Source organism: Megascapheus bottae, chromosome 13 (assembly GCF_031878675.1).
Source record: "Megascapheus bottae isolate mThoBot1 chromosome 13, mThoBot2.hap1, whole genome shotgun sequence".
In the NCBI taxonomy this organism is placed as follows: domain Eukaryota; kingdom Metazoa; phylum Chordata; class Mammalia; order Rodentia; family Geomyidae; genus Megascapheus; species Megascapheus bottae.
Window position 1 is genome coordinate 55,746,369 of NC_143521.1, and position 72,089 is coordinate 55,818,457.

At 43.3% G+C, this 72,089-nt stretch overlaps 1 protein-coding gene across 1 annotated transcript; it reads left to right on the plus strand.

Moving 5' to 3' along the window:
- Window positions 1-21,056: 21,056 nt before the first annotated feature.
- Hs3st1 (heparan sulfate-glucosamine 3-sulfotransferase 1) lies at window positions 21,057-50,655 on the plus strand. The gene is made up of 2 exons (XM_090344106.1): window positions 21,057-21,274; window positions 49,274-50,655. Exon 2 carries the CDS (start codon window positions 49,347-49,349, stop codon window positions 50,271-50,273), a length of 927 nt encoding a protein of 308 aa, XP_090200232.1. The 5' UTR covers window positions 21,057-21,274; window positions 49,274-49,346; the 3' UTR covers window positions 50,274-50,655.
- The last annotated feature ends 21,434 nt before the right edge of the window (window positions 50,656-72,089 follow it).

Here is a 72,089-nt window from a genome sequence, read left to right on the forward strand (position 1 = left end):
TGACTCATTTCCACTCATGGCCTTCCTGCCCTATTGTCTCTAGGGACTCTGATAGCCCTCCCCATGGTGCCCGTTTTCACCTAAGCTTGTGCGAGTCTGTTCATAGTGATGCCATAGAATTGTCTTCCTGAGCCACAACATCACACTTAATTTGAATTAAGGGTCCAGAGACTACTCCACCAGCAAGGATGGCTTGTCTGGGTGATAGGAGACATGGAGAATGAGAAGAGGAAGCAGGAAAATGGGTGTGAGATTGTGAGAGAGGGGGCAGAAATAAATCTTTGTCAATTGTTGATACCTAAGTTCAAGGGTATTCTCACTTTAAGATCATGTGGGAACTTGAGAAAACTAGAGAAGTGAAGCCAGAGATTGACATGTTTTATGCAGCAGTTATTCTTATAGAACTTCCTGTGGACATGAAGTTCTCTCCCAAGGACAGAAAGAATGAACAGTTTGGTAAAGAATTTCTCCTCCAAATATTTTATGACAACCTAATATTCATCTCTAATTTAGGACCAGGGAACCACAGCGCCCCCCCCCCCAGCAAAGAGCCATCTCTCCTACCAATGTGAGATGCACTCATGATCAGCTAAAATCTGCGCTCTCAGGCCACGTCTCTGGAAATTCTGACTCAGAAGGCCAGGGTTGCTGCCCAAGACTCAAGAGTCCCAGTGAGCTCTCTCTGCAGGCCCAGAAGAGGGCAGATGTGAGGGAGATATTTTTATTCGGTGTCATATCAGTGGCTAGGGATGGCAGCGTTGATTAAGAGACACATCTAAGTCATGCATGGAGTAAGAACTATAGCTTCTCACAGGTGCATAGGGACCATCTTTTCAGAAGAGCTCTAGGCAACCGTAATGGATTTTCCATTAACTTTGTTAATACACACACTAACCTTGGGAGTAAATGTTAGTAACACTTCTTACACATTTGAAGCCAGTGTCACAGCAAAGCTGAGTGGCTTGGTAAAAGTCACAGGCACATTTCAAATCCAATCAGATTTTGAAGATCTCAGCCTGACAGACCTGTTACTGCTTCTTATTTAGCATGATGCTTTTAGATATTTTTTTCTTTCCTTTCTTTTCCTTTCTGTCCTTCTCTCCCTCCTGTCCTCCCTCCCTCCTTTCCTCCCTTCCTTCCTTCCTTCCTTCCTCCCTCCCTCCCTCTTTACCTCTCTCCCTACCTCCCTTCCCCCCTTCCTTCCTTTCCTCCATGACTTGAGTTCAGAGAGCCATGCATGCTTGCTATGCTTGCTCAACCCACTCATTATAATTTGATCCACATCTCCATCCCATATTTTGGCCAGTTATTAGTGGAGTCTCACATTCTCTAAATTCATTTACTTACAGCTAGCTCTCTACTTCTTGACTCTTCCCTTCCCTCTACCCTTTTTCTGGTGATTTGTAGACAGAGTGATTGTGAGATTCTAATGCACAGACTTTCTGTTCAAATTGGCAGATGCTCCAAACCTCAGCCTCCTGAGCAGCTGGGATTACAGACATAAGAATGTGTCCTTCTCAAACAGCTAATCAATATTTTAAGCACCTAAAATGGAGACTAAAGGAGATGAATAGTAGAAAGTGAAATTGATAGTTTCAATGCACTCAGGGAGATCATAATCTACTAGAACTAACAGACTTATTCACAGATAACTCCATGACAGGAGAGACAAGTATAGGCATGCAAGCCCAGGTAAAGGACACGGGACATAGAAGAGGGCGTTGAGGGATACGTGGTTGTTATGGTTCGGACATGCAGTTTCCTTCACACAGCTTGAAGAACTGGTTGCCTAGACGAAGACCAGAGGTGGAGTTTTGTGGAAGTGATTGGATCAGGGCGACTGATGTCATCAATGAATTAATCCACCGAGAGGTTTGTAGTTTTATGAACTATGAACCTCATTTCTTGGGAGGTGATGAAAGTGTTAGGGTTGAGTTTGAGGAAGTGGACGACCTGGGTGTCATATTGTCCCCCCTTTCCTGGGCAGTAAGAGATAAGTTATCTGTGATAAATATTTTCACTACCAAGATAGTCTGCCTCTTCTCAGCACCAGACACAATGACTGTAAATTAAATCCTCTTTAAAAATAGTTAGCATGGAACTAGCTATCAGGGGGAGGGAAGTGGACACTGAGAAAGACTGGATAAAACAAGAACAATTCCATTAGGAAGAGACACAAAATGAAGCTGTCAAGGAGATTCGAGAGCAGAAAGAAGGCAGTTGAGACTGTGAACCAAAACAAATATTTCTTTTTCCTTTTAAATCAGTCCCCTCAGATAGTTATCATCTGATGAGACATGGATCCAATCTTACACCATTGAGCTTGATGTCAGAAAGGACCTTCCACTTATGCCCTCACACGAATTGGAAGCAAAAGTTATGACTCATCTGTCCAGAACTGGTGCCAGAAAGGAGACTGTCTGGAAGAAAGCAATGCAAGAGTCTCAGATTTTCCTTCACTCTGCATCTCTCTCTGACTCCAAGCTTCATCATCCTTCTGGGCTCAGAGGTTATAATCATCTTCCTCAAATACTCCAGCCATCCAGAAAAGACCTTTCTATTACCTCCCCAGTGTACAGCTGAGGCGAGGCTGGAATTAAAAATAATGAAAATCAATAGACCTTTTTACTAAATGCTGAAGAGCAGAAACAAAGAAATAAACAGTTCTATAATATCAATGCGTCATCTAAGAGCCCAGCTCCCTAAGCATGGGGCCTTCAGGGAAACAGGGTCATGCGGGACTCCTTGTCCTCACAGGTCCTAATCTCCCTTAACTTAGCAAATGTTATTTTCATCCCTGCCTGTGAGCTGGACGCCTCCGAGTCTAGACAAGAAAATAGAGAATGGTCTTTCCTGGATCTGGAGCCCATGTTATAACTTATTTCTTCTCCAAACAATTTAAAGTAACAGACTTTATAATGTCTTGATGGCCTTACAAAAATCACCATAGCTACCTTGTCTGAAATCAAGTCTGGATGCCGCCATTAATTATCAGCATAAAGTGGTTCCATCCATTAAACCTCTTTGAGTTTCTACCTTCCTGTCATCAAAAGTAAGGATTTGTATTACCATTAACTTGGTCCCATCTCATGGCTCAGAAGTCCTTGGGACATCCACTGGCGTGACACGAGGAATTCGGGTTCATCAGCTGAGAGGTCAAGTGTGTGGGGGGCTTATATCACTAAGCTTTATTTTTTATAGCAAATGTATTTGGGGCCTAGATTATCAATTAGTCTGCTTGTACTCTTATATTAAAAGAAAAAAAATCTAGTGATTGCCTTTCTCTGGTAAGCTAAGCTATGTGTAAACATAGATGGTTCAAATATAAAGAATTAGTCTTAAGCTCCTTCCTTAGGCCCCAGGATCCTTCAGACATGACAAGCAGAATTATGTAAATGAGGCTCATAACATTGAACATTTTCCTAGAACCTACCAAACACAGCCTTGCGGTCATGCACTAAAGAAACATCAATACATGTATGAAATTAACTCTAGACCAATCTCCATTATGAGCTCCATTTTATATATGGCAAAATTTTCCTATTACTGTTAACTATCAAGCAGATTGGAAGAGCAAAAGAAAACTATGCATGGTGTTATATACCATGAGCTATAATCCCAGCTTCTTGGGAGGCAAAGGTGGGAAGGATCACAGCTCAAGCACTGGCAAAATTTAGTGAGACTCCATTTCCACAAACATGGCAGAAATGATAGTTCACACCTGCAATCTCAGCTAGACAGAAGGTATAGGTAGGAAGATCGTAATCCAAAGTGTGAGACTCTCTCTTAAAGATAAGCTAGGCTAGGCTAAGGTATGACACAAGCAGCAGAAAGTCACCTACAAAGTCAAGTGGAAAATAAATCACTTTCAGGTGATCAATGTCTATTATTGTGTGTGTACTCACACTCTCTCATGCTGCCTCAAGAACCGGACGCTTCTCCTCCAGCAAAAAGTGTAAGAGAGCCAGACCTAGAAAATGCACACATCACAGAAGCAAAACAGAAATACCTCTTGGGAAACACAACTCCAATGGAAAATCAAAGTTAGAAGGCCGATATAGGATTAGAAGGAAATATTCTGAGTTGAGTATAGAACCAAGGGACTCAAAAGTCAGGAAAAATGAGACCTACAACCTCTGAATGAGAAAGATTGGCTGGAAGTTAGTCTAGACATAATCTAAAACACACTAATTACAAATATTGTAAAATTGCATCATATATGTGTTTTCTACTATTTGATTAATTGTCATAGTAGCTACATAAGAATGGACAGCAATTTACAGCCAACTTAGCAGCTTAAAAACATCACCCACTTATTTTATGATGGTTTCTTCGGGACAGAAGCCAATACTTGACTTTGCTAGATCCTGTTTCCAACTCTCATCAGAAAGCATCAATCAAGGTGTCAGGCAGGAGTGCAGACTTGATTCAAGGGATGACTACAAAATCACCCTCTTCCAGGCCTTGGCAGTTGACAGCATGCTTCTTCTTGCAAGTTGTCAGAGTGAGGCTCATCTCCTTGCTATCTGTGGGCTGGAGGCATCCCTCAGTTCACTGCTTCCTGACCTTCACAGGGCCACTCCCAACACGGGACTTTGCTTTTTTGCAGACATTAAGTAGTCTCCTAATAAAGTAATGCTATGGTTTCCTGCAATGTAATCACAGATATGCAATTGCATTGGTTAGAAGCAGACTATGGGGACACATTCACACTGGAACAGAGGTATGATACTTAGGTACCTTGGATCAAGGATTTGAGTTAGTCTGTCTTGGTAGGACTTCCTCTTGCCAGACACCAGCATATCAAAGCTACTCTTCTGTTCCTCTTAAGCAGACTCTACAACACTGGCAAAGTATTACCAAGAGGCTACTGGATGAGAGAAGTGGGCACCACAAAGTTAATGGGACAACGTTATTTCTCTTTTATGTATTTTGCTAGCCGATTTTACCCCCGGAAGCAAAGGCTTTTCTTGTCCCATATAGACAGAAACCACAGTCTTGATGAAGTGAGGTGAATAATGTAGCAGAGGAAAATAAAAGGCTCACCATTTCAGTCCCCTAAATTGACCACACAAGTTGAGACAGAGCTTGGTAATAAAGGCTTGTGAATAAGGCTTAAGGGATTTGGTTGACTCTGTGAGTCAGCAGCCTGATGTGGCTGCCAAGAATAGCAAAGACAATTATGGGCTGTGTTAGACACCACAGAATCTGCCTAGAAGCATGGAGGAGATGACCCGTCTTCACTTTCTTCTACTCTAAGAGAACGTGTAAGAGGGACCGGGGTCAATTAGAGCATCTGCCGAGGAGAAGCTTCAGCACACTGAAGAGGCTGAGACAACACAAAGGAGAAGAACTAAAGATACTTACTCTGAAAAGAAAAAGTCCCAGAATGCATAGTCATGTTGATGTCCAACACAAAGCTCTGACATAGCAATGAATAATTAGATCGTTTTTTATGAGCCCAACAGATCAAAGTCAAACCCAGAGTAGAAGTACTAAAGAATCAGGTATCTGCTCAGGGTGAAACCATTTCTGGTAGGCATAGCTGCTATATTAGAACATATGTCACCCAGTAGAGGTCTTCCCTGAGTCAATTACTTAAGCCACAGATATTTACAAGTTCCTTCTGAGCATTAAGCACTGAACTAAGCATCTATCCCCTATCTCCAAAAGACATACCTTGGAAAAGAGAGGTAAATAAATGATTCCAATAAAAGTCTTAAGTGCTGAAATAGCCATCCTTCCAAACTCTTACTTATTCCTTGATCATGTCATGTATGCTTTTGCATTCAGAGAACCAAGCTGAAGGAACTCAAGCTAGGAGAGAGGCAAGAGAGCCAAAGAATACTTGTGAGGTCTTTGAATCTCTTTGAATCTCTTCATCCAAATTTGGTTAATCTGCTCACCCCCATTGGCTGAACCAGGTCACATGGCCAAGCCCAACATCAAGGATGGAGGATCCCAGTCTCACCACAAGGAGACCCTGCAAATTACATTAGAATGGGTAGGTATGACTAGCCCTCCACAGGGATGAGTGGGCAGAGACAGGCTGTGGGAAGTTTTAGGAGGTTTCATGGAAGAGGTAGCAAGACTTTAGAAGACAGTCAACACTGACTGTCTTAGACCAATTACTTGCTTTCAAACCTCCTTTCACATATTTATTGACTATGTAGGATTCTGTATTTCCATACAAGCATTGATCCTTCCAATATTGCTGGTCAAAGTGAAATACTTCTTTTCTTCTGGGAGAGAAGCGAAGAGAAAAAAAATAAGAAAAAAAAAACTTTCCACTTGGAGAGAGAAATGTACAAGAGACTTTAAAAATGTAAGTGAAATGTAACTATTGAAAAATCACAACTATATTGAGTGAGGTTCATCTAGGAAAGATGTGAATCAAGAGAAAAATAGAAGAAGCTAAATTTAATTAAGGGACCTAGAAGCAAGTTATTTATTAGTAGCTATTCTCTATAAGAAATAATAAATGAATGATTTTCATTTTAGTTGCAAAAGTATAAATTAAGGGACTCCTTATGTTTCTCTCCCCCTAAAAATAATTCGTTTATCTCTGAAAATACCACTGACATAGATTTGTTTATTTTGGTTGTCTATAAGTAATGTTTATTATATGGCCACCAGAAACAAGGTAATTCCCAGTAGAGTAGAACAGAATAAATTTTTTTCATTATTCCTTTTTAAAAAATATGTGGCCGGGGAAGCAGGGAAAGCTGAGAAAGGCAAGAATGAACACCCAACCTAAAATATCTCATTGCTTATAGTGTACATATTTTAATTTTTAATATATTTGATTTCCAGGAGCATTTCTTTTGCTTTATTTTGTTCTGTTTTCTTCTTTCTCCTGGTGCAGAATCACTTTTTTAAACAACTCTTGGAACAAGCACCAACACCTACTTCACTACACAATGCCTGTGAGAATGAAACTTCTCCAACCAGAAAACTGCCTCCACTCTCCTAAGAGGGTCTTAATACATCCAAAACAGCACTGTGTAAGCAGTAAAGTTACAATGGTGTTTGCTCCCAAGCCTGTATTCAGGCCCAGTTTTGGCACAAAGATGGTGAGGACAATCAGTCGGAATAAGTAAAGCTTCTATGGGGCCAGGTTACATCTGTCAGTGGAAGTCTGAAGTCCTGGGTAGAACTGCATCTTCAGCTGCTAGTAGTATGATGTTGGCTAATGAGAATAGCATTGAATACTTCCTATAGGTTATACATAGCTCCAAAAATTCTGTCTCATAAAATTCCCATAATATAAACATTATCCTCATCCTCATTCCATAAATATGAAAACTGAAGCATAGGGACTAATCCCACATAGATAAAGACTTTCTACAGAGTAACAATGGAAGACAAATAGATCCAATAGAAGAATGAACAAAAGACACAAATATGCTCCTCCAAGGAGAATATCCAAATAGTCATTAAATATAAAAAGAAAGGTTCAGCCTGACTTGCATCATAAATGTTCAAATTAAAATCAAAATGGCAGTTACCAAATGGCTGGATATTCCCAAGTTCTGTCAAAGACACAGAACTGCCCCCCAGTGATGGTGTGCCAATTGGGCCAACATCATTAGAAACAGCTCTGCCTTAGCTATCAAGCTAGAGATTTGCAAGTCCTGAGCTACAGCTGCCTCACTTGGAAGAACTCCCCAAATATAAATGATTGCAATTCTGCAGCAAAAATGTACACAGTAATATTTACAGTGAATGAACACCCTAACCCAGAAACCATGTAACTGCCACCCACAGAACAGTAACTACAAATGTTCATCAGATGCATCCAATAAATACTATTGAAAATATAAACGAGCAGGACCCACATCCAACAACATGGATGAATCCTGTAAACTAGTTTGAACAAAAGGACGGAGACACTGAAGGACACTGTCTGATTACATTTAAAACAATGGTAAGGGGAATTTGATCAAAGTACATTATATGCATATTAATAATATCACAATACAACACTCTTTACAATTCATTTATGCTAATTAAAAAGAGAAAAATAGAGTCCTCAAGTGCACAGAATTAGACTTTAGCTTGAAGACTCAGGATACTGGCACATTTGGGGAAGAGAGGAGGCAATGTTGATGGAAAACGGGCATGAAGACCTCCCAGAGTGACACCAGTGACCTCTCTTGTGTCCTTACTGCACCTCTTGAACCTGTTTCCTCATCTTGCTTCAAGAACTGGATCAAAGCAGTGGTTGACTGTGGTGCCACACACCTGTAATCTTAGATACCCAGATGAAGAAGTAGCAAAACTGTAGACTGAGACTATCAGAACCAAAACATAAGACCCTGTTGGGGGTAGGGAGAGAATAACTAAAAGCAAAAGAATTGGGACTGGGGCTCAAGTGTTGAACTTTTCTAGCAATGCAAGCCCCTGAGTTCAATCCCTAATGCTACCAAAACAACTTTGTTTAATGATGTGAAAAGATGGGTTATGTATTTTTCCTTCTTCAGGTCACCATGTGAATACATGTGAAATTTTAATTTATTTTCTTCATAAAGCAAATATTAAAATATTACAAATTGATTTTTAATGTATAACCCTGTCCCTAATTTCAACTCTTCCCTAAGAAATTGGAAATCTAAATCTTCAGTAAGCATTACATTTAATAAAGTTAAACATAATGTACTTTAAATGTTAAAGACTTGTAAATACTCAATACAACAAACCAACATTTCAATTTCCTTTTTCATTTCATCTCATTATATACTCAGTCTTAAATCTAGGAATTGCCTGTGGGTAGCAAAATTATTGGTATTTTTTCTGGCTTTATTTCTAATTTTCTATCATTTTTCCCATTAGCTATAATAAACAACTATTACTTTATAATGAAACAAGCAACCACTTTAAACATTTAGCTTAACCTTCAGATAGTGACCTACGTATATTTAAAAGCAACTCACAGTCCTCTCTCTGTATGACTCTGAGTTGGCAGATGCTATTTCGTTCTCTCAGGCGTCATTACTGATTGCATTCAGTAAAGAATATTGTCATTTGAACTTCCTTTGTTGACACTAAGGTGATTCTCATAGCGGTTGTCCAACCTCCTTTATCAGCCACTGGAAAAGAGAACTCCATATACTCATCTTATTTTCTGGACTAATCAACATTTTAAGGTTTTTACATGCTTCTGGGGATCAATAATAGCCATCTTTTAAGTGATCAAATAAGTTATGAATTAATAAACACTTCAACATATGAGTCATGATTTATTTTATCTTTCTATCTTCTATTATAGCATTCTTTATTATAATATAGGATATGAAAGTAACATAAAAAATTCATAAAACATATATATACACAGAGCACATGACTTGAGGGTCATTTCAAAAAATTGTTTAGAAACATTATATTTCATTGGCCTCAAGTTTATTTTTTTTAAATGCACTTAATGATTGTGGAATTTTGGAATACATCCTCACTGAGAGCTTCTATCACTTTTTTAATATGAAATGTCTCCACAGGCTTTTGTTTTAAATCCTTGTTTTATTCCCAGCTGGTGTCACTGTGTCAGGCAGGAAGTTCTGGGAGCTTAAGAAGGTGTGGCCTGGATCGAAACAATGTGTCACTGGCAGGTGAAACTTTGAAGGTAATGCTTGATCTTCTGTCCCTTCTGCACCCTGCTTCTTGTCAACCATGAGGTAAAAAATCTTTCTCTTCCACAATATCCCATCACCATGATCTGCCTCACAGCAGGCCTAGAACAAGAGAACCAAGGCCCATGGAATTGCTGAAACTATGAACGGAAGATAAATCTCTTCCTTAATGTTGTTTATGTCAGCTATTTTGCTACCACCTTCCTGGAAAGGGAAGAAAAGGGTGTCTCACCACGACTACAACTACTGCTGTCTGAGCACCCAAAATGGTGCTTGCATTACATGTGCTTGTTTTCAGATTCCTTCTGTGGCAGGAATTGCTGGATGATGTCACCCCTGTTACATTCATCCTCGTACGGAGCTGCTTCCCATGGACTGCAGGCTGCACCTAGGACTGGCTCCCAAACCACAGGAAGTAGTAGATGTGACAAGATGTTGCCTCTGATGCCAGGTGACTCAGAAACTGTGATGTCAGTCTTGATGTCCTCTTTCCTTGGGTCAGCTGGTTGTTCCAAGGAGGCCCCTATCAAGAGATGTACTGCTCCGTTAGGAGGCCTTGTGGCATGGAGGGAGAACTGAAATCTCTAGTACGGTACTCTGACCCATAGACTGACAACAAACCCTCCCACTGCCCAAGTGGGTAGACTTGGAAGCAGATCCCCCCTCACTGAGAAGCCAGTCCTTGTTTGGGTACAACCAAAGACACCCAGAAGTCTCAACTGAGACCTGCTCACATACAACCCAGATAATGCACATGGGTTACGTACAGGCATGAACTTTGGGGATGGTTATACATCAATGTATAGATGAAGATTTGTACTAATATGAACTCCACTGAACTATTAGCCCAACTTGAACCATAGGCGTTGAGGATAACTGCCATTTCGACTGTCATTTTTAAATACACAACGCTTAGGCATTATAAATTGTTGGGGGCCGAGTAACACCATTCTAATAACTGTCTGCTGAGACCTGTAGTAGGGGTAAACAAGTGGACCTCTTTATCCTGCCCACCTGTTGTGCTGAGAGGCTCCCGCACTCAATATAAGGAGGGGAGTTTTAGAGAGAGAGAGAGATTCCTGCCTTGATGAAGCTGCGTGGCGTCTCTGTTCGTGCTCCGGAGAAGCAAGGCTGAGTGTGGGAGGACAGTGGGCCCTCTCCTCTCGCGGCTTGGACTGGTTGGGGTGTGTTTTTCCCATCCCTCCTCAAGAGGGACTGGGGATGAAGGACCCCGACATATTGGCGCCCAACGTGGGGCACGAAAGAGGCACGACTGTGAGTTGAGCCAAGTGAGAGATACATGGAGGAAAGACTGAAAAACAAGAGAAAACCTGAAAGGCACAAAAAGACTGAACAACCAGGGAAACCTGAAGGGAAAATGCAGGCTGAAGTCGCTCACAGGGAAAAAGAAAAAGACAGGAAGACAAGGAGAAAGAGAGGAAGAGAAAAAGTGATAAACAGGAGAAAGGGAAGCAACTACCTGCAAAAGTCAAACAAGAAAAACTCACACTGAAAAACCAAAGAAACCTGAAAGGAAAAAGGGACTGAAAGGCCAGGGAAACCTGAAGGGAAAATACAGGCTGAAATTGCTCACAGGGAAAGAGAAAAAAGACAAAGACACAGGGAGAGAAAGAAAACTCCTCAAAGACTAAACCAGCGAATGAATGTGTGAAAGAGATTTTAATCATTCCCAGATCACCTCCGAAGCGCAGGTCACTTCGGGAGGAACCTCGCGGAGGGCGAGGCAATGTCCAGGAAGGGAGGAACCTCGCTGAAGGGGAGGCAATGTCCCAGGAAGGGAGGAACCTCGCAGGAGTCTCTGGCCAGAGCAGTAGGGCGAGGCCTATTTTCTAATGAAATGTCCAAAAAAAAAAAAAATTACCTGGCGGAGGGCGAAGCCTATTTTCTATTTTTCAAAGAGATTTTAGAATAGAACCAAGTGGGTTCAGACTGGAATGTGTGTGTGAATGGTAAATCTAAGTCTATACGGGAGTAAACAGTTTAAGAACAGGTGAAAAGCACAGACTTGAGAAAGAATTAAGTGGTAGTGATTTAGAAAGCCTGTGTTTGGGTTCAGAATAGTTGAAAACAGGCTAAAGCGTTTTAAAGTCCCTGACAAAATATAGAGACGACGCCCCTGAGTCAGCTTGAAGAAGTTACAGAAAATGGATCTTCGCCCATAACCCCCTAAAAATGAAGGGACCAGAGTCATTTTTGGACAGTAGTTTAAAACAAAAAGGGGGGGGGGACTGAAAGACTCCTCTAATTCTTCCATTGCCCTGCTATTCCCTATGGCTTGTGTGAATGTTAATGTTGGAATGTTTCCCTATTTTCTCTGTTGTAGTCAGAGCCACTCAGTATATACTAGTGCCTGGACAGGAGGAGGAGAATGCTTTCCCGCTCATCAGTAAAAAGAGACTTTGGTATTTTCCTGCCCTTACTGCTGCGAGTATTGTCCTTGCCACTGTGGTTCCTACAGAGAATGCTTTGAATGTGAGGACTGGAATTGTTATGTGTGCACAAATGACAATATTCTAACTTTGGGTGATTGTTATCTTGACACCATTCTGGGATTGATCAGTTTGGATTTGTTTTTATGCACTATAATTGTAATATGTCTATTGCCTGCCTACAAAGTCAACGCAGAAAGTGAATGCTAATGCGACAGGCATTTGCTCCCATGGAAATTGATGCATCCCCTCAGGTCTGATTTGCTTAAATGGATGGCTGGTAGCCTACTAATGAGCTTGGAGACCCCTAAGACAGGCACAGCCGATCTAATATGGTGGTAGCCCCACATATACTAAGTTTTGTCTTTTTTAAGATAACGGGGGAGATGTTGGGGGCCGAGTAACGCCATTCTAATAACTGTCTGCTGAGACCTGTAGTAGGGGTAAACAAGTGGACCTCTTTATCCTGCCCACCTGTTGTGCTGAGAGGCTCCGGCACCCAATATAAGGAGGGGAGTTTTAGAGAGGGAGATTCCTGCCTTGATGTAGCTGCATGGCGTTTCTGTTCGTGCTCCGAAGAAGCAAGGCTGAGTGTGGGAGGACAGTGGGCCCTCTCCTCTCGCAGCTTGGACTGGTTGAGGTGTGTTTTTCCCATCCCTCCTCAAAGGGAATTGGGGATGAAGGACCCTGACAATAAATAGCCCACATGCAATAAGAAAAGCATCAACACATTGGAGTAGAAACATGCTTTCAAGTCTATGTCCTTAGTCATGGTAAAACCAGGAAGTTTATGGTTGCTTTTTTTCAATTGTTTTATGAAGTTGTCGAAGAATGACATATGAGATGGCTTAAACAACAAAAATGTATCCTGTCATCCTGCGAGAGGCCCCAAAGTGCAAGATGAAGTGATCTTCAGATTCGCTGAGAAGAATAGCAGAAGAATGTGTTTCATGCCGCCCTCTCTTTTTGGTTTGCAGATGATCAAGTGTTCTCTGTGTGTTGACCATCTTCTCTCTCTGAATTACCTTCCTATCAGATTTATAAGTTATATCTGATTAAGACCTTCCCCTTATCTTTGTCCCCTCTACCAAGGCCCACCTGTAAACAGTTTGCAGTTCATATGAGTTAGGAAAGCATACAGCTTAACAAATAAGCCATATTCATAGGTGGCCTAGAGAGCAGCATCTTCAAGGACCCACTACTCCCATCTACATGGAGTGAATGATGAGGAGGAGCTGTGGGGAACTGTCTCTGTTTCAGCAATAATAGCCTGGCCTCACTGTGAGTAGAGTGCAAACAAGCTCTTTGTCTTGATGCAAATAGGGCAGTTGTTTGGTGCCCCAGGGAAGAAATCTCCTTTCACTGTCCCCTTTCAGGGTTATTTGTTTTGTAGGCAAATGCAAATCACTGCAGAGGTCATCAGCAGATGTGGTGAACAGCATTATTCACAATCGGCATCTACAGGAAGAGTCCCTAGATTGACTCCACCTCCTGTCTACCACTGTACTTGTGGATGGCTTTTGGTTGAACCATCTTTTCTCACCTCTCTAAATATTGAATGAGGCAAAAGAACCAACCTGTTCCCTTTATACAGCAAGAAACAAGGTTCAGAAAGGATGTGTGCAATTTGATCCCCAATTTTTGTTCCTTGGGAACTTTCTTTTTGTACTTTGATTTTTTTCAGGCGTGAATGACCTCTGAGACAGATGCTGTCTGTTCTGGAGAAATACATCTTTTACAGATTCTGAAATTTAGAAATCCTTTAGTAGTGCTGAAGAGAACGGAAAGTGCTTTTATTTGTAATTCTTCTTTCTGAGGTCTAATAGTGAACATGTACTCAGTACAAACTGACAAGCACCTAATTTTCAGTATCAGGAGAGACACCCTTGTTTCCCCACCCCCATTGGAACTGACACTCTATAGAGTGTAGAACTGAGACAGGGATGCAGCTCAATGACTGAAAGAAGGCTTATAGTATGCTTAGCATTCACAAGGCACTGGGTCTGATTCTAAATATCATAAAAATTTAAAAAAAAATAGAAAAAGGAAAAAGGACAGGAAGGAAATAGAGGGAAGGAAATAGAGAAGGAAGGAAGAAGAATGAAAGGAAACAAGGAAAAGCCATGGTTGTGGTTTCTATTAGAGAAGAGGACAGTGCATCATGAGTGGACAAGAAGGAGGTGACGTAGAAGGCATGAAGGAGAGGCTCACACAATCACATACATTTGGGGTCTAAATCAGTCTCAGCAGATGACCCTCCTCTTCTCTGCATAGGAAGAGGGGCCCCTTGTTACTGATAGAAGATAGGCTGAAGAGCGACACTGTGCGAGGGTCAGGGTGCTAGCTATCTGAACGTCATAGCTAAGCACACTTACCCAGGAAGGAAAAGGACCCTAGACCAGGAAGAGCTTCTTCATGCAGGGAAATAATCCAGAGGGGCAAGTGGCAAAGCTTTACCAGCTGAACACTGTCTAGGGCCAGTTGATCCCTAGGGGAAGAAGGACAGCGCAGGAAGCATCTGCAGTCATCCTTCCCACATTTGTCAATAACAACACTCCTCCCTTCGCTTAGGCAGACAATGTTCTATGCAAGTGAAAAGTGGCTTTCCAGGAAGAGGCAAATCCACAAAGGCTGGCCGACTGAGATGGAAGGAGAGAGGGTGAAGGATAGTCTATCCTGCAGACAACGCACAGACACCACTCTGATGCCTGGTTCTGTGCCTGCAGGGTTGTTGGGGAACGACTCACTTTAGTCTCCAGGGTCAATCCTTACCCAATCCATGCTGGCAGAGATTAGGAGCCAGAACAAAGAAACTGAAGGAGTAACCGTTGACACAGAAGCTGGCATTTTGGAACCAAGGAGTTCAAAGTCCAGTAGGGTTTGCCTGCAAAATACAAAGTCATAATAGCTTTCATAGTCACAGGCTCATTATAGGTGGAGAGAGAAACACAATTACATCAAGAACTGAGCTATTAAGCCAAGCATTTTCTTTTGCCAATTAGTTTGCTCAATGTAATTATAACAATATCATGAATATTGGATTTAAATACTGTATGGATAGTTATATTTCTAGAATGTAAGTACATTTTGAAGGCATGGAGAATTCAACTCTCTTCATATGAAGGAGTCACATGAAATACACTGGTCTTCTTTCTAGTTTTATGATGTGTATACAGGCAGATATGGGAGAATGAAAGGATTTGACTTTGACCTACTCATTCCGTACTGCTATTGAATGCCGGAAAGTAAAAAAAAAAAAAGTTGAACTTGAAATTCTTTATGTTCTTACGCACAAGGCGATAAAAGGAGAATGCCTTTGAACTTCCTAACAAGCAATACTAAGTAAATATCACCTACAAACTTGCCTAATTTAGTAAGCAAAAGCTATTTTCTATTCATTTATAAAAAATACACTTTACAATAAATATAATGCCCGTGTACTGAGATATATTAACTTTAGTGTTTTACTCATTCCTATTTTATTCTATTTATTCAGTGATACCGGAGATTGAATTCAGACCGTCCGGCTTGCAAGGCCTCTATCACTAGTGTCACATACCAGCTAACTTGATAATCTTTAGTGTGACACATTATTGTTTTTGGTTTGGTCATTAGGAGCTAACTGTCAGAGCTTCAGAACATTCAGTGGACACTTATTACACCACAAAGGGGCCAAAGACACAGCTAGCTTTCCAAAGTGTGACTGTCAACTCTTCCATAGGAAAAGTTGTTTTTTTTTTTTTCTTTTTAACAGCATAGGAAAAGAGAACTCCAGTTCCCGTGGCTTCGCTTCTGTTTTAAAATCTGGAATCCAAGCAAAATTTAGAAGGGAGAAAGTAGGACTGTCAGTTTGGAAGATCAATAGAACCACATTTAGAGAACTTTACTAGGGGCCAAGAGATGAGAGTGCCAGTCACACACCATGTGCTGCTTGAAGTTGAGAGTTCAGAGCAAGGTGAGAGAGGACGGAGAAATCAGTCCAGTATTCCTTTGGCCTTCCTCATCTACAGGACCAGGAAAGCAACTAGCTTTATCAAATGGATGATGCAGATCTGTGAGTTCCTCTAGCAAAGAAGTTCATTCTTCTCCATAGGACTCCATCCACATGTCCCCATCACAGGCGACATCAAGGAGGCAGCCTGTTTAAATTGGTTCAGTTGAACTCCCTGGGCTGCAGGGAGACAGAGATTGGATAACTCTTTTTTGTGTTCCTTTTTCCCTGAAGACAGTGATTTCTCCATTATCTGTCAATAGGGCCACAAAGAGAAAATCATCAAGAACTACCCATCAGAGGATCAGCCAGTTTTGGTCGCTGGCAAACCTGAAATCAAAGCGAGTACTCCATTTTCCATTGCCCAGAAGGCATTCCAGCACCCAGCAGGATTTAGTCACTTCCACAAGAGGATTCTCTCCAAGTCTGCAATAGTGCAATTTTTTTTTATAGCACTGATGTATGTAATTTGGGGCCAATTTTGACAGAGGTTCAGAAATCAAAGCAACATGTTGTCTTTAGTTGTCATCCAATACAACAAATGGACTATAAGTTATTGGTGTGAAATCGTATTTAACACAACTTACCTGAGCCGGAGAAGCACACATACTCAGTGATGTCACCAGGGACAGTGAGCCAACTTGAGTTTTAGAAGCTGGAAGCTCAGGGCCTGCATTTTGGGGGACTCAATCAGAAGAAAAATGAAATAAAAAGAGGGTAAAGAAAACATCTAAATTAAAACAGGAATTCTATTGCCCTCCTAACTCCAACGCAATCCTCAAGTATAATTGCAATTGTGTGTGCTTGCGTGTGTGTCTCAGAGCCAGGTTCTTGTCACCATAACACAGTAGCAGAAGTAGGTTAACATATCCCTACGGAGGTTCAGTTACCTCTTAGTTGTAAATGGTACGGTGCAGATTCTTCTAAGAGTTCCCTCTTGGATCTACCAATCCATAATGCATTTTGCAATCCTGGAAGCCAGAAGAAGGCTCAACCTCGGGAAACAGGAATTAGGTGGGGGCAAGCTTCCTCCTTTTATGACTGTTTTCTCAGGAGAATTCAAGACCTGTTGATCATGACAGAACCACCTTCATACCTCCAATGAACCAAGGCTTCAACTCTTTAAGTTTCTGTCTCCTCTCCCAACCCTGGAAACTTAATTCTTTAATAAATGAGTCCTTCAAGTTGTTGTGGTTGTTCTTGGTGGTGGTGGTATGCAACTCATCTCCAAGTAAGTCAAAGCAGTAAGTGAAGAATAGGACCTACATAGGCAAAAATCACAATTATACACACACACATACACACACACCCCCAAGGGTAAATCTGATGAGGAACACAGAAGAAACAAAACTCTGGTGTTCAGGAAGAAAACCAAATCATCAGATTGTTTGCACACTCATCTAGATCAACTGTGAGCTGGGAAGGGTGAGTGTGTGTGTGCAGGGCGGGATGGGTCAGCCTAGTTGGAAGTACCCACAAGCCTTCCTCATTTGTGGATGTGACTTCCCTTCACCCGCTCTCAGGCTGATAGCTCTGGCTAATTAGCAAATCAAAAGAAGCAGAAGCAATTCTAGACCTCAGCACAATCAAATTAGTAGAGTTATTTGAGGATACCATTTTCACACAGTGTAATCATGCTTTCTTTGTTTTGGTCAAAAGCAGTAGAAATTATCTCACAAACCCTCTCCCCAATCAGCTCTGCGGAGAGCAGAGAGCCTATCAGCTCTCTTCCAACTTACAAACGATCTTTGTCTATGAAGACAGGAATGCACAATGCACAATGCACAATTAAGCAATATCCATCAAGCTTCTCATACAGAGAGAGCCTTTTAAAATATATTTGACTTTTAAGGTGATGTGGCAAGAGCAGCCATTAGTACACAATCTAAATCAGGACTTGGAAAGTTTATTAAAATTGGATTTTTCACCTGATCCCAATTTCCACTGCTTGTAAAGAATCCCATTGGACTTTTTAATATCCATCCTATTAACCTAAAGCATTCAAACTGCCATTATGAGAGGAGAGGCTGTCCAGGGCAGACCAATAGACAGAAGTTGCAAGGAGAATCCCTTGAATCCATCCCAGGTAAAGAAAAATCTTCAGAATTTAGCAAACTTGCTCTTTTCTTTCTCTCCCTGCCTCTCCTCCTCTTAGCCTCCCTCTCCCCTCACATATTAAAAAAGAGAATAACCAGAATCAACAACAGCAAGCATAGCAAACTAATTACAAAGAGCACTGAAACAGGAGTCCAATTATTACTGAAGGAGGAGCTGCTTTGGATAAATCACTTCCTCCTCTGGTCCTCCAATGAACTTTCTCAATTGCACACTGGAAAAGCCAGGGCCTAGTGTGATCTTTAAGATGGGGTAAGAAAGACCCCCTTATTGGTATGCCACCTTAAAAAGTTACCTAACTTCAGTAAGACTAAGGTTCTTATTGCTAAAATGAGGAAGCATTTCTTTCCAAAAAGGTTGCAATAAGCAGAAATGCAGCTTACAGAATTCATTTTGCACACTACCTATGACAGACATCTAGGCGCTCTCTCAGCTGCTATCATTGCATATTATTGAGCCAACTCATAGGTCGATTGGTTTTGTTTCTTTTCCATTGCTTGCATTTGCATCTTGTGCAAACAATGTCTAAAACTTAACCAGTATCAGTGAGCTAGGGGAAAGGCTGGATTATAGGCCTTGTTTCTTAAAACAAGATTCCATGCTTCCTTCAGGTACTGGACACAGCACAACTTTTTTATTTCTTCTTCAGGTAGCTGCTCAGTAAATATTCTAATAGTTTCTATATTGGTGGCACAGGTATGTTCTTATTGTCCAGTCGATGACAGTACCTTGAGCCACACAACTAGAGCTACAGCTACTTTTCTAGCTGCCTACCATTATCATATATCTTCTAGGAACCTCTATGCAAACACCCACAATATTGACATGGAAATGCATTTGACCTAGCAAACCAATACACCTTAAAGAAAACCAAATCTATATGTATATACACATACATACATATACATTATCATATATGCATATGGATATATTATGCTTATATAACATGTGGTATTATATATTATATACATACTATATACTGTACATTGTATAAGTATCAATATGTATAAACATTTAAATATATGTATATATGTATATATAATATATATTATATAAGTAAATATATTATCTATTATATAAGTAAATAGATAATATATACATTCCTGAGAAGGCTCGATTTTAAATCAACCATGTTGAATTAAAGTAGAATAAATCCTAGTACTAAGAGACTTCCTAGGTAACAAATCCAATGCATGTCTAGAGAATCTGGGAAATGTCTAAGCAAAGACATAAGTAGTCTGTGGATATTTGTATTCATCTAAAGTACAAGGATATGGATTCTTGAGGTACCTAGAGCAAAGGGACCCCGGGATCACTTCTGTACGTGAATGTCACTAGCACAGATTCAGAGCTGGAGCCTAGCATTTTGTTCTCTTGCAGATCTAGTAGCGATGGGTTAAATTGGTCAGTCCATCTGCCTCTGGCTTCGAGGGTGTAGATGGAAGGGCGGTTCACCTTTATGACTTTAAACTTCATAATACACACGCACATACATGTATGTATGTATATGTATGTGTGTGTATATATATATATTCCTAACTGAACTTGTGAACAGTACTCTGACTCAAAGAAGTGTCCAGAGCCATTAAAACTCCTTAAAAACTTATTTTTTTTTAATTTTATTTTATTGCCAGTCCTGGGCTTGGGCTCAGGGCCTGAGCATTGTCCCTGGATTTTCTCAAGGCTAGGGCTCTACCACTTGAGCCACAGCACCACTTCTGGCTTTTTGCTATGTATGTGATACCAAGGAATCGAACCCAGGTCTTCGTGCATGCTAGGCAAGCACTCTACCACTAGGCCAAACTCCCGGCCCTAAAAACTTATTTTTTAAAAAAGAAAGGTTTAGATCTTGATCAGCAAGATGTTTCTGACCCTTATGGGGTAGAAAACAAACGGCCGCGGCAGCAGGCAGTCTTAGTCTTCTAAAAAGACTTCGCAGGAGTGGCAGGGTTAATTTCTTGTAGAGCCCCTTTCCTGACATGGGAGAACATCCGCTTGTGTTTGTTTTTAATGTAAATTATCACTATTTTTAATCTTCCAATATTTAAGATATTGAAAAATAAAAAAGAGCTCCTCTAAAATAGGTTACAAAGCTGAAGAAGTTACAAAGCATTTGTTTTATTTATTTTTTCACTTTTACTGACCTCTGGACTTGACCCTAGTAAGCAGGTCAGTTTCTCCAAGGAGATTCTAAGCAGACTCTCTTGGCAGTGGGAAAGCGAAGGGCAGCGCGCCCAGCAGTTAAACCCTCCGAGCCTGGGAGCCGCGGAGCGCACCCCGGGGCTGGACCTCCGCGCCCTCCCCGCACCCCCGCTAAGCTGACGCCGGCTCTCCCCTGGGGACGCCCGGGGGGTCCGGGGGCCCGCAGCGGGGACAGCCGGGGAGGATGTTCTGGCCGGGCTGCGCCGGCACCCGAAGGTGGGTGACCGGCCGGGAGGAGAGGCGAGGTGGGGACGCGCGTCTTGGGGACGCAGCGGGGCGGGCGGAGGGGAAACGGACGAGCTCGGCTTGCGCCCTTCAGAGCCCCGGGGACATTGGGGAGGCGATGGGACGTTCGCGCAGGTCAGCCGTGCAGACGCAGAGCGTCGCCACGGCCCCGCTGGCTTCTCCGCGCAGTTGGCACCCGGCGCGCAGCGGACGCGCGGGACTCGGGGCGGCACCGGAGCGGGCCGGGCAGCAGTGGGCGCTCGCGATCCTCCTCTCCCCTCCGCGCTGTCCCCGCGGCCCCGGCCTCTCCGCCCCGCCTCCCGCCCCGCCTCCCGCCCCGGCTCCTCCTCCCGCCCCGCCCCTCCGGACTGAGCACCAAAACGCCCGCCTGCCAGGTCCTCGGCGCGCTGCAGCCCCGAGCCTCCGCCGCCGCCGCCGCGAGCCGCCAGGTCTCCGCCTGTGCCCGGTCCCCGCGCGCCCCGGCTCCACCCGCGCCCGCTCTCCGCGCCTCCAGTCCCCGCGCGCCCAGGCTCTTCGCGCCTCTCCTCGGGCGTCCCGGAACTCACTCCACCACCACCGGCGGCAGATGCTCGGCGGTGCCGCCCATGGCTCGGCCACAGAGCCGATCTAGGGCGCCCGACGGGCTGGACGGCTGCATGACCCAGGTAAGCGAGCATGGTCCGGGGAAGGCAGGCTGGGGAGTGGCCGAGCCCGGACGGCCTCGGCGCGGGCACCCGGGGTCCGGACGTCCTGTCGGGACAGCGCCCGAGGTGTGGGGCCGGAGCAGGTGCAGAGGGACTGGGGACACAGCCCGAGTTTGCTCAGCGCCCGGCCCCGCGCCCCCCTCGGCCCTACCCTGTCTGTAAGTGTGGATGGGTTGGATGGATTCCCTGGCGGAGCCGCTGCCCGTCGCGGTCCGCCGCTGCCCACTTCTGCCCGCGCGTGGCTTCTCCCTGGGACCCCGCGGGGCGCAGGGAGCGCAGCGCGCAACCCCAGCCGGGCTCCTCCTGCTGGGGCGCGGGTCAGGGGTCGTCTTGTAGCCAGTAAAAGTCACCTGGCCCGTGGGGTCCCCAGGGTGGGCGAGTCTTGGCCCGATTAACCGCTGCGTGCGGTTGGGAGAGGGAACCTCTCCCCCCGGGGACGGGGAGACCGAGGCGGGGCCGGCGGCCAGCGCGCTCCCTTCCTTCCTCCAAGCCGTGACCCGCGGCTATGTGGGGGGAATTTCATTTCTGAAGGACTTTTAACTTTGTTCTTGCTCGTTTAGTTTCTCTTTGGGGGACCTCGGGGAGTGGATGGGAGTGGGTTTAAGTGGCGAACCGGTGATGGAAGCTGGTGCGCAGGGCTTCCTTGGGTCCCAGGGATGCTTTCCGAGCCAGGCCGGCGAGCAGAGCCGCTCCCGCAGGCAGGGGGCCCGGCCGGCCCTGGGGCTGGAGAGCCGACCGAGCCCCGAACTCCGACGAGATGCAGACGCTGGAGCGCAAGCCGATGCTGGCTGGGGAGATGGGTGGCTGTGCTGGACCGAGCAGGCGTCCTGGGGGATGGGTTAGATCTTGCATCGCACACACGCAGCCCTAACTGAGCCTTCCCGCACACTTCCATCCCCCGCCGCACCTCACTTTGGGGAAACCACCGTATCCTTGTCTTGCCTTGCAGGAGACTCGCTCCTCCCTTTCTCCTCGCGGTATCCTTGGCTATTTTTATCCACAACTTATGCTAGCGTGTTTCTGGGGGTGGTGGTGGGGGGGGGGGATCCTGAGAAGGCGGACTCTCCATCCACCGTCTTCAGGCTCTGCTCCCAGAAGACTTTACATTGAGTCACTCAGTAGTAGCCGGGGCAAAGGGGCAAAGGAATTAGCACCCACTGCTCCTTTCTGCTGTCCCCTGGATGTCTTGGGGAAAAAAAAAATCCTGATTGCCAGCTGTGGTTCCTGCCACGCGTCCAGGGAGCCGGTGCCCAGCCGAGTCCCTACGTGCCTGGGCCCTGGGTGGCTGTCCAGGTGCTCTGGCTGCAGTTGGGGTGCAGACTGGGTCCTTGCAAATAACACATGTGGTCCTTGCACCGCGGTCAGATCTCACCTTCTTTTGTGGAAATGCCATCGCCAGCCTCCATGCAAGGGTTAATTCAAGGAATTCTATATTTAATTTTTTTTTTTTTAAAGCAGGGCGAGATAACCTAGCTTCTTCCTCTCAGCATTTCTAAAGCGCATCCGCTGGCTGTCTGAATGGTTCCTGCTCGCTGCAGCGGCAGCGGGTGTAATTAGAAATTCCGGGAGACAAATGCTTCAGCCTGAAACCTCTGCACTCCTCTTTCCTTTGTATTTCCAGTGCTTAGATTTGTTTTTCCCCCCACCACAGAGTCGGAGAAATTACATATGGAAATGGACCTTTGTGTTATGTAAGATTTGCTTCCCCCCTCCTGGGGCTAGCTAGGGAAAGGTCTGTTTCTAAAGCAGCCTGGCTGGGCCTTCAATTTACCCACCGAACTCTGGCAATGGAGTTTGACAGGGAGAGACAACTTCATGATAAGCACTCTGAAGTCAGAGCAGCTAATTACGCCTGCAGCATAGCAGGAAGATCCCTACTGACAATGCTGGAGCCCTGTTTCTGGGCTGCAGGTGCACAGAGAATCTGCTGGGTGTACCGTTGGGCCCTAGCTTTAAGAAGGGAGAGTTTTAATGGGGAAGCTAGTGAGGAAATGATGCTTTAAAAACGCACATGGCAGCTTGGAACAAACCAAGGTCTCTGCTGCTGGTGTGCAGTGATATGCAGTGTTCTTCTCCACTTCTGGCAATGCCTGGCACAGTGCATTCACTGAAGTGTCATCTGCTGAAGGGAAGGGGCTTTTGTCATTCTGGGACTCAGTAATGTAGCTGGGACTTATGCTTTTGTGGTCAAAAGAAGTAATATTTCTATGGTGGAAAGAAAAAAAAAACTTCCAGGTGCTCTCCCACAGGGAAAGCCATGTGGAAGCTCTTCTTGGGTTGAGTTAAATGTGGGTGGTAAACTCCAGAGGGGCTAGGAAAATGGATGAGCTGGCATCCTGTGTGAGTTCCCTTTCCAAGACCACAGCATCTAGTCCCGATAGCGCCTGTGCCTGCCCATCAGGATGCTGGGATGCTGGGATGCTGGGAGTTTGGAGGGAGGGATAGCCAGATATGTGAGGTGCTAATTTACTGAGCTTGTGTTTGCAAAGAGTACTTAGGCATCTGTGCCAGGCTCTGCACTGAAGCCCCAGTGGTGTTTGAGACATTTGCAGGGAGTGACATTGTCCGGACTCTTCACAGAAAATGGAGTGTTTTTTTTTTCCAACTCACACAGAAGTCACTAAGTTTCTAGGTGGGCTGGAGAAAACCCAGAGCTGTTGTCTGTAGGTTTTCAGTGACGAGTGCTTTCCATCCATGTCTGCCTTTCTTGGCAGAGAAGGGAAGAGACGGCCAGCTGGGTGTCAGCCAGCTTCTCCTTGGACTTTAGGCAAACAGTTTCCCCTTTCTGAGCCTCCGACTTTCTCTCTGCAAAATAGAGGGGAAAGTGAGCCAACCAGTATTCCAGCAATCAAACCATGCCCCCTCCCTTCTGATTGTATATTGTCTTTGATATACGATTGCTCTACTTTGCCCAGGCTGGCCTTGAACATCTGTCCTTATCCTTATTTTCCCTTCCTTTCTTCCTTCCTTCCTTCCTTCCTTCCTTCCTTCCTTCCTTCCCTCCTTCCTTCCCTCCTTCCCTCCTTTCCTTCCTTCCTCCCTCCCTTCTTCCCTCCCTCCCTTCTTCTTTTTGTGTTTTTTTTTTGAGTTCTTAAATATAGGCTTACTGTAAGTGCTGAAACAAAATAATACATTCAACTTTTTGCTGGCCCTGAAGTGGCTGTCCTCTTGCCTCCACCTTCCGGGTGACTGGGATTACAGGAATGTAACATCATGCCTGATCCTTTTTCTTCTTGTGTTTATTCTACATGAATTATTTACCACTGGGCTACACTACTTCTCAGAATTCATAGTATTTTGTTTTCAAGATCACAGTTAATTCTTAGACTTTTTCTTTTTAACTTAGGACTTATCGGTCTTTAGAAAGTCTACTTGCAGGGAGAGTCTGGGTATTGCTTCATCTAAAAGGACGTACATTACAGAGAGTTGAGCCATGGTCAGTTTTGTGAGACAACCTGGGCCTGGGTTTCTCGCCTATAAATCTGTCATAGCTTAGAGTGCCGACTCTCTTTTCACCTTAGGAGGTTTTTATTGGGTTTGCTTTTTGTTTTGAATTTGTCTCAGAATCCAGCTTAGTACCCAGCATTGAATAGATGTCTAATAAATGAGCCTGGAGAATTGAATGAATGAATGAATGATTGAACTGAAAGCAGATGTCATCATTTGTATTTCAAAGACTGGGAATATGCAGATTGGAAAGCCTCATTACTTTTTCTAAAGGTACAAAGGGTTCCAGATTGGATTTCAAATCTGTCTGTTCCCTGGCACTATTTGTCTCGTCTTTCCTTCACCACCACTTAAAATTATTCTTGGTAGTTGGGAGGTACTCAGCAACCAAGAACCATATTTAGAGGACATTGCACTCTTGTGTGTGAGAGAGAGACGGTCTCCATGGGAGATGAGTTCTTTCTCCCTGTCCAACATCTTCCATCCCTAAACTCGGGCTGTATTAAATGATCTCACGTGGGGATTGGAATCTGGAGGGATTAGCCAAAGGACACAGGGACAGGTGAGTACTTATTTATCATCTTGGGCTATGGATGAAACGGCTGGCGTCATCTGCAGCATAAAGGTCCCCAGATACATTCCCGGTGGAATCATTCCTTTGGTACCATCATGCCATGATCTCCAGAGCAGGTTCATTTCATTGCTTCTGATTTTCCAGCCCTGTCATTTCAGCATTACACTCTGGGTCAGGATCTAGAGGTACCCACAGTCTTCAAGACAGTTCCTGTCCTGCCAGGGATTGGCAGCATTGTAATAGCTGGTGCACACGGCCCCTGCAATCCATCTTCAGGACTGCCTCCAGCCTGAATCATTCTCAGCTCCCTCTCAATCCTCAGGGAATTCCGTTCATAGCTTTTCAGGCTGTTAGAATAATATTTACTGGGCTATAGCTTGTCAATAGTTATGTGCTTCCATGAGAAGTCTTGAAAAATGAATACATTATTCTTCCAAGGCATAGCGAGAACATCACGGAAATGGATCCCAGTGGATATATTTTCTTTAATATTTTTTCCTATATATTGCATGCTTTTTGGTAGCTTTCCAGCAGGGGTCGCAAACTCAAATGACTTCAGCCACTGTTTTAGGATCAGCCAGCCTGTAAGGCAAGTGAGTATGGCAGTTCAGAACTAGCAAAAAGGGGTAGTAGTTGAGATCCAAAGCCTGGCCTGGTCTAGACAGGGTTTTACTTATTTGTTCTTCAACACAGAAGTCAAGTTCAGGCCTATGTAGAATCTACTGACTGCTAAAGTGCTAACAGAAGATATTTTTGTTATATAGCACTCTGTGGACAACCTACTAGAATATATCTTTTGTTCTATTCCACAGTCCTACTGTTTTTGACTCCCAGTGTCTGAGGATAGAAACAATGTTTGTTTGCGGTGGGTGAGAGTCAGGAGAATTGGTCATTTGTAGGTTCCTGACCTGTCTGTGGCAGTGACTTGTGCACAGGGTTTGAGTCAGTGCCTCTGTAATGACAGTGTGTTTGCTTTATACCATTTGTGAGGCCTCTTGTTCCTTTCTCAGAAAGCAGTTACAAAGATCACATTTACTCCTTTAACACATGTTTATTGAGTTCTAGCCTTGTACCAAGTATTGTTCTGCTTGCTGGTGACACAGTAGGGAATAAAACAGATGGAATTCCATGCCCCGTGCTTATCTCCTAGCAGACATAGGGGAAAAACAAGAGACAAATAAAATCTCTTTTAGTTAGAAAAGGATGTTCTGAGGATTGAAAAAAATAAATCAGAGGAAGGTGATATGAAATGTCACAATACAAGGTGGAAAGCTTAGGCAAGGAGCCAGGGAATGTGCCATCCTGTCCAGTCTCATGTAATATAGCCGAAGTGACAAGTGCCACTGCCGTGTCTGTGTGTGTGTGTGTGTGTGTGTGTGTGTGTGTGTATGTGTGTACCAAATTGGGGCTCAAACTCAAAGACCTCATGCTCTTGTTGGTTTTCTACCCATTGTGCCACAGCTCCACTTCCTGCTGATGTGTGTTTTGTTTTGTTTTGTTTGTTTATTTTGCTGGTTAGAAATCCTATCTCCTGGACTTTTCTGACCTGACTACCCTTGAACTGTAATACTCAGATTGCAGCCTCCTGAGTAGCTAGGAACATGAACCAAACAAATTTCACTGTCTTCTATAAATCATGTTCCTTGATGTAGAGTTTGGAAGCTTGCTTCCAGCCCGAGGGCTGCAGCTGTGAGTGAATCCCTGATACTGGCCTGCATAACCCTCACTCCCCTGCCCCTGATTTTTATGAAAGCAACTGTTGAACACATTTATTAGACAGCCACCTTGCTGAAGGCAATCCCCGTTCTGTGTTAGAACACATTAATGGATCAAAGTATTCAAGCTCCAGTCCTCAGGGAAACTCCAGACCAGCCTGGAAGACATGAGTGCATGGATACGGACCATGGGATGGCAAAGCTGTGTTGGAAATGGGCGTCACTGGTGTGCCCTTGTAAAGCATTCCAGTTAATTTGGCACCTATTGCATGTGTGGGGGATAGTTTTCTTTTTCAACTTGTTTGGTGTCTGCATTTCTTCACCAGTACACATTTCCTTGAAGCTGTTATTTCTCCACCTAGCAATTATATGTGCTGTTAATACGGAGTTCCATTTTGTCTTGAAAGAAAACAAAAAGGATGTCAAAACTGTATTCCAAGCGTCAGGGGGTGTACTTCTGCCCTTGGGGACAGAGGTACTGTCCATCAAATCTGCCCACCTTTGGGTAGGTAGTGACTTCTGTTGGCAGGGCATCTGCCCGGGAGATTAAAAAGTAGGTCTTCCTTGTTCTTGATGAATTTCTAGATTAGGTGGAATCAGATAAATTAGCAGACGTTTAACAAGGTGAAGAAAGCGCAGTACTCACCGCTCAGCTCTCCCAGGACTGAACCCCTTTCTCCATAGTCTTTCACTACAGCACCACTTTGACATCACTGTACAGAGCATAGGTCTGTCTGCAGTGACATGCTCGCTCAATTTGATTTGTAGCTTAGGCCATGTTACTCCCTCACCAAGGGATGCAGAGACCTGAACTATATGTTTGTGTTGGTGTCTAGCATAGCACATCTGCTTTCAAGTCGTTTTTCAGGAAAGAAACAGGCAGAATTCTGGAGGGCTTCCTGAGGGAAGAGGTATTAAGAGAAACAAGAGAGATGTGGTCAGAAAATTCTAATAAAAATGGCCAGACCTAGTTAACATTTGTGTAGTGCCCAACCCAAGAAAGTTTATTAAGCTGTTTTGAAGATTTCTAGTGTGATCCTCCTAGCTGAGTGACGACTATTTAAACCCAAGGCCTCTGCTAGCCAGCAGAGCCCTTGGCATGGGAAAGCACTCTGGCATGGGAAGAATGGAGTGATGATAATTCTCTACTTCCAAAGACTCTGTCCTCTTTCTCCCATAGCCAGTCCTGCCTAGATGGAAGGGGAACTCTTTAGCATTTTGATTTCATATTTAAGGGAACTAAAGTCTGAAAGTGGAGTACTTTTTCTTAGATTTCCAGAAGAAAGGCGGTAGGGCACAGGATCTGCAGCCAGGTTTCTCTCTCCCTGCATTGAATAGACAGCCAGAGATGGAGATTATTACAGCCTGAGAGAAATGACTGAATGGCCCACATTGCCTATAAGAGAAGAAATGCACTTACATTTAAAACATTCACGTCTCCTTTTATCCATCAAGAACTTCCATTTCAGCGTTTTACTTCTTGTCGAATTTCCCTGAGAATTCCTGCCGATTCAGTACATGGACGCCCTGCAGTGGGTTGTTTTATGTAAATGTCTTCATTCTTTCGTTTAGGAGAGTAAATCAAAGTCCTATATCAGCAGTTAAAATAGAGTGGGAGAAAGGTGATTGCAGATGTAGCTGAAATGAAAAGGCATGCTTGCCTGACTGTGCTCAGAAAAAATAAATAGTTCAGGAGCTCCAGCAGGAAGAGGATGGGAGCTTCCTCAGGGAAACTGGCTTGCCCCTACCCACACTGCTTCTCACAACCGCGCTTCTCCAGCCTGGAAAGAAATGGAAAGATAAGGTATGGGTTACCAATTTCTGGGATTCTATTTTGGGATGACTCTTCTCCAAGAACAAAAACATTGTATTTCAGATCATATCTATTTGCATTTTGCGGCCTGGGTGCTCATTCCCAGGTTTATCTTCTTGAGAAATGAATCTCTTCCTCCCTATCCTGGACTGTATATTTCTCAGCTTTTTACTGAAAATCAAAAAAAAAAGAAAGCTTTACCAGTAAAAAGTGCCTTTCCCAATGCCCAGATGTTACCTTTTCCTTGTAGAAAGGTTCTAGACTTAGCCACTAAAAATATAGGATATCCAAATCTAGCTGCATTTGAAACAGACAACAAATAATATTTTAGGCATATCCTAGGAAGTAAATACTAAGAAACAATTTAGTTAGGGCTAGGGGTGTCTCAGTACCAGTGGATACAGAATGCGCTCAGCACGTAGGCAGAGGGTCTGTCCTCCAATCACTACCTTCTGCATCTCCCCATGCAAATGATATGTAGGTGTTTGGCACTTGTAATTTAATTATAATCAGAGATCCTGTATTTTTATCAACTACCCCTATGTTTCTCACAACTGTTCTGAGAGATGGCTTTTCTGAAAATTCTAGAACCCCAGGAAGTTTAGGAAAGGATTACACAGTAATCTCTAAGGTGAAATGATTTAGCCTGAGGGAATGGTCGGAGAAGAAAGAGATGTGTTATTTTCCCTGGTGAGCTAAACAAAACAGTCAGAGCCAGGAGGAGAGCTTATTTACTTTCTAGAAAAGAAGAAAACAGAATTTGTTCTGCATTTAATAAGTGAAGAAGTCTCTATCATGGGCTAGAAAATCATGAGGCAGAGGATTTCCTTCCGTGCTGGACCACAGACTGTGCCATATTCAGTGTACAAATAAATACCACTTGCATCTCATCATTGTAGACATGGAATTAGAAAGGGGAGGCCCAGCATAAGCGCTCCACTGAGGATATGGAAGGAGAGCTTTATGCTTTCAAAGCCCACAAGTAGAACTGTTCTGTATCCAAGTACTAGAGTGTCTTCAAGACCTTGGGTTAGAAACCAAGTCTGAGCTCTCCCCCTGACAGCTGGAGCGTATTCTGAAGTCACCTGTCAAAGTGCTGGGTTTCATCTACAGACAATAACCTGTAGAGACTTAAATGAACACAGATTCTGTCCAGTGTGAGGTTTCCAAAGCCAAGTCTTCTGGATTCTTCAATAGTAAGGTGGTAGTCAGACTGCACACAAGTCTCTGTTGCATGTAATCTGTGCAGCTCATCATTTCACTTTGTGTGTTTATGGCATATGGACCATGGCAAAGGCAGGATGGCGTGTTCTTGGCACAAAGGCTCATGGAGCCAGAGAAATAGGTGGGAATCCACTTTGCTACTTCATAATTCCATGCCTTGAAAGGGGATGAGGCAAGTCAACTGGCAAGGCCTCAGGCTTTACCTCCTGGAAAATGGATACAGTTAAAATTGTGAAGGGATGTGGAACGCTGCTTGAACTAAAAGAGAGAAACAAAGATACCATTTAGAAGATAGCAAAAGAAAACATGGATGTTCCTGGATAGGAAATTCAACATTACCTCCCAGAGGCCATGAGTCAGAGCTTATGCATCTTGTTTATAGGAGAGTATCTCAGCTCTTCCCTTGTTGTTTTTCTTTATTCTGCATTTATAATTCAAATGAACCTTGAGGGGTTTTTTTTGTTTGTTTTTTGGTTAGGTCAACATCGTAGAAGCAGAAATGCAGAAGGAGTGATTCTGGGTCACAAAGTACAAGGAGGGAAATGGAAAGAGTAGAGGATGGGGGGTTTAGAGGGAGAAAAGAGAAGACAAGAGAGGGTGGAAACCCATGAAAAGTAGACAAAATGACTACCCCCAGGCCTGGAGTTCAGTGACCATTAAAAAATTAATAGCTATTTCCCATCTATTTTATTAATTTTATGTTTATGTGGTACGGAGGAATTGAACCCAGGGCCTCATGCATGCATTCTACCACTAGGTCACCTTTCTAGCCCCTCCAGTGACCTTTTATACCAGAGCAGCCTTCAGTAGTCCCAAGACAAATCCCCATGCAATCATTTAGATAAATGCTAATCCTTCTCTGACCCACAGCTTCATGCTTGTGACCTGCATGAAAAGGCACGAAAGCTGTCATCATCAAGCTGGAAAGAAGATGGAACAAGACACATGCCAAGGAAGCTTGCTTATGTCTTCCTTCCTGGCCTATAAAAGCCATAAAATCTCAAATAAAATCACAAGACGAGGGGACAGAGTGCCATCTTGTGGAGGGACCGACTGCCGTGCCCAGAATGATTGTTGAGTTACATGGATTTAAATTTTGTGTTAGTTAAACTTTAATTCTCAGCATCAGGAGTTTCCCCGGAGACAACTCCTCTATCTCACACCTCCCTGTGAGTTGGTTTCCTTGCTCGCTCCTGTCTCTCTTGACTCTATCCTCATGCTCCCATTGAACTGTTTGCTTCTGGGCCATGGTTCCATTTTCATTAGCCATTCATTCATTCTGTGGGGACAGAGGTGTGTTCCCCCATGACACCCAGCTAAAGGAGAATGTTCATAATGAGGAGAGAAGTGCAGCCAGACACCGGTGGCTCATACCTGTAATCCTAGCCTCTCAGGACGCGGAGATTTAAAAATCACAGTTTAGGAGGAAAAATCTGTGAGACTTATCGCCAAGGAAGCAACACCGAAGAGCTGGAAATGGATGTGTGGCTTATGCAGCCTTAGCACACAACACCAGGAAGAGTGTGGGGCCTTGAGTTCAGCAGTTACCGGGGGAAAAGATAGTGCATCATTTGAGATACCAGAGAAATGACTTTAATTCTCTGAATCTTGGTGGATTTACCTGTGAAATGCAATAATACTTGCTCTTGGACTATTGATGTAAGAATCCTATTTTGTAACGTATGCAATGCATCCATCTGAGAGCCTGGTACATGATCAGTGTCTCTCTTGTGGTCTGTGTCTCTATTGTAATACTAAGTTTTAGTCTTTTTTTTTTTTCTGGCTTGGAAGTCTTATTTCAATGGAAAAGCGCAGAAAGAATGTTATCTTGGTTCTAACCGTGTATCACCTTTCATCTACCCTCTCCTTCTGGTTGATTCTTAACACCTTCCCCCCTAAATGCAACTGTGGGTCCTATGCAGCTGGCCTCATCACTCTACTGTAGCAAGGGGTACTTAGAGGGTCCTGTGCCTTTCAACCGGGAAAAGAAATAGTTTATTAAAACCCATTAGCCAGAAAAAAAAGCCATTTGTTTAAAAGTAAACTGTATACAGACTAGGAAACTGAGGCAGGGTAACTTTGACAATGAAAGAGGAGAATGAATAAGATTGGTAACTCCAACTCAATCCTCCTTGCCTTGGAGCAACCCACCATACTTGTGTGTGTACATTGCTGTAGTGATTGATTCTGTTGAGCTTCATAAGTTCTCTTTTATTGCTCTCCGCAGCTAAAATACCAATCTTTTATCCCTCTGCTCTTGTTTTTCCTCTCCTGCTCTGTAACTCTTGCAACTGTTTGCACTCTGCAATCTTTCTCTACATTAATCTCCATGGATGGCTTGAGAAATCTTTGGAAAATCCAGAGCTAGTAAGATCCCTGCTTCATCCCTGATGCAGAAGAGCCCATGCATTGCCCAGCACTTGCAGTGTTAATGCTTAAGTGAGGAACTCTCAAACACAGAAGAGATTTTGTCCCATCCCCAGACTTCATGCTGGTGTCACCTTGAGCAAGTACGCCTCCATGGTTTTAATCATCTATTGTATACACTCCTATATTTCATATTTAATTCTTTCCATGAGATTGTCTTATAGGAATTTGGAGGACTGGATCTATATCACTTGAATTTGAACTCAATCTAAATCAATATCTGGTTGACTGTTGACATGTTAGCAATAATTACTGAATGAAATGAAAACACCAAGAACCTTTAGACCTTTCATCTTCCTGAGTCTTTTGTACTAAATGCAATAGTGGGCTTAGTGATGATTTTCAAGCATTAAAGCACACAGTGGGGAAATAAAAGCTAATTCTCCACTTGCTGTTTTGCGTTCTGAGGGAAGGTGTCGATAAACCCTTCAATTCTGCAGTGTGTTTCTCGCATTCTAATCAGCTCAGCCTCAGGCCTTAGCTACTTTCTGCTCTAGTATCCACCTTGATCCCTCATTGTCCCTTCAGAGAGACCAGGGATGGACAAGTGATTCTAAGGGAGATACTCAGGTGCAGGATTCTGCTCAAACTTACCTAGCCTGTCCTGAGCCTGGCCCCCTCCCCAGTGCCACTAGAACATCCCATCACACAAGTGAAGTGGCTGTTGGTTATGTCTTTCAGGAAAAAGGTTCTCCAAGAGCTTGAGAAAAGACTTCTGTGCTGCTTGAGGACCGGGGTGTCTTGGTCTGGGTGTAGGAAGACCATGGTGGATGAACTGTGGGTTGATGTACCTAGCCAGACAGAAGCAAGGGCCTGATGGTGGGCATTGAGAAGCCAAAGTTCCATTACTGTGACTAGAAACATCAGGCTTGGAGGGAAGGCTAATGTTTTATCTTCATATTTCCCTGAGTTAAGAGAGCAGCTGTCCTTTGTCTCCTGATAAGGGATTTAAGATAACCAGAGGAAATGTCCCCTTGGTAAGATGCAGGTCACTTGGGCTCTGTTCTTTCCTGGGCTTGCTCATGGGGTCACCGTGTGCTCCAGCCCTTGTCCAGCCTTGGAATCACCTCTTCAGGGCCATTGCACACAGTGCCCACTGGTGCTTCTCCTCATCTCCAGCGATGACGCCATGGCTACATAAATCCAACAGAAGCTGCACACAGGCTCTGGGTGGGCTCTGTGCTTTGCTTCTTGAACAACCTGGTCACACACTTGCACACAGAACTGGACCCTGCCAATTTAAGCAAACCTACATGTTTAAGATTGTCACCCTTAGCTACCTTTCTTTCCCTGAATAGTTCTTTAAGGTTCTCTGATAAAGGCTAATCATCTCACAATGGCTGTCCTTTAAATGAAAACATGAGATTAAGAGCCATTTCATGCTGCGTTTTCTTCTTTTCCTTTGTCATCTGTCTCTCTGCATACCTATCAGTATGGTCACTGTTTTGCACCTTTACTGAAGAATGTCTTTTTCCAAACTTGTCACATTTTGGAAAGTTGCCTTTCCTTTCTGTATTTATAGCAATTATTTCAGCAGACCAGACACTAGTTGTTATAAAACCTAATGTATTGCACTTTTTTTCCTTCTTTAAGCTAATGTTTGCAATCACTGTCTGAGTGAATGTCACCGAGGCCCTGTTTACTGTGTCTGCTTGGGATCAGATGGGCTTGTGAGACTTCGTTTAATTCTTACAAGCACCCAAGAAAGGGTTCCCTTTTTTTCTTGATGGGCAGATTGAAGTCCAGAATGATAAGAACAGTATTTCTAAGGATACAAAACGAACTAAGCCAGAATTTAAACCTAGAGAATTAAACCTAAGCCCATACCATTGTATCTATATCTATCCATCTTGTATGTACAATAGCCTGGATTTCATGTTGAAGTGTTAAACTTTGTTCTTGCCCTCTGCCCACCCCTGAACTTACCTTGGGCGTCTTCTTCATGACGCAAAAGACAAATGTTTCTTCTTGGTTTTCATTGAATCCATCAGTTCATGTCAGTTCCACAGTCTCTTTCATCTCATTGTGGAAGTGATTATTTCACTAGCCGCCTTCCCCGCTTTCACTGGGTTCCCTTGAGGAGAACAAGGCCCAGGAGACGGAGCACAGAGAAGGCTTGGCCACTGTTCCAGAGTCTGCAGCAATGGGCTCCCTTAAACAGTGCTGGGTTTGCTAGTTTGTCAGTGAGGGGAAGGAAGAAGTAGGATACATTGTAAGAAGTCTTGTTTAGAGTTTAATTTAATGATGTGGAATATTAAATGTTTCTCTCTGTGGATCTCAGCATTGGAAGGAAGACTGCAAAGCCAGTCTGGGCATGTCAGAGCCTTGTTTAACTTGAACCATTGTTCACTGGTTAAATTGACTAAGCAAGTTGGCTTTCTGTGAGAGCAGCAAAATGCTGGAGGTGAATCAACTTAAAGAGAAGAAAGGTTTGTCTGGAGATTTCAATTCATGGCCAAGTGGCCTGTTGTGTTTTGCTTGTGGTAGGAAATAGTCCAGTGTGATAGGATCTCAGGGCAGAGGAGCAGCTTACTTCATGACAGTTGAGAAGCAATGAGGAGAAAAGACAAGGGTCCCACTCTAGCTTCCAAAGGCATACCTTCCCTTAACCTAAATCCTCCGACTAGATCCTGCCTCCTACAGGCTCTCTGTCCTTTCCAATAGTGCCACAGACTTGAATACTCATGCCCTAGGGACACTTATCTAACCATAAACCGTACTCATTTACACAGTGAACACTTATGACTTTACTTCAGAGCAAGAATCCAGGCCAATGGCTTGTTGGAGATATAAATGTGATTATCACAGCATCAAAGCAATTTGTCTGATGGACAAGGTAATGATATGCGCTACCTCTAACAACTCTTTCTTCAGGAGTCACGGTGTAGACTGAAAAGGTGGTAGGCCTTGACATGTGTGTTGACTTTATTTATGTCCTGATGGTCTTGAGAACATGAAAGAAGAGCAAGAAAGCTGAGATCCTCATCTGAGTCAGAGATTCTACACAGCAGTGTCCTCTATGCAGGATTTGGAAACAAGTAGCCCTTCTCAGGTCCTCACACCAGTGGATGCCACAAAAGACAGAACAGAATAGAACATCCCAAGGTCAGCAGGCTGCTTCCTGTGCTTTCCTCATTCCTAGCACCTTGACTTTCCTAGTTCACTGTGAGTCAAGGAAGCTATTAAAAGATAACTCATGCTGGGTGCAGATAGCTCACACCTTGTTCAAAGCCTGCCCGGGCACTAAAGAAAGGATGTGAGACTTTCATCTCCAATTAACCACCAGAAAACCAGAAGTGGTGCTGTGGCTCAGGTGGTATGGCACTACTCTTGAGCTGAAGAGTTCAGGGACAGCATCCAGGCCCAGAGTTCAAGCTCCCTGACCAACCAAAAAAGAAAATAGAAAATGCATATCTTCACACCGTCTTTTCCTTGAAAGTTTTGTGTCTTAACAACTGGCAAGGTAGCCCGTCTCATAGCCCTGATAATGCTGTAATAAGCATTTTACCCTTATACAGGTCTTAATTATCCCTTCAAAGGAAGGGACAAGATGGATGTTGACTTTGTTTTCAATTCCCTGGAAGCTGAGACACTCTGTGTCTGTTTAGGTCTCCACTGAACCATAGATTCTCGGAGCTGATAATGTGGTTTTCTCAAATCCTGATAGTTTCCTGGGGTTATATCTCCATTTACTTAGAAAAGATAGTGTGTTTTATGTAGTAAGAACAAGGAAGTTGGACCCTGAGGAAGTGCTCAGTCGTGTGTGTGTGTGTGTAACATGAGTGTTTTCCTGGAATTGAACTGAAGACCTCATGCATACCAAACAAGTATACCACCACTGAAATAAAAGCACAGCCCTAACTCCTGAACTTGCATATGCACTTATGCAAGTGAAAGTCTGGCAGTAAAACACCTCTAATCTAAACTTCCACTTTGGAGCTGGACAGAGGTAATGTTCCCCCTGACCCTATGTCTGCTTTATGCTGAAGGGTTTCTTCTAATAGTTTATTTTACTGTCACACAGTCATTTTAAATATAAGGCTTGTTCAATTAAAATCAGACTGCCATAAAAAAAATAATGCAGACTGGAATGTGACTAGGCTGGAGACATTTATTTCTCAGGGTAGTGCAGGCTAGGACCAAGGTCGGGCCCCGCACAGTGACGGCAGACTTGGAAATTCTCTCCATATCTTCCCGTGGTAGAAGGAGAGTGAAGGAGCTTCCAGGTTCTTTCTCTAAGGGGGATTATCACATTCCCGAGGGCCTCACTCATCAGCTCATCACCTCCTCAGTCACCTCCCACAAGCACTACCCCCAGAATACACCACCACTACACGGATTAGAATTCAGCAGGAACTTCGGAGGAATACGGACGTTTACTTCCATCTTTGCCCATCTTCTGCTACTGTAAGAGCATGGCTGAAACTAAGATATGTGTATAAGAAATTTGATTTCTTCTTTCTGTTTCTAAAACATGATGTGGTAATCCTATGGGAAAGGGGGAAGGGCCAAAGAAAGGGCGAGTGAGGAATCCCCAAGTCTCTTCGTAAAGACATGAATGCATTCAGGGGTGGGAAAGTGTTCTGAATTAAACCCTCTCTGTAGGCCTTGTCTTTTCCACCATGGTGTTTTGGGACTGAGTTTCCAAAATGTGCTCTGTGGAGAACACATTCAAACCATCCCCTGTCCATAACTGTATAATACTTTGTTCTTCATCTTATTTTGTTCGTGTAGTGACTAAGCATAGTTTATACATTGTTCCCTACTCTAACTTACCTACCTTTTCAGGACCCTGGCTCAATTAATATTCATGGAATAAGTGCTAGTTATAATTATGAACAGAACGAGAGTGTGAGAGACAGGATCCAAAGGAAAGCTCATTTTTTATCTCCACCTTCCGTTATCAGGAAACCTGCAGCTCTGAAATTCCACCTATGTGACTGCTTTGAAGCGATAAAATGTTGGAATGAAGTAGGGAGACTTTGTGGTTAATTTGAAACAGTCCTCATTTTGTTGGGAATTTTGGACAGATGCCAACAAAGACAAGCATACTTCTTTAGTGGCTACCATTTACACTCTGAAGATACTGTACAACTACTATTTGAGTGCCTCTGTGTCCTGAACAGGCAGGACCCGGGATTGGAGTCCAGCTTGTGGATTCACAACCCTTCATGTTCTCTGTTCTGTGTACCTGCCTTTTGAAACAAGGAAGACAATGGAGATGCATTTTGTGTGCCTGAGATTGTGGAAGTTAGTTATGTGTATCTGCCTGCATAGAACCATTGTCAGCCTTGACAGTAAAAGGCGGAAACCCAAGAGTGTGGATAACTGACTTCATGCAAGCTTCTTTTTGTAGGAAGGCCATCTTTGTCATAACATCTTCTTTGTTCTGATGACAGTCTTATAAAGTCAGAATGGTTAGCAAATCCCATGTGACCTACAAGTCACATGATTTGCTCTTACTTCAGGAGTACAGGGTAGAGTTAGAGCTAGGACTCAAACCCAGCCTCCAGCCAGGCACTGTTAGCTCTCATCTTTAATTCTAGCTACTCAGGAGGCTGAGATCAGAGGATCATGGTTCAAAGCCAGTCTGGAAAAAAAGAAGTCCCTGTGAAACTTTTATCTCCAATTAACTGTCAGAAAATGGAAGTGGAGCTGTGAGTCAAACTGGTAAAGCAGTAGCCTAGAGCAGAAGAACTTAGAGATCATGCCTCGGGACCTGAGTTCAAGCTCCATGACTATTTATTTTTATTTATTAGATACATAAATAAATGAATATTTTTTATTTATAAAAATAAATAACCAGCCTCCCCATGAAGTGAGCTCCAGTAATTCATCCAATGACTCCAGACGTTGTCTTGTTAATGCCTGCTTGTTTCAAGTGCTTTATTTAAATAATAGCAAATGTTTTAATATAAAACATAAATCAGCCATTTTTCATTAACATTCACAACAAATGAATAACACAGCCTACTGGTGCTGTGCCTAGATACACACCAATGTATCTGATCTGAAGTTACTTACATTGGAGAGACAGGTAGTAAGAGACTGCAGAGCTTGTGCCGAGGGTAATTCTTTGTGGTGCTGTAAATCTGAATGCATCATAGGGCGTTGAAATCTTTCTAGACCACAGCATAATAAAATGGGTATTATCACAATAAGGTAAATTGATATGGACATTTTAAAGCTCAAATTCAAGATAAATGAGATATTAATTAATTTTGTTGATCCCAAAACATCAGCATAAAAGGAATATTGAACTTGCATTGCATTTTTAATTTCTTTTTAAATCAAGACAGGTACAAATGGGTGGGGGAGGAGGCAGAGGTAAGAAGTGTGCACGCTTGCTGATTCGGCACTAAAACATTAATGGCAGCAGATTTATTCAATGAAGAAGAAAAAAATAATAAGGCCGGAACCTGCAATGGTACTATAGTCAAATCATATCTACTCTCCTTTCTGCCCTGAGCTCCTCAGAGGGATGGCTGTCTCAGAGAACAATACAAACAGTCCTGATTTAGGATGGTTTACCTTAAAACTTTCTCAACTGTGGTGGGAAAATGCTATGCATTCAGTAGGTAGCATATGTTGAAGTTGACTCTGGAGCTGTTTCTGAGCCCAGTGTACTTGCTCCAGGTCCCTCAAGATGCTGGGAGATAATGAGGCGATGTCAGGCTCACATCCCACACCCCAAAGAAACAGTTGGCACTTCTTACTCTGTGTGCCCTGCCACTCAGCTGTGATGTTCAGTAGGTTGTGGATATACAATTTATTTTCAGCTATGGCATTTGCAACTGCCAGAAGCATATACCAGGAGACAACCATAGGTGACATGTGATGGACCCTGCTACTGAGTGGTCCCTTAAATACTTGCTTTTAAATGATCACGTCAAACCATCTGGCTTGAAGAAGCTGTGGGCCACAGGTGAGCAGAAAATTACAAGTTGTTTTTTTTTTCATTCTCTTTCCTCCTGCCAATAGTAAAGATGCATTGGTAGAACTCACACTCAGGACCTTATTTTTCAGGAGGCACCAAAAGCGCTTGCATAGTCTGTAGGTCCCATGACAAATTGTAGGTTGGGCCTTCTGTACACCCCGTTTCTGCTGCAAAGTAACTGGAGCCAGTGGCCCTGGGGAACTTCATGCAGAGAAGACTTGTCTCTTACAAGGTTGTGCCCGTACATAACCTGGGTCTCCTGTGGCCTGTGGCCTCCATCCAGGCACTTCCTGCTCCTCTCAGCTCGGTCTCCCTCACACACATCCGGGGCTGTCGCTCCCATGGCTCTTCTGCATAAGATGCAGAGAAAGGCAAGTGTAAACCAGCCAGTTTACTAGAAGTGAAACTGGACTATGGACTCTCAGGGTGGTTATGATAGATTTTGTTAGCTGAGCAGGAACCAGGGGCTTGACAGGAAGAAGCAGCATCAGGACAGGCTGCATATTTTCCACCACATTTTGTATCCACCATTTTTCTATTCCTGTCTGTGTAACAGTTCCTCTTTCCTTCTCTAGAGCAGCTCCTTCCACGTGTGTTATCCAGGGTACACTGACAGACTGGCCCCCTTTGAGTACAGTATCTGGACTCCCCAGAAATCCAGTGCTTCTACACACCTTATAAAAAGTTAGTGATGAGCTGAGAATACAGTACAGCTCTTAGGTCTCAGTGAGTTTGTTCTCTTTCCCCACCTCCTTTTCTTCTCCTACTCCCACCTCTTTCTTTTGCCAAGGTATTTCCACTTACTGAATTCATAAACACGGTGACTGATCACATAGATATGTAAGTTAAATCCTGGAAAACACAAAGATCAGTCATTTTTTTGACCTTGGTCTCCAACAACAGCTGCCATGGTTGGCAGCAGCTGTTTGTTGAAGCCACAATGAGTTCAGGATTGCCTGCCTTAGTGCCTAAAACCAACCGGCTTTCTGAGTGACATCACCGGTCATTCTTACACAGCAGGAAAGTTCAAGGAAAAAAACCCTTTCCTCTGCTTCTGCTGTTCTGAGAACTACACCCCAGTCGGCTAGATTGCTCTGCACCAGGTCCACAGGACAGGTGCACACATGGGAGGCATGTAATTTCTCATTTACAGAGCTTGGGAGCCCAGCTTCAAGGTGTCAGTGTATTCAGTTCCTGGCTGCCTTCCCCCTGTGTGTTCACAAGGTAGGTAAAGAGGGCAAGCTCTGGTCTTTTCCTTTTCTTATAAACACTCCAACTTCATGGGTTAAGGGGGTCCCAACCTCATGTCCTCGTCTAACCCTAATCACTTCCCCAAGACCCCAGCTTCACATCCCATTGCATTGGGGGTAATCCCAATGCTAAATTAGGAACATGAAAAAGACACATTCTGTTCCTAACAGAGTATGAAATGAAGTACACATTCCCTCTCCCTATCTAGGGGAGGAATTTACTTTGGTTTGCACATCCTTGTTTCCAGCTGCAAATCTCTCCTAATCCTCCATGCCCAGACACAATACATGCTGGTGTTTTGAGGTCCCCTGGTAAGACAATCAGAACACACTAGTTTCCTACATATGTCAGCACCTGTGTGCATAACCTTGGGATTCTGATTCTTTACCTGCCTCAGTTTCCCTTTCTGTGAAATGGTATAATGGAGCAAGGCAACAACACATGGCTCTTTTTGTTTCTTATGCCCTGTGTCTCTTCCTATTTATTTCTGGGGGAAACATGTGGAATTGGTGGGGTGATGGATGATGCCTCTGCCTCGTGCAGGGGGAAACTTCTGTAGCTGAGAAGGCACCTGTGAGATGTTGAGTCATAGCCAGGGCAGGACTAAAGCCAGGCACAGCAGAGGGAGGTGGCTCAGCCCAGCGCCTGTCTCTCATGGGCTTGCAGATTCCTGTTTCTCCTCAGCTGCACTGAGTAATAAGCGAGGGGCTGTCTGCCCTCCTGTCACAGTCTCCTCCATGCACTGCCTGCTCCAGTGTTTCTGCGTCTAATGAAGGATTTATTTAGGTCACTGCTGCCTTCTGTGCCCAGCCACGCAGATGAAGCACACGGAGAGAAGCCTTGCTTCTCTTCTTTCTCAGCTGCTGCTACCCACACCTTTACTTGTGTTGTCCTCAAGTAGAGAGCCTGAATTGTTTCTGTGTGTCACCGTCCTTTTTATTTATTTATTTTTTCCTTGAGCCTCTGTCTGGTTGAGTCACTGCAGTAGTGTGGATGGTGAACAAATATGTTTGACTAATTATCATCCCCGAGTCCCATTTATACCATGTTCTTTTCAGGAACAAAAATAGCAGCTGTGAGTTGAAGGCTTGGCATGGGCCAGGCAATAAGGCAATGTCCTGGGTCCTCTGTATATACCATTTTATTTAACCCCCACTGTAAATACAGAGTGCCAGTCCTTCACGTCTCAGCCTCCAACATTCAGAGCTGTCTTGTTTTAAACCAAATTGCTGGAATTTGAGTCAAGTTTCTGGCTCTGAATTCTTTGTTCGTTCCAGGATCTCCACTCTGTCTGTTTCAATCTTTTTGTTTGAGCTGATGATACATCCTGGCTTCTTCTCTTTGCCATCTCCCACAATTGTTTTTAATCCTGGGTTTGAATACCAACCATGAAACACTCTTCCCACAGGCCAGGTAATGAGAATTGAAGTAGGCATTGACATTCAAAGGCCCTTCCTTCCTGGGACTGAAAATGAGTAAGCCAATTTGTTGTCCTGAGAATGAATGCTTTAGTAATGCAGAGCCATAGGCCTTCCCTCTCACTCCTTGGAATAAAATCTTCCTCTCAAGGTTGCAAAACACAGAACTCCTCCTTATTCACATCTAATGGCATATCTTTTTTTTCTTTTCTTTTTTGTGTGTGAGGGGGTCATAGGGCTTTGAACTCTGGAGATGGGTACTGTCCCTGAGCAGTTCAGCTCAAGGCTACTGCCTTACCCTTAATCCACAGCCCCACTTCTTGTTTTCTAGTGGTTAATTGGAGATAAGACTCTCAAGGATTTTAGTGTCCAGGCTGGCTTTGAACCAAGATCCTCAGATCTCCCCCTCTTGAGTAGCTAGGATTACAGGCATGAGCCACTGTGCCCAGCTCTAATCTTGTATCTTATGAGAAGAGTTGCATGGATAGGCTTCAAACTACCCTGTGGGGCAAAGTCACATTTGTGATTTATGCATTTATTATTTCCATTCTCCCATGGGATATACAGAGACTCAAAGATGGCACTGAGATTTAAATCTGCAGCTCTATATCACCTCCTTTAATGACCCAGTGCTTGCATCCCTAGCTTTCAGTGGTATCACTTTTCTTCAATTCTAGACAGCAATGTTTGTTACTGAGATACTTTCTTTTTTCCTTGGTAAATTTGGAACCTCTCAGCATTGCAGAGAACTTACAGCTACCCAGAACGCCTGGAGGAGTTGCATTCCGAGAGTCTTAAGCTTTCCTAGTGAGGAAAACAAGGCCAATTTCTTTCTCACCAGACAGCAGATGTGGTCCAGGGAAACTTATTAACATTATGTGAACTGACCTCTAGTTTTTTGGACTCTAAATTCTTTTTAATCCCATCTTACCTGACAGCTATTACTAAAAGTCCAGACAAAAGCACATGCCAACCTTTCTTGAGAAGTGTTGTGTATAGGGAACCAAATAAATATTTATGCGGGTCTGGAAATATCAGAGCCCTTCCACAGAGTGACAGTCAAAGCTAAATTTGTTTCCTATTCCTTACTTCCTGAGATGAGCTGCCAGAAGTGGAAATTTAACATCACGGCAACAGGTTATTAAGTCATTTTGTAGACATGAAAATGAAGACATGTTTGACTCTTAAAGAGGAAGAAATATCCTGATGCTTTCGATTGCCCCAGAAGTTCAGTCGCACTAAAAATAAAAATATAGTTATATTGTCCAAACTATGGGGTTTAGGTTTCAGTGCAGTCTAGAAAATTAGATTATTGGGCACCGTGGAATGCTTGAACTGAGCAGTTCTTGCATAGCAGTCTATGTGACCCGGTACTCTCTGCTCTCTTATGTTGCTTTTGTACAAGTTGGGCCTGCTCTTTGGAATTCACTTTCCCTTCCCCCCCAGGGAGGACGGACATGCAAAGGGAGATATGAACGCCCAGCAAGAGCTTTGCAGATGGCCTTGGAATTTGAGTTATGACATTTCCTCAGTCAGACATCTTAAGCAGATCATTTATCCTTAATTGTAACTTCCTAGTAAATTTCTCTCTCTGTTGTGGGGGGAAAGGCAGGTAATGGATGTTCATCAAGTGTCTACTGTATGCATACTTGATATGAACAGCATTCAGTCCAGCTGGCTCCACTCAGGGATTAAGCCTGAGTGGAACACTGAATCCTCAAGAAATGTACCTGAGACACTTAGGTAAAAGAATTCCACCTTGCACCTGTCTGATTGCAAAAGCTTCTTTGCTTCCCAGCTACTCTTAGCCAAGATGTCATTGCTTAGGAATATAAAGAAAAGGAAGAACAACTACTAAATCAGTTGTTAAGTGTTAAAAAAAGATGATTTATGTGCCAGTACTTACTGCCTGGCACATAGTGGGGCATGTCTAACAGGCAGGCATGTCCTCTCTCTTTTCCTAAATCCCTTAAAGTACTTGTGGACCATGATTAGATCATCCCTCTTGTCCCAGAGGAGATTCTTGCCAGCACCAGCTGCGTTATATTGGGTTGATGGCCTAGCAAGGCGTCCTGCAGACACAGCTGCTATCACACCTCTGTTCCTCACCCATTCAAGGTTTCTTTCACAAAATTACTTCATTGGATCCATGAATGTGTCCCAGTGTTGGAACAAGGAGCATCTGTTATAGTCAATTACATTTGAAAGATTACAAAGTCATCATGTGAATAATGTAATAAGATTTCAGAAGAAAATTTTAAAATGTTCTGAAGGGTTATTTCATAGCTTCACCATCTTTGAAATTAAGAAGGTTTTCTAGAGTCACAGATGATTGTGTCCTATCACCATTAGAAATGCAGAAGCCCCCTGCAACATCTGTCTGATGCTTGGCTCTGTAGGGATCTCTGGCAAAGTTACTATTTTGTGACATATACTATTAAAATCCTCTGTTTGCTAAACTAAAATCCTTTTCCATAAACCTTCAGCCATTGACCTCAGGTCCATTGTACTTAAGTTTCTATAGCAAATAGACTCTAGTCCCTATAATGTACCAGAAATCCTACTAGGCTCTGAGCCACACATCAAAGACAATACAGAGATGCCAAGATGCTCAGTAAGACTCATTGAGGGAGGGGCAAGCAGCAAACAACTCAGGTGATCTTGGAAAGAACTTGAGAGCCATCCTATAGGCTGATGTGAAAGAACGTGATTAAAAAGAGAAGGTGGTTGTGTACTAGGAGAGCTGAGGTTTGAGATGAAACCTGAATGATCATAAAACGGCAGCCTCAGAAAACCTGGAGCACCATAGCAACCTAGCAAAGGGGGGTTATAAATTCCAAGGCCAAAGATGGATGGTTTTTTTTTTGGGGGGGAGGGAGAATTCCAAAAAGCAGATAGGTGAGTGAGGCTTATGCTTGGATGAAAAAGCAAAGTAAAGCTTGAGGGAATCCAGACTGGAATGAATTTGGATTAAATTTTGAAGCAAGTCCACTTGTGGATGTTTCTGGAGTCCCCTGCATGGTGGGTGATTTGTATATTCATACCAGGGCCCATGGAAGGCTGGAATCAGTGGTACAAGGGGCTCAGGTCCCTTGATTTCCTGTGCCCAGGGTCTGGTTCACCACTGCAGCAACTAGAAATCAGTCTCCCCAACAAAAAGAAGCAAGCAGAGATGGCTGCATCTACTCCTGGGTACTATCAACAGTCCTACAAGAAAGAAAGGTGCATTTTGCTCATCCAAGCAAAGCTGGGCCTTCACAGATATGCTATTGCTTATCCAAGAACCAGTGCCAAGCATGAATATTTAACAGGGCTGAAAGAATCAGATCGAGGGCCCCAGTTAGTAAGATACATGCACTCCCAGTTCTTGGTTAAGAATAAAATGGTTGGCCTGGTAACTACTTACCCACTAGCTATATACACCTTTTCCAGAAGTGAAGTGAAAAACAAAGGGCTGGGCTTTGCCTGCTCAATGTTTGAATCCTTTTCCTGTCCCCTAGCTTTCTAGACAAACCACTGCATTCATCTGAGCTGCACTTTCCTGTAGTAGGGGCAGCTCTGGTTGAGCTTCCAGTGAGGACAGCTTGCGAATCAAAAAAACTCATCCTTAGCCCTGAATCTACACAGGGCCAGTGGCCCAGATAAGAGTTGAAGCTAAAGGGGTGTTGTCAGCTTCAGATGTCGTGGAGAATTCTAGTTTCTTGCCCTTGACAGCTCCAAACTTTCCAACCATTCCATATGTTCAGGACCTGGTTCACTGTTTGTAGGAGGAGAGTGAGTTCATCTTCCGGGAGAATTATGATTATGTCTCTGCGTCCAGCAAGTTCTGACTTGTGCTCCCAGCCTGCTTCCCACTCAGGAAGGCCTCCACCATGGCTTAGTGTGACCTTTCTACCACCATGACCACACAGTTGTAGTTGGTGTCCCAACAGATCATCTCTGCTGGGTGTATTTTGGTGTGTCTCTCTTCTTTGGGACCTTCGCAGCACTATCATTATTTTATAGAAAGCAGTTGTATCAGCCAAAGCTACAGGATTAGAATTCAGGATCCCAAATCCCAGGTCCAGATTTGGAACTGTGGCTGTGGAAAAGTCACCTCAGGAGTCTTCACTGATAAAATGAGATGAAAAGACAAAAATGACTCTCTTGGGCTGGTATTACAAGCATCTCCTTGGTGCTGAGATTCCATTTGTCAAGGTCAGAGTGATCCAGAAGACTGGCTTACAGCTCCATCTGAACTTGGGCATCTTTTCTGGCTATGCCACTGGGAATCCAAATGATCGAGCCACCCAAACAAGTTGGTTCCCAATGGCTAGTTTGTGTGTATACATATTCTATTATATATTAGCATATATTAGCATGGCATATATACTTTAGAGATCTGTATATTTACTCTGGCATATACACACACATATATATGTATACATAGATAGATAAAATTTAAGCTAATTTTTCCCCTGTAAAACTCAAATATATTTGGAATGCAAAAGGTCTAGACATAAGTGCACTCATTTTTAGAAAGTATTAAAGTAGAAACCAGGAGCTTTTAAGTATTAACGGCCCTTTTTTTCTTTTTTTTTTTTTTGTAAAAACCAAACTATATTTAGTCTGTCTACTGGTAATTTCCCTTTAGAAGCTGTCTCAGAGGTATTCTGTGCTACCCAGAATGCCTCAAGGGTCCCTCGAAATAGCATTCAACAGCTGGACTATCTAAATGGCAGATCTAGATCGGTGGTTTTGTGAGTCCGCATGGAGAACTGTAAGGAGGTGTGACCCTTTTTTTGCAGGAGGTAGTGCCTTCCTTTTACCCTTGCCTCATACCATGTAATCATATGTATATATGGCACACAAAGACAAGTATGCACACAGACAGACAGGCAGACAGACACACAGATACACTCACACACACACACCCCAGCAGGTCTGTTTTTTTTTTTCCATTCACATGATTACTTGAGAAGGAAATGAAATTTTACTGAAGCAATCTGAAACTTTCCATTGACTAAAAGCAAATGACCCATTACCCTACTCACCCCAACAGCAGAATTGACCCCAAACCACATCTCGCTTGGCCAACGCTCTTTAACACTTTTTTTCCCCTTAAAAATGATCACAACCTAATCCCTCAAATGTCCTCCCTGGCGCACTATCATTCTCTAGTAAACTTGGTGCATCACTTGCTTTGTAACTTGCATTTTTTTTTCCAAGGCAAGGGAAACAGATCAAGCAAATTGATCAATAAAACAGAAGTCCTGGGGCTGGGAGTTTGGCCTAGTGGTAGAATGCTTGCCTAGCACGCACGAAGACCTGGGTTTGGTTACTCAGTACCACCTACCTAGAAAAGAGCTGGAAGTGGTGATTATGGCTCAAGTGGTAGAGCTCTAGCCTTGAGAAAGTCCAAGGATAGTGCTTAGACCCTGAGTTCAAGCCCCTCAACTGGCAAAAAAAAAAATCCTGGCTTGTGTGTGTGTTTCATATATATTCTGGACAAGCTGGGATTAGAGGCATGATTCACTATGCCCAATTCAGTCTTCAAATATTTCTTTTTTTACAGTAGTGAAGTAAAAGTTAAACACATACTGAAGAAGGGGATGGGTCCCCTCAATAGAAAACATTTCCACTGTCTTTATAAACACAACAGACTCCATACTGGACCTCTCTCCAACCCTCCCCCTCAATGTTTAAGCAGGAGTCACTGAAGTGAGCAAAGTCTTCTCTTGTCTGGAGACTGCCAAACATAGGTTTGTATTTCTACACTCCCACAGCCTCTCAGAGAGGCCACAAAATCAAGGCTAGTGGTGATTAGCCTGTGTCCTTCAGGGGTCTCTTAGGCTCAGTGCTCTCAGAAAGGTGAAGAAGAGGAATTTGGTAGAAGGAGGCAGTTTGAAGAATGAGAGCTGCATATTTAGGGGTTTGAGTGTGGGCTCTGAATTGAGAAATGGACTACATTTTGGTCTCCTTAGACACACCTGTCTTCTACAGAATAGATGCCTATGCTGTGAGTTAGGGCTGTGTTCACAAGAGCCAGTTGATTGCTCTTTATTCACAGTAAAGCTTTGTGTACACAAGCTGTTTTGCTCTTCTGCTGACATCACTTTTAATCCCTCCAGGCTCACTGTAAAAATAAACTTCTAAGACTTTCCCATTGTTTCAGGCCAATAAGTGGTTGTGCCTCCCAACTCACTACCACACCTTTCCGCCAACAGTCATGTTTCTTGGTGCAACCAAGTAACACTTGCCAGAGTTTAGGCCTGGTGGCTCCTGCCTATAAGCTGTTATTCAGAAAGTGGAGATCTTCAGGATCTAATTCAAAGTCAACCCAGGTAAAAAAAAAAAAAAAAAAAGTTGGCAAGATCCCCAGAGCAACACTCAAGCGCTGTGGGGTGGTCTGTATCGATAACCCCAGTTATGCAGAGGTATCCATAGAAGGGTTGCAGTATGAGGACTCTCTCTGAAAGTAAAATAAAGGGCCGGGGTGTGTGGTTAGATGAGTAGAACCGCAAGGCCAGCTACTGGCCAGGGCACTTTCTTCCCACGGTGGTGGCACCAGTGGTGGGCTCAGGCCTCCCTCCTGAGGCAAGCATTGTCATTGTCTCTCAATACCACATCAGGTTTCTGGAATGCACCCCTTTCTTCCCACCCCATAGCCAAAGCTGGCTACTGCATGATGGATCTCTTGCGCAGGTTTGCTTTTGAGACAAAGAGCCCCTAAATGGGTGGGTCGGGGGGCAGAAAGAAGCCTTGTCCTGCATGCCTGACTGCTATTGCCTGGGTGTTTGTTAAGCCCAATGACCTTTCCACTGGTTTCCTTAGGGCAGGGTTTTGTCGAGCTGTGGCTGGGCAGGCAAGTTCACACACAAATGAAAAAAAAAATAATAGTCAAAGGGGGGAGGAGGATAAGGGGTATAAAACGTGAAAGATGGACAGCATTCACATTCAAGTCAGTAAAGTCTTTGGGACACGGCCACATCAGTGCGTCGGGGCTGGCTTCCTCTCTGGATTCCCAAGGGCACCTTTGGAATAGGAGTTGCCATGAACCACCCCTTCCCGCCCCCCAAGGCACGCGCAGCGCCCACACTCCAGGCGTCCCTGCGGCCCCTGCTCTCTCTCTCTCTTTTGGGGTTAACATGCATCCTTTTCTTTTCCCTCCCCAGTAACCTGCAGCCTGCGACACCCATGCGCCACTGACCCAGCGTGGGGCGCAGTGAAAGCCCCGAGGTGTCCGGCATGGCGGCGCTGCTCCTGGGCGCCGCACTGCTGGTGGCGGCCCAGACCCAGTTGGTGCCTGGCGGCCAGGCCTCGGCGCCTAGCCAGCCGGAGCTGCTGCGGCGGGCGGGGTCCGTGCGTGACGAGGGCGGCGGCGCCCCTGCCAATGGCTCTGCCCAGCAGTTGCCTCACGCCATCATCATCGGCGTGCGCAAAGGCGGCACGCGCGCGCTGCTGGAGATGCTCAGCCTGCACCCCCGCGTGGCGGCCGCGGAGAACGAGGTGCACTTCTTCGACTGGGAGGAGCACTACCGCCACGGCCTGGGCTGGTACCTTCGCCAGATGCCCTTCTCCACGCCGGAGCAGCTGACGGTGGAGAAGACCCCGGCTTACTTCACCTCCCCGCGCGTGCCCGAGCGCGTGCACCGCATGAACCCCGCCATCCGCCTGCTGCTCATCCTGCGGGACCCCTCGGAGCGCGTGCTGTCCGACTACACGCAGGTCTTCCACAACCACCTGCAGAAGCGCAAACCCTACCCGGCCATCGAGGAGTTCCTGGTGCGCGATGGCCGCCTCAACCTGGACTACAAGGCGCTCAACCGCAGCCTGTACCACGTCCACATGCAGAACTGGCTGCGCTTCTTCCCGCTCGCGCACTTCCACATCGTGGATGGCGACCGCCTCATCAGGGACCCCTTCCCCGAGATCCAGAAGGTGGAGCGCTTCCTGCAGCTGGCGCCCCAGATCAACGCCTCCAACTTCTACTTCAACAAGACCAAAGGCTTCTACTGCCTGCGGGACGGAGGCCGCGACCGCTGCCTGCACGAGTCCAAGGGCCGGGCGCATCCCCAGGTGGACCCCAAACTGCTCCATAAACTCCACGAGTATTTCCATGAGCCCAATAAGAAGTTCTTCGAGCTGGTGGGCAGGACATTTGACTGGCATTGATTGGCCATACATCGTCTGAAGTCTGAACTTAGCCTTGTGGTAACTTCGGATGTGCGTCAAGAGGGGGTGGGGAGAGAATTTTAAAAAAAAGGAAAGAAAAGGCATTTAAGCTATAATTTATTTGTAAAAAAAAATCCATAAATTACTTCTGTACAGTATTAGATTCACAATTGCCATATTATATATATATATATACTAGTTATATTTTTCTACTTGTTAAATGGAGGGCATTTTGTATTGTTTTTTTTTTCATGGTTGTTAACGTTGTGGAATATGTCTATATGAAAGAACTAAACTATTTCACTGAAAAAAAGTAAAGATTTTTTCTGGAGATAATGTCTCTTTAAAATATGTATATAATTAATTACCCCCACGCACACACCCCACTGAAACTAGCTTTGTGTATTGCATTCCTGGCAGGAAAAGCAAAGATTTTTCATCGCTGTTACATTCCCTCTCCTTCTCCTCACCTTTCTGCATTGTCCTTTTTAGTTTGAATGTCTCCCTATCATCATCAGATTTATGTTTTTACTCATCATAAAAATTGTCTTCTCTGAGATTCCGTGCAGCTGTGGAGAGAGCCACTTCACAGATGCTCAGCACCAGTTTCAACATGGAACTTAACCATTGGTAAACTCGAAGTGGACAAGGTGGTTCACCGGTTGGAGAAGCAGATAATAGCTCACAAAAGGTTATTTGTGATCTGAGTAAAAAAAAATTACACATATCCTTCTGCTCTCAGCAAGGGGCAGGAGGTTTATACATCCAAGAAGTAAACTGGGCATTTGTCTTTCAGAATTCTCTTGGGTCTGTGGTAGACTTTGTCCCAGGTTCTGGACTGGCCTCTGGAAATTCTTTTAGGCTGAAAATTGAAGATTGTAAACTTGGTGTGTGTCTCTATTCCACAGATTATGTGAAATGCTAAACACAAGGGTAATAACTTCTTGTTTACCCTGAAAGTGTTTCTTTTAGTCTGAAAGATCAATCTGCACACACACACACACACATATATATACACGCATATACATGTATTGTAAATGCACATATACACGTGTATGTATACATGTATGTGTATATGTAACCTCGAAGTCTGGAGTCCTACTTGTGAAGGACATGTTAAATTCCCAGAGATCGAAGTAAAGGTATGCAAAAGGCCAAGTTTGTTGCCAAGTTAGAAACAGCATCTGCACATGGAAGCAGAGATTCACTGTGGCCTGAAGACTACACTGCAAGGCACGTCACATAGCCAGTTCTGACTCTCTTTCTTATGAAAATAAAATGTGTCCACTAAAGTAAGAGAAAATATAAGCAAGCACAATGAAATCGTTTATTGACACAAGCTATTCTCAAGGTAGGTGTGAGAAACACACGATTGTTTACCTCTTGTACCTAGGAATTCATGGGAATTTCCCCCAAACAACTGCAGGATGAAAGAATAACTAGTTCAAAGAGCAGGGGAGAGGCTCAAGAAAGTGGGGAACCTGTCCCAGATCACACTGATAAGAGCTTGGCGTTTACATTCAGTCACCGTGAAGATTGCTTATTGACCTGAGTGTTTGCTTCTGCCTAACTGTTTCTGATCATCATTAGCAGAGATCAGACCCAGAAACAGTTCTTCCTGACTCTTGACCTGAAATCTCTCCCCTAGAGTCAGGAAGTCTTCTACCCTGAGGAGTAGGCCTGAGATTCAGGAAGGGTAAGAGGGAGGCTGTATTTTTCTCAGCATCCTTATCAGGCAAAGTGAGTCACCTCCGTGTGGCTCAGCAGCTTGAGCCTGACCTGACCTCCTGAGGTCCACTCCCCACTCCTCCAGGCCATGCCCAGAATGCCTTTCTCCTCAGAACCCTGTAAGGTTGTCATTCAACCAGGGGAGGGGTAGAGGTATTTATGGCAGACTTCCTGTGGACATGGCATTGTGCAATACAGAGTAATTCCCTCCACAGCGGTTCATTGGATCTTGATTTTACCTATTCATTTAAGAGCTGAAGAATGGAAGGGTCCAGAAAGATTAAAGTGAATTCCCGGGGCTGTGCAGGAATGTGCTGACAGAAATAAACTTACAACGACAATTTCTAAGACCCAGGAGAACTAGCTGAAGCTTACCAATGAAAACCTGTGTTTCAGGTAGTACGGTTTAATTGGAACATAGTTTGTCACAGCTAGGGCACAGGACCTGATTGAAAGGGTGACTCAGTGCAAAATTATCACAGTATTAATCCAATTAATTGCTGATGTAGAAGGACAGTCATGATGGAAACCATGGGGGAGGGGCCAGAGTTCCAATGAAGAGCCATTCATTCAATGAAGAGTTATTGCCCTGGTTATTTAGATCTCTCTAAACACTGTCACATTAAGAGGATATTGCTGTAAGCCCATGCATCTCAGAGAGGACCAAAATGTAATGACTTAGCCAAACAGCATTTGATCTCTCCTACATGGCTAAGACCAACCCTGTAAACAAAGAGACAGTGCCAAGCAAAGTGAATAAGACTCCTGTCCCAGCCCAGGCCCGTGGGCAGCATGAGGGTTTCTAGGTGAGATTCTTCCAAAGAGACAGCTGGGAGGAGCTGGGCTGAGCTTCAGCTACGAGAGGGGAATATATCCTTCACTTGCTGATCCTGGCTGTCCCTCCCTTCCCCCAAAATCAGACAGTCTCATAACCCTGCTAAAGCTGTGAGGCTATCTGCTCACAGCCTGGAGTAGGCTAGTTTAGGAAAAATGATGGTGAGATTTTGAGCCCAAGCTGTGTTCTTCTGTCCTGGGAGATGGCTGCTCAGCTGAGTGGAGATGCGGGGCAGAAGGGGACAAGGTGCAGCATGCTATGGTTTGCAAAGGCTAGAAGTAAGAGGTCACCAGGATTCATTAAGATTGCATTTTTTGTGATTCCCTACTATATACCATACATGGTCGTAATTTATTAAGAATATAAGAGATGCAACAGGAAGTACATCATTAGCTGTTTATTAATAACCAAAGAGGGAAAATGAAAAGATCTTGAGCTCAGTATAGACTGGGCAGAACAGTCTTTTTCCATAGTTTGACATTCATTCAGGCACACCCTTGGGAAGAATCAACTGATGATTAGTTCAGCTAGCCATTAGAATCAGTGAGCTGCTTACTTGATTCCACTAGAATGGTCGCAGAGAAGTAACATTTTAGAAAGGAAGAAATGCTGTTTACACTAGGGGACCCTTGTCCAGTGAGAGGGAGTAGGGGCACAGAATGCCGCAAAGGGAGATGTGGTAGATATCACATGATCTTATTTCTTAGGAATAGTCATAGTAAAGAATCTTCCCCAAAGTCACAGGGCAGAGTTTTGACCAAAGCCACTGAAATAGTGAGCCACAGAAGGCCTATCCTTTTACTAGGTTTTCAGGGAATTGGTGTGTGTCTAGAATGTGGAACACAGTGCTATCACGAGAGGAGTGGATTCTAGACAAGGACCGTCTGAGGAGTTAGGTACTGGAGAGAGTTGAGGAGGAAGGGAAGGAAGAGAAGAGGCATGTCTAATGGATGTTTGGGATAAGTTAAACATTAACATTGAAGAGATACTACCAATTAATCATCAGGAACTCATGACCTTGACAGCTGCCCTAAGATGGAGGTGTTAGAAGCTTACGTAGTAAGCCCCCATGTGTCGTTGGTGCCTTGCAGGTATCTATTGCATAAAATAACTATAATTTATTGCACACCTGCTCTGTACATGGTATTTTAATTCTGTTGCTCCTAACCCACGTAACAATTCTGAAAAGTAGGAAATGACACACTGATTTACAGAGAAGGAAACTCAAACTCAATGATTAAAGGGTTTACCTGAGCTCAGAGTCTTTGCTTAGTTCAAGTGGAAAATTGTGTCTATGACTCTAGCTCTGGTAATCTTTAGACATTTTTATGAGACAATATGAGTCCAGGCTCATGACTCATCTAACTCAACCTGACCAATACCAAGCTTGCAAGGTGGACTATTATACCTAGCTTTACCTTGGATACTTTTCAGTGCACCTAATTGCAGTTAAGTGGAAGAAAAACATAGTGTTCATCTAGGTGAGAGATCCTCTTAGAGAAACTATAGTCAACAACTTGTGAAATTGGACAGATAAGGGTGATGCTAAGGTCACCTTCATAAAAATAGTTACTGGAACTTGAATAAACATTCTCCAGCAGTCAGAAATAGAGAAACCTGAGCTCCAGCTGAAGGCCAGCTTTTTCAGTATGAGATAATGGCAGGAGACCTCGACTTGAGATGTCTCCTCATTTGGTTGCTTGATGGATGTGTTTTGATAAATGACACAGTCTTGATGATTCTATTCACTCTGATATGAGATCTTTATTCTCTTTTACTCTAATTCTCCAGTTAGGCAAAAGGAATGCAAAAGCTATTAGATCCAAAGATAGACTGTGTGACCTTACCTTCAAGTTCTCAGAGCCTCAGTTTCCTTTTCATTCTAAACAAGCCGATGTTAAATCTGTATAGTTAAAAGCTCAGTAAGATAAAGTAGCTAAGAATTCCAAGCTCCATGCATATGTAGCCTAGTAGTAAGAGAATTTTAGAGTTGTGTGATAGGCCAAAATACCATTGCCCTTTCTCCCCACATTTGCCTTTGAAATTATCACCTTGGTTGTGGGTGTCTTATCCAGTTCCATTTCCCAGGGAAAAAGATTCTTCATTTGCCACACATGCTGGGGTTGGCTCACTCTCAACAGACTCCTGGAGACTTTCTCCCATTAGTCAAAAGGACCTACCTTTCTTAAAGATGGCTGGAGGGTAAGGTCATGTCCCTTTCCTGGGGACATAATAACTGAAGTTTGATTGACAAAAGACAGGGTGGGATGGGGAGAGGATGGTGGGCAAGCATCAGGGCTCCTCATATTGGAGCAGCATAATACGAGTAGAATTACTCATGATCAGGGATCGCCATGCCCCGAGGCTGGGCCAGTCTCCTAAAACCATTCTTGTTCGCGTCTCCCTCCACTTTGTCTTTGTCCCTCATAGCATCATGGTGTCTCCTGCAATTGAGCCCACAAATAATAGAACTCTCCATTCTAGGCTTTGCTTCTAGGTCATGAAATCTAGATAACCATTTTGTACTATGCCTTTACTCTGTGTTCCTGTGGACATAATCAGCACATAGAATCCCTAAAATCCTTCCAATGAGATATGAGATGATGACAACCATCACAAAACGGTTCCCTTCCCCTTTACCAAGAAAGCTCTTCTGCATTTTCTTTTTTGACTTATTAAGGGACTGCAATACTACCAGGGAAACTGGAGATGATGGCGCATTTCTGGAATCCCTGTACTTGGAAGGTCATAAATTCAAAGCCAGCCTAAGCTATTTAGGTAGACTCTGTCTCTAACTAATATAAATACATCAATGTTGAATTCTATGAAATATTTCTGTACTTCAACATATAAATACATTGTTCTATCTTATTTGTGTTACAGCGTATGGCATCTCTCTTTGTTTGCTAAGTATTCCACTTGGAATTGGTATATAGATATCTCTTCCTTTGGATTGCTAAGAGGTAGAGATATGCATAGTGCTTGGCTAGGCAGGAAGTTAACAGAAGGGTAAATATAAAATATATGTTTGTGGATTGAATGATAACTCTTGTCTAGTTGTCTAATAACTCTTGTGTAGGTGTCAATCTAATGTAAAAGCTCACTCTACATCATCCTGGCCTCTCAGTCTGGTCTGTTCCTGGGAGTATTTTTGCTAACCCAATCTCTTACAGATACTTTAACATATGTTGCTTTACTTAGTCATCACAAAGCTCTGAGGAATAATCCATTGAATCTCCATGTGCTTCCTTGTCATCATATTGCCAGCCAACAGTACAAGGCTAAGCACAGGAATTATGAAGTATATTAATTCAACAAATAAGCCCAGTGACTTTCCAGATAGATCTTCCTACCTATCTGGGCTTTGCACCCTTCTCCAAACATCCAACCAATGGATCAGCCCATTACATTCCCAAATTGGCTCTCAAAATACTGTAAATGTATTCCCCTACCTCATGGATCTGAGTTCCACCACATACAGTGACAAAACAACTCTAATAGCATTTCATCCTACTGGCTTCTGGAAAACAAACAAAAAGACCAACACTGGCCAGGGATTCTGAAGACTTCATTTTAGAAGGGTGACTCAGTCTTTTGGGGAGTTATATTTTCCTGACAATTTTTTCTTTCTTTTTTTCTATTTTTTTTGTGGGTCATTGGGCTTGAACTCTTGAGCTCTTCAGCTCAAGGCTACTGCCCTACCCTTGAGCCAAGCCCCACTTCCCATTTTCTAGAGGTTAATTGGAGCTAAGAGTCTCTGGTCCTTTAGTGCTGGGCTGGCTTTGAACCTCAATCCTCAGGTCTCAGCCTCCTGAGTTGCTAGGATTACAGTCATGAGCCACCACACCCAGCTCTGACAAATTTTCTTAACCGCTTTGAATTTCTAGAAACTATACTACATATATGATATATGTATTATCTTTTTCATGGATATTATGCCTAGGGATAATGGGTGTTAGTCAAGTGTAACTCCAAAAACGCTCTTTTAAAATTAGACAGTAATTCTTTGTAACTCCTATTTAGCTAGCTCTCATGACTGTCATTCTTTGTAGTGTAAATGTGTTTGTTTGTTTGTTTGCCAGTCGTGGGGCTTGAACTCAGGGCCTGGGTACTGTCCTTGGACACTTTATGTTCAAGGCTAGCGCTCTTCCACTTGAGCCACAGCACCATTTCCAGCTTTTTCAATTTATGTGGTACTGAGGAATCAAACCCAGAGTTTTGTCCACTATACCACTAGGCTACGCTCCTGGCCCTAGCAAGGTGTTTGTTTTTAAGAGGTGGATGAATATCCTGTCTCTGAATCTTCACATTAATCTATGAGCCTCCTGTTACTACTAGCCATATGATACAGATGAAGAAACCATGCACAAAGTTATAAGCCATTTATTCCAAGTACCAGGAGGCCATGCCAGGAGTTTGGCCTAGTGGTAGAGTATTTGCCTAGCATGCACAAAGACCTGAGTTTGATTCCTTGACACCACATATGTAGAAAAAATCAGAAATGATGCTGTGGCTCAAGTTGCAGATTGCTAGCCTTGAGAAAAAAAGCCCAAGGACAGTGGTCAGGCCCTGAGTTCAAGCCCCAGGACTGGCAAACAAAATGGTAGAGCCGTAAGAGTCTCTGGACAGTACTCCAGGCTATACATGGCTATACATGTACCCATGGAAAGAAGAAGAATACAAACAAAACAAAAATAGGGCAAGGATCTTAGGCTAGATTTCAACCAAATGACTGTGGTAAGCAGAAGCCTAGTATGGCTCATAACATATCCACTTCTTGTATAAACATCCTGGATGTTTATACCAGATTTGGGCAGAATGTGAAAAAAAATTGGATATTTACTTTTCTCATTAGGTTGTTCTGTATGGCAAATTTGATATGATGTGACTACATTATGATTATGTGACTGCATCTTAATTGACAGTGGGATGGGGATGGAGAGAGAGGGGTGGGGGGGGGAGGGAGAGAGATTTCCTACAGTCTTTTGAAGGCATCACCTGCCATATGTGAGAGGCCTATGACAAGGTGACATCACTCTGGCCGGTTGCTGAGAGTGTTCTTGCCAACATCTAGCAAGAATTGACAGACCTAGCTTAGACTCCTGTACTTGATAATTAAGATAACACTAAGGTATACATTGGTTTAAACTTCTTATGTTGCTCATAATATATTAGGTAACAGGTTATTAGCACCAGTATTTAAGTCTGTTTATTAATCTGCAAGCCCACTGAAATCAAGCCTTCAGTCCATTCCTGATTTATTTTGCTTGAAAAGGGTCTCTGTAATTTTTGCACAGAGACAGCCGGGAGCTGATAATCTTACCCGTGTTGCTCAGTGTAGCTGTCAGTGTAGGCACACCCTGCCACTCCTGGAACAAGTCGGCTTCTGTACAAACATTCTTGATGCCAAAGCCGAGATGACCTCCATATCTGGGGAATGACTTCCTAACATGGCCAAACGGAGCACTTCTTCACTCTATTCGTAAAGCTGGCTTTTCTCACAGTGTTTCAAAAGACCAAAGCCAATGTTGCAAGTGTGACATAGAATACACTATTGCTACATTCTATTATTTCAAAGAACTGCCCAGACCCAGTGTGGGAAAGCATCCCATGAGGAGCAGAATAATCAGAGGTGGAATTGGTTGGGTCCCACATTGGAGGTCAGCAACTATATCTGAGTGTTCTTTGACAGTACAATGGATAGAACTGCTACTTAATGGATCTATGGTAATATTTTTTAAAAACAGATTAATAGGGGTATAAGCTTTCATGATATTAAAGACCATTAAACAAATGTAAAGTATCATTATTATGAGTCCTCGGACCTCCTATATAATTTCCAACCTGTTTTGACCAAAGGCATTTGACTATTTTCTGGCCATTTTTTGGCATTGTATAGGATGGTTATTAAGTGATTTCATGGAAGTCCATTTGCTCCTTCAGCAGAATAGAGGCAAATGTGCTGAGCTGATTGCTTTGAATTTTTCCATAACCCAATCATGTGAAGATGAGATGTAGTTAGAACAAATTGTGGGATGGGGTCCGTTCAGAAAGCACAAGTCCTGACAGACTTACCACATCCCTCCCACAATTCACCCAACTCTGAGGAATCTTTACTGAGATGTCTAACAGTGGATATTAAAAGCTGTACTCAGCATTCAAAAGAGACAGCATGGCAGGTTCTATTTCCTCCTTCTTTAATTTAGATGTCCTATCTTTAGTAGCAATTTGCATTTTCCACACAATTAAAGACTGTACCTAGTTCTGATTTGCACTTCAAGTATCCAATTCAGCTGTGGTTTACATTTTCTCCACTAGCTATTCATCTACTTGTTCTCAGTAAGAAAACTGGGTTCCCCCCTCCCCATAATTTTATTTAGCATCAATTAGTTGTAAATTAGATATATCCTTATATACACACCATGTACTTTCATTAAACTCATTCTCTCCATCATTCTCCCTCTTTTCCCTTTGTCCCTTTCCAAAACAATCTCAAAAACCTTCATTATTCTATTTTCACATCCATGTATTTTGACCTCACTCACCCTACTTCTGCTCCTTCTCCTTGTTCCCACACTGCAGAGAGGGCTTGTTTTTCATTCCTGTCTTTAATGCAAATGTTGCTATCATCTTTGAGAATGATAGGTCATACTTGTGTGGTTTGAATGGCTGTTTTAGAAGGTCAGCCTGCTGATGTGCTAAATGTAAATGAGCTTTTTAGTTAAGTAATGGTTGTGTATAATTCAGGCTGTAAGGATAGCCAATCACCCAGTAGACATTGTACATATGTATATTTATTGCTCTTTTAATATACTTTGGGTGGTTCCCTTCAAGGGTGTGTAGGTAGAAACTGTCTGCTGACAGTAGACTATTCCTTCAGCTAGCATGGAACCACCATGAATGCTGAGACCAATGCATCTGAAATCAAAGCAATTTTGGGTAACCTCTGAATAAAAACAGTTGCAAGTATCAAAGTCATGGACAAGTGTGAAACAATAAGAAATATATATGAGGCCTTGGTCTTCTCCATGGTCCTGGCTGAAAGCTCCTAAAACTTAGGTTTTCTGGAGAAATGTGAGCAATAAAAAAAGAGAAGAGTGTCCTTCGTTGTTCACCACAAGCCATGCCTAAGTATATACTAATGAGGACAGCGGGAAAAGCCTTTCATCCCTGGGAAACACTTTTGTTTTTAGAAAGTGAAAGTTGACCCCGGGCCTTCTGGAGGGCAGGGAAGAGGCTCCCGGAGTTGAATTGGTAATTAACATGCCACAATTTCATCAATCAAAATTCTTGAAGAAAGTGTCCTCAGGCCCAGTAGGATAGGGTCTGGACAGTTTCTGGTCTGCTGAGCAGATAGATGACTGGAAGAATGGCTTTTCCAGAAAACCCAAGAAAGATTTCTGATCCTCCCGCTCACTTCGTCTTTGTTTATATTGATTTCACTGGGCTGTTCCGGAGACCAGATTCAAGTAAGAGTGTTGTTTTCCTTCATTCCATATGTTCTCCTAGCCAATGAGCAACTCAGAGGACAGTATAGGAACCATTTGTGTCCAGTGAACCAGAAACACAAGTAACAGATAATTGCACTGAATTGTCACCTGAAGTATGGATGGTCATGTGACAATAAGCCCTTAGCCCATGAGATCGTGATCTGATACTGCCTTAGGAGGCAGACAAAGGTGTAAGAAATTATGCAAACGCTCGGCTACTCTCTTCCAAGGATTGGAGAATGGATTGAGGTAAGAAAAACTTCTGTATGTGTTGGCCGGAAATAAGTTGGTGGTGGGTGAATTGGGTTAGAGTACAAACAAATCTGTTTTTGTTTCTGTTATGCTACAAACAAATGCAATTTTGGAGACAACTATCAGAATAATAAAGGTCATTCTGTTTTCCTGATATATTCAAATAGTGAAATAGAAAAGGTTGAACATTCACCCCATTCTGTTCTCTGAACACAGATTCAAATAAAAGATAATTTTGAATGAAATTGCTTCTGTAAATATTTGAGAAGTTTTGCTTCTTCTAGTAGTTTTTTAACTATCTTCTAAGGACATAAAATGGCTATTTTTTTCTATTAACTGTCAGTGTTTATTTTATTGTACTCAAATTATTCCTTTAACATTCAATAGTGACTCATACTTAATTTTATTCCCTCCCTTAGGAATGGGATGAACTTTTAGAGAAGGTGTTTTAAAAGTTTATAAACTTAAAGAAATTTAAAGTTCAAGAGCCATTATGCCATTATAGCTGGGTTTGCATATGTACTAAAATCCAGTTTCATTCACACTTAAAATTGCCATGAGGTAGAAACTGTCCAAATTTTCACCAATAAATGAATAAATGTCATATAGCCATATAATGCAATATTGCTCAGGAATGGAAAGTATGGAAAATTCAGTGCAGGATTATGGAAAATTCAATATACATTTTATGATCTCACCAAATACTGTCTCCCAAACACTGAGCACGGACATATCTATAGAGAGAGAAAAGAGATCACAAAAATATTAATGGCTTTATAGTATTAAGTTTCTGCTTGTGTGATGAAATAATTTGAAGACAATGGTGATGTATATACAATAATTTAGCTAGAATTAGTGTTTGACTTGGGTCCCTAAATGAGTAACATGGCAAAATTTTGTGTAACATGTTTTACCATAAATGTGTGTGTGTGTGTGTGTGTGTGTGTGTGTGTGTGTGTGGTTTTTAATCTGTGTATTCATCAACCATCTAGCCACTTATCCTATAATTCACCCATCCATCTAGCGCCTCAAAAGGGGCAAGTAATATTTGCATGTGTGAAATGTATGACTTCCAAACAAGTCAAGCACAATCTCGATTCCTCTGCAGTATGTGCAAATGAAAAAGGAATTCCATAAAAGCCTTAGATCTATGCATCATTTCTACATGACAATTTCAGTTTCCAATGGCTGCGTTAGTTATCAGTTTATAGATGGGAAATAAACGTGATAAACCTAATGCAAACCAAACCTAATTACATCCACTTTTCATTTTACCTAACTCGTGGCTTAGCTTCAAACCAAATAAATCACTTACACTTATCATTTAAGCTACTGTATGGAACGCTTCCATTTCCCCCATCCTGAGAGGTACATTATTATCTTCTACATCAGATTATTCCCAATCCACCTGTAAAACTCTCAGCAACACAATCTCAGGGTAAATGCCTCATTAGTCAGCTTTCTCCTGGGTGGAAATTAACCCTGCACCTGTCTGTTCTGTTTCATAAAATTTCCTGATCCTTCTGTGAGCACACTGACCAAACTGCTTAAAATAATTGGCAAAAAGATGAGCCCCTTCATCAATAAAATCAGACAATAAAGTAGATTTCTACTAAAAGTGATTAAATGAAAAAATAATAATTAATGTGGAAGGAGACACTCTAAAATCCTCTTTTGTTTCATATATATATATATATATCAGATTCATGAGTAGGTGAGTAGGTGGCTCTGTTTCTCATAGATAACTCCTTTGAATGACAACGATACTCACTGAACATAGTTATACTGTTGTAAACAAGACTCTAGTTATATATAAAATTATAGAAAAAGATACAAATACTGCTGTAGTTTGGTGTCTTGAATATATATATATATGGATGGTGGTCATTGGAAGTGAGGCCTTTTGAGATCCTTAAGATGAGATGAGATTGTAAGGATAGAGCCCCCACAAAGGCTCTAGTGCCTATGGAAGAGGAAGAGGTTATTATGACCTCACACAATCCCTCCTCCTTCATATAGAAGCACCATAAAAGTCTCTTCCTCCTCCACCCAATAAGCAAGAAAATTTTAGAGATGTGTTTATCTCTATCTCACTTTAGTTTGTTCCCCTATCAGCTATCCTTTTCCTGGTAGAAGCTTGGCAAATATACCTACCTGCTCATTCTCTGGAATATATTTTCCAAGTGCTTCATTTTATTTTGTATACTAGTTGTATTAGATATTCATTCATAGAACAAATATTTCCTTTACATTTTCTTTGCTTGTTTCTTCATTAGATACTCGTTCACAGAACAGATATTACTTATACATTTTTCATTCACTTTTTTTGTCCAGGTTATCTCTGATGGCCTATAACAGACAAAGCACTATTCAGGTCTCCTCTCCAGTCGTCCATAATCTGGCTTTGTGAGGGCAGGCATTTGTATTTTCTGTTCATTCTTGAAACCCAAGAACTTTCAAATGGGTAGGGCCCACACAGGGCCCAAGGGGGTGGATGTCTGACTAGATGTCATCACCGGTGAATGAGTGACAGATCTTATCTGGCACAGACATGATCTCCAGGAAAGAAAAAGAGGCTGGCACTGGAAATCAATGCACGGCTGTGCTATAGAATGTATGCATGTTATAGCTGACACTCAGGATCGATATGTGCTGTGCTCTCTCTCTCTTTCCTTGGGGTGAAAGTTAGTTTGAGAGACATTGAATCACTTCTTCAAGGCTACAGGACTAGAGAAAGAGTCAGAATTCTAACCCAAGTCTAACTGACCACTTTTGCCATACCCTACCCACTTTATCTGTGCAGAACAGCACAGAATTATGGATTAGTGCAAGTTCTGACGCATGAATAAAGAGCTTGAATATAGGAATTTCAGGAATTATGGTACTATCTCAAACAGATTGGGTCTATAAAAGTCATGAACAGCCAAGGTTTAGCTAACAGAAAAACACAAATCATTTTGGTAGTTCATGAAAGAAGAAGGGAGGAGGGGGTAAAAGAAAGAGGAGGAGGAGGAGGAGGAGGAAGAGGAAGAGGGAGAGGAGGAAGAGAAAAATAGAGTAACTAGGTGGGATGTTTACTTGGCTTTTTATTACATTGGTATTTCATCTTTGGCCATAGTTTCCTGCTTGAAGTTGTTTACCATCCTGGAGGGATTGCTCAATATCTTCCTGTGAAAGATTTCTCCCAGTTTCTCAGTGGAGAGCCAAAAGCCCCTCCCATTCAGTGCCTTCTTCTATTCACCGCAGGTTGCTGAATTATGTCCAGGGTTCTACTTCCTTGGACAGTGGCCAGAGGTACAAAATAGTTCTCTGGGTACAGAGATGCAGTGCCTTTGTATGCTTGCACATGGAGCGAGACCCGCCCAGCAAGGCCTTTCTGCCATCTAAGCTGTTTCAAGTTTATCCAAATGACATAACACAGGATTGTGGGGAGGGCTGCACAAATGGTACTTTATCAAATAGCTTGTGATTTTATACAATGATCTTCACCACTGTGAACCTCTGATTCTGTCATCCAAATGATACCAGCGAAGTAAGCGATTCACCCCTTCCTTGTAAATTGGAAAACTTCTAAGGAAGAAAAAGAAGGAAATTTTGTCTTTCATCCACTCTCTCTTTCTCTCTTTGTTCAGTTGCCCTTCCTCCCTCCCTCCCTAGTTTACTCTTAGTCCCTTTCTTCCTTCCCTCTCATGCTTGCACTTTCTCTTTCTCCAGCCCCCTCGACCCCTCGCCCAGCCATTCGAGTAATAATGTCTGCGGTGTTCTGGCTGAAATCAATCCCTTAAATGTTTGAAATTGTTCTGGGTAGAAGCCCAGAAAGATGACTTCTTAAGAGCTGCAACCTTTTCGCCTTACTCTAGATGAGGAAAATTGAGGATTCTTTTGCAGGCCATCTTCTCCCTCATTTTTAAAGATCATAAAGTCATCGTCTTCATTTCTCAGGAAATCACTTCCTTCATTCTGATATTTCAGACCGAGAAGCTTGACAGCGGGTTTTGGACACAGGCACCCATTTTCCCACTTCAGTGCTTCCACTGACCAATCACTGCTGAGTCAGGGACAGGCAAGCCATCAAGAGACAGCCCTGGTCTATAGCTTCAGCCCCCAAAGTCCTGGTGAATGCGCATCCATTCCAGAGGTTCTGCAAACTGAACTTTCACCTTGGCACAAACGAAGGTAGGTTTGGGTGTTTGTTTCCTTAGGCTTCCCTACAAGAGAGGAGATCAAGATATGGGAGTTAAAGTAGTGAAATCCTGAGAATTATGGGTTGAGTGAGACTTCTACAGGGCAGCAGGAGTGGGGGAAGGGGGGAAGTGATAAAGCTCGGAATGAGGTCAGGACCATTCCAACCCTTTGCCTCCCAATCATACTAACAGCAGAGACAAGATGCATGGGAGATCGCTGTGCTGAAGCCACCCAGATTCTTTGTGGGTTCACTGAGAGCCAGAGCTAGACTTTTGTGTATATGTCCTGTATGATTTCAGGTTGTTGGGGTTACAATGCAGCTGGAGCTTAACCAGACTCTCTCAACCCACCAGACAAAGGCAAAGAGTTGATCATTGGTGAGTATGGCATAGACTTCTTTGGGAACTGAAAGAAAAGCAAGAAAACTAAAGCATGCATAGATGGAGATGAGATTTTGCAACTAAGCTCAGTATCTTCAAGGGATCAAATCATTTTGTATTAAGGATACTAGGGGGCCTGGAGTTTGGCCTCGTGGAAGAGTGCTCACCTAGCGTTCATGAAGACCATGGTTTGATCTTTGGTACTACATACATAGAAAGGGGTGGTGCTGAGGCTCAAGTGGTAGAGCTCTAGTCTTGAGAAAATTGAGGACAGTGCACAGGCCCTGAGCTCAAGACCAGGACTGGTAAAATAAAAAAAGAACTACCATCTTGGCATTTTGGTAGATGAGAGACTTTCCAGACACTCTTAGAGGTGAAATCCCACCCCAGGTGATAGGCCTGCCTGAATTCCCAGAGGCAAGGGGGAGGACTTGGACAATACATCACTGGACCTGCCAGACCTGAAACAGAGAGATTCTTCAAAGCCTGCTACTCTCTGTGACCCTGCCCGCTGCCCCTCCACCTCTGCATCATTGAGTCATGCCTCCTGTCTCCAGACTCTCCTCAGTTTGCCACGGAGGCTCTTTTCCAACTTTCCATTCGAGTTGATTTGTTGAGATTGTTTTTCTGCTCTTTCTTTATGCTACTACTCTTGTGGCTACTGTGAGTTTCCTCACAGTATTAAGTACCTTTGAGGTTGTGTGGATTTTAGGGGCACGTGTCCACTGGCAGTGGCTGACTTTCTAATAAAGACTTCCTACTCAGCCTCTGCTTCTCTGCATCTCACAATCCAATTCCAATATAACATTATAAACTATGAATGTAATAGAAGCAGATTGATGAATGTTGGAATACTCTGTCTTCTTGAATCTTAACAATGATCATTTTAAAGAGAGGAACCAAGACTGGGAGAGTAGCCCAGTGGTAAAGTGCTTACCTAGCATGTACAAAGCCCTGGGTTCAATTCCTCAGTACCACATACTCAGAAAAAGCCAGAAGTGGTGCTGTGGTTTAACTGGCAGAGGGATCACCTTGAGAAAAAGTGTCCAAGGACAGAGCCCAGGCCCTGGGTTCAAGCTCCCAGGATGCAGCAGCAGCAGCCAGAAGCAGCAGCAGATGCAGCAGGAGGGGATGGGGGAGGAGAAGGAAGAGAGGGAGGAGAAGGAGGAGGAGAGAGAAGGAAGAAGAGAAGGAGGAGGAAGAAGAAAGGAACTGGAGGCTGGTGTTCCAGGCCAATTATCTCAAACTAGAGCCTACCCCACCCCACCCTACCCCTCATTCCACTCCACAGTACTGTGCTCGAATTTGTTTTTTGCTCTCCTGCCTCTGTATATGAATCTTGTTAATACAGAAATATGACATTATGCATTTTATCATTGCTCAACTAAAGACAATGGGCTTTTCCTACTGGAGACCTTGACATATTCAGAGCTGAAAGAAACAAGAACAGCAAAGTTTGGAAATGGTTTGCTATCAGTTCTACTTCTTATGAAAAATACTTGGGAATTTACAAAACCACATACTCTCTCACCTCACAACCTCAGGAACTGAAGGCCTTAAAAGGGTTAAAATGCGTGGGGAGTTTGATTTTATTGGCAATCTCCTAACTCAAACAGTTTCAAGTTTTTTTTAAATGTCACACATATGATAAACTATACATAGTCATTAATAAACACCAGTGATTTCTTTATTTTTAAAATTTATTTTATTTTTTGAACTCAGGGCCTGGACATTGTCCTTGGGCTTTCTCAAGGATAGAGCTCTACCACTTGAGCCACAGCACCATTTCTGGCTTTTTAGTATGTACATGGTGCCAAGGAATTGAACCAGGTCCTTGTGCATGCTAGGCAAGCACTCTACCACTCCCAGCCTGAGTGTCTTTCCTTTCAAGATCAAACAAATGGAATAAATAAAGGAAAAGAACGAGGATGCAGGGAATAGAAGCAGGATGCAGGAGGATCTATTTGTGCCTCCTGGTGGCCTTTATTCCATGGAGCTCAGCCATGTTGGCTATGACCTTCAGCCTGTGCAGGGAAGCATTGTCACATCACGAGGCCATGCGAGTCATTCCCCACTCGTACCCTTGATGGCTGCCTACTGATGGGAGGTCATTTTGTCTCTTGTTTTGCTTTTATTTTTAATTGTGTTTTCCCAACATGGCATTCAAGGCCAACTGCATGCCTGGCTAGCTAAACACGCCATCCTCTGCTACTCAGTGTGCTTGGCCACCTTGTATACTGCACAACTTCCCTAACTTTCTAAACAGACCCTTGCTTTTGGTGGTTCCAGTCCTTGTTTAAAATATTTTCTTCCCTTTCTACGCAGGTGGACACGTGGCTTTCAGTGTTCTCCCAACTTCCCACTCTGTGTAAGTGTTTTCCATAGTTCCTCAAAGATGAAGGGAATGAGTATTTCCCTAGCATGAAGGATGCATGCTAGGGAAGGCTGGCCATGCAATGTCATGGCACTTTGACATTTGATTCTTCAACCAGGTACCCAATCCTGGCTCACAGTAGATGCTGAGCAAAAGCCTGTGGGGAGAATATTTAGATAGAGGGCAAACAGCTACTGAGAGCCTCCTTCCTTTCAGTTGTCCTTGCTTCTCCATCTGTGGTGGACCAAGAGCACAGAGGGCAGTAAAAATGGTCTTCCCCCACATTATGGGGAGTAAACAGTCCACGGTCTGTACAGAGCTGCACAAGGGGAAGGAGAGCAATTTTAAATGGATCTACTTCCTAAATCCCAAACAATGCCAAGGTTCAAGCGTCTCCCACCCCCATCTCAAGGCTCCCCATGATTTCCTCCTCTGTGCAGAATGCGTGTGTCCTGTTCCTTGTGACTTTCTGTAAGCATTTCACTTAGGGTTCATTTGTCTATTTATTTATTCTGACAACTATTTATGCTGTTACTGATATAGGGCACGCACTAATGCACAGTGATGGATGGAATCACCTTGGAGCTTGAATCCTACTTGAAAGAAGTACAAAATGGAATGACTACACACACACACACACACACACACACACACACACACACAATAGGAGTGTGGTAATAGGCAATTGGGTTTTTTTGGAGAAAACAACTCCAGATGTTGTAATGCTGTGAAGGTTGTCTGCTGAGACAGAGACAAGGGAATTTTAGTGACAGGGGTGTGTGAAGCCAGTGTGAGCTGCGAGAAAGGGATGATAAAGGGCATTGACGTGAGGAGCAGAATGAAGGCACAAACAGAGAAAATGTCAAATCTGCAGCCCAGAGGAGGCACGAGGATGTCACAGGATGACGCACGCAGGCTTCCCGAGAAGGCTGTGGCTTCAGCTTCTGCAGTCTGGAAATCCCTGCATAAGGCCTATCGCATCAGCACAGCTGTGTGCTGCATGCTCTCCTGATTCCCGATCTGAACATAGAGCAAAGCTTGGCCAAGAAATAGTGTGGGTTGGATTCCCATGCTCAGCACACTGTCTGATTCTTGGGGAGGAGGGAAGAGCAACATGAGTCTTTGAATTCAGTCAGAGGGGAACTGTGCTTCCCCTCTTCAACCTCATCTATTGCTGTCCATCTTCCAATGCAGATACACAAATGATGTGGCTCCCAGAGTTCTTTTTCCGCTCTCACACGTATTGAATCCTGGATTTGTCCATTGCCAGGGGTTGCATGTGGTGTCTAGCTGCTAAATTCATGCTGAAATATACTACTCAAAGGTATGTGAATAGCATCAAAAGACTAGAAATGGAGACTCAGTGTTTACAAGCTACTCTTTTGGAAAGTAATCAGAATGATGCCTAATTCCTAGGGTGGGTGACTTTGATGGTATCTTTTATCAAAGGGATGGACCCCAGGCATGCAGACGTATGTGGATTGCTGGTCCTCTGTGTCCTGATGCCACCTGCTACCCAGGGATGCCACCAACATGAAGCCTTTCTCTGGCTGATGACAATACCTTGCTGATGAAGGTGTGATTACACAGAGATTTCTTTTTTTTTGCCAGTCCTGGGCTTGAGCTCGGGGCCTGAGCACTGTCCTTGGACTTTCTCAAAGCTAGAGCTCTGCCACTTGAGCCTCAGCACCACTTCCGGCTTTTTTCTATGTATGTGGCACTGTGGAATTGAATCTCTGACTTTGTGCTTGCTAGGCAAGCACTTTGTCACTGGACCAAACTCCTGGTCCTATACACAGAGATTTCTATACATTCCATGGTATTGGAGATACATCATTGTTCGAATATTTTAGATAAAAAATAAAAAACAAAGCATTCGAATAGGAATCTTACTTCCAAAAGTATCCATTTTAACATTTATAATAGTCAAGATTTTTATAAACAAAATATAAGCAGCATACATGTCAAATGATCACACAAAGAGAAGTAACTTGCTACAATGCAATGCCATAGAATATTACACAGTTCTTTTGTTACATTGTTTAAAAGCTATTCAGAAGCACTAAAACTCCTTTATAAATGTTAGCTAAAACTTCAAGGTAAACATGAGCATGGGAATCTATTATGTACATACATTATAATATATAAAAATTCTTCTCCTATGTACTAAGAACAAAAAGTGCTATATAGGGGCAGGGAGTTCAGCCTAATTGTCAAGGGCTTGCCTGGCAAGCATGAAAAAACAGGCTTGATTCCTTGGTACCACATACATAGAAAAAGCTGAAAGTGACACTATGGCTTAAGTGGTAGAGCTCTAGTCTTGAGAAAGCCCAAAGATAATGTTCAGGCCCTCAGTACAAGCCCCTGGACTGGAAAAATTAAAAGCACTATTTATAACTGAATGGATTTGTATAGGGGGAAGACCTGAGTCTCTTTTTCTCTCTCATTCTCTCTTACCCTCTCTCTCCACTTATCTTTCCCTCTCTCCCTCCTCTCTATTCCCTCTCCCTCTCTTTTTCCCTCTCTCCCTCTCTCTTTTTTTGCCTTCCAATTAATTTTGCCTTTTTCCTTCCATTATGCTTTAATATAAAAATGAAATGATTTGAAATGTGTATAGTAAATCTTCAAGGGAAACAAGTACAGTACAAACAAGTACAAATGAATGTCTATCAAGGCTTTATAGACCCTTTCTTCAACAAACTTCCAGTGAATACTCATCATGGCAAAGGAACGTATAGACTGATGCTTTACATTAATGAGTACAATTTAAACAGATTATTAAAGATGCCTGGACCCAGAGAGTGATTACAAAGAGGGCTAAGACCATTCCTGCATGACTCCAAGGGGCTTTATCACCCCCATGGAAGGACTTTCCAAGAAGTGATTGGTTTGTGACGGTTAATGATATCCATTGAAGATTCTCTTGGGACTGAAGGATGTAAGAACTCCCATGCCTTTTCCCACACTTCAATGCCCTATAAGTGTTGTCTAGATTCATTGGCTCTATCTGACTGGAAGCAATAACTGTATCCGTGGAGACCAGACTCCAGGAGGAAAGCGTGAAGCTGGATCTAGAAGAATGGATCTAGAAATTCTGGGCAGAAAAATAGTCTGAGCAGAGTCGAAAAGGAGGAAGAGCCAGCCTTATAAAACAGTATGTTTCTCATCATCATCATTGGAGAGAAGTGGTTGAAGGGTCACTCCAGAAACACTAACTAGATTATGCTGCAGGAGCAGATGACTTCAGTTTTCCCCTCTGATCCTTAGACTTTTCTAACTCTTAAAACTGGAGACAAATAAGCCACAAAACGATGCTTCCACATTATGGTCACCCACTTGAAGTCAGGAAAATTGAGCTTTTTATCCCTTTTACAGGGCAATAACCTTTTCTAGCAACCACACTGATTATCTTCGGGAGAATTTTACAAAGCCGTAAAACCGATGGCCAGATTTAATTAAAGTATGAGTGCTGGTGAGCCCACAGCACACCTGGGGATGAATATGTAACGTGTTTGTCATCACAGACCAAGACTCATGAGAAGTACATGTGAGTTAGAGCTAACATACACAAAGTGCTCCCCACAGGCCAGGCATGGAGCCACACACTTTGATTTAACTCATAAAATCCTGCCAAGAGCACTCTGACTCCAGACTCCAGAGCTGTAAGAAAATAAGTTGCTATTATTTAAGCCACCAAGTCTACAGTTCTTTATTGCACAGGCAAGTGGACAAATACACTCTCCCCATAAATGTCTCACACATCTGACTCCATATTGCCCCTGGTTCTCACTGGACTATGACTACTGTTTATGGCAAATGCCAGATTTTTGGCTAAATTCATAGCCTAAAGAGAGGCAAAGTGTGATACAAACATGGGATGTCTGACTTGTAGTTTCCAGTGTACTTGCTTATTGAACTGGGCTGGACTGGCTCTTAAGTTAGTACTAGCCAGACAACCTTGCTGCACTGTACCCTGTGAAAATTCTTCTGTGACCATTTAACCAAAGAATTCCTGCTTGAATTTTTTTCAGACTGGCTTGAGGTCAGACATCTGTTGTCTCTGAAACTCCCTCACTTCAGGAAATCATCCTGATCTTCCTTGCGATGGCTCAGGGTTCAGATGCCTCCTGACTTTCCCCCATTCTGGACAGGCAAGTTGAGCAGCTGTGGGTGTGAAGAGGTCCCTGAACGTACCAGCTGTGAGACCTCAGGCACCCTGACTGCCACAAGCCTTTGATGAATTATGCAAGGAAGCGAGAATATTCATCCTGGCCTTGGGGTCAGGTGGGTGGAGGACTGAGTCAGCTTTTACCAAGAACAACAGCTGGTAGATAAAAATCACATAAATATCTGATATAACCCTTGTTTGCAGGCACCGATTGATTTATTTGAACTGGGTTCTAATGAATCTGTTGCCCAGAAGTGAGCAAAATAGTCTCATTTGCAACTATGGCTTTCTCATTTCTCCCCTGTGTGCTGCGAGATTTCCAAATCTGCTGGGAAGATTTTAGAAGTTCCATTGAGAAACTTGACTTGCCCTTGACATTTCCCTGTATGTTGGGTTTCTAGCTT

What these genes read in the sequence shown, in the direction of transcription:
- Hs3st1 (XM_090344106.1), top strand. Translation starts at nt 49,347, where the DNA reads ATGGCGGCGCTGCTCCTGGGCGCCGCACTGCTGGTGGCGGCCCAGACC.